This window comes from Mytilus galloprovincialis, chromosome 11 (genome assembly GCF_965363235.1).
Source record: "Mytilus galloprovincialis chromosome 11, xbMytGall1.hap1.1, whole genome shotgun sequence".
Taxonomy (NCBI): Eukaryota; Metazoa; Mollusca; class Bivalvia; order Mytilida; family Mytilidae; genus Mytilus; species Mytilus galloprovincialis.
Window position 1 is genome coordinate 59,923,327 of NC_134848.1, and position 67,120 is coordinate 59,990,446.

General features: G+C 31.3%; 2 protein-coding genes across 2 annotated transcripts; both read left to right on the top strand.

Annotated features, from left to right (window-relative positions):
- Positions 1 to 28,823: 28,823 nt before the first annotated feature.
- Positions 28,824 to 60,270, top strand: LOC143050843 (uncharacterized). Its single transcript, XM_076223950.1, has 7 exons — positions 28,824 to 28,911; positions 29,660 to 29,719; positions 30,343 to 30,425; positions 30,968 to 31,039; positions 31,667 to 31,796; positions 59,774 to 59,907; positions 60,247 to 60,270. The coding sequence occupies exons 1-7, from the start codon at positions 28,905 to 28,907 to the stop codon at positions 60,268 to 60,270; spliced, it is 510 nt and encodes a 169-aa protein (XP_076080065.1). The 5' UTR covers positions 28,824 to 28,904.
- Positions 37,975 to 51,105, top strand: LOC143052507 (microfibril-associated glycoprotein 4-like). Its single transcript, XM_076225554.1, has 9 exons — positions 37,975 to 38,060; positions 39,028 to 39,090; positions 42,099 to 42,181; positions 44,175 to 44,246; positions 45,192 to 45,321; positions 46,187 to 46,320; positions 47,145 to 47,241; positions 48,199 to 48,363; positions 50,834 to 51,105. The coding sequence occupies exons 1-9, from the start codon at positions 38,054 to 38,056 to the stop codon at positions 51,079 to 51,081; spliced, it is 999 nt and encodes a 332-aa protein (XP_076081669.1). The 5' UTR covers positions 37,975 to 38,053; the 3' UTR covers positions 51,082 to 51,105.
- Positions 60,271 to 67,120: the final 6,850 nt, after the last annotated feature.

The following is a 67,120-nucleotide window of genomic DNA, read 5'->3' on the forward strand; positions in this document are numbered from 1 at the left end:
AATAAAAACTTCAAACTTTGTAGCTAGCATGTTGTACATGTATCTCATCGCAACAATCAACTAAAGTTTATCTCTACACCCTCCTCCATCCAATCCCTCTATTTAAGCCCCGATTCGACCTATTTTTTAAGGTTCACAATTCTATTGAAATGAAAATCACATGCTGTCTGTAAAATGAACTATACTAAGCAATACTTCCTATATATAAATTCTTAGAACATAAATCCATCTCTGCAACAATCTGCTCCAATTTATGCATCTTCTGAAATTAATCGATAAACGATTTGTTTATATATTCCTTTAAGCACTTACAATACACGTGCGGTCGGCTTTACTACCCGACCTTGATTGAGAATTAATTCTGCTTTGCAACCAAGGTTTGATGGAAGTTTAATCGTATACGCTTATGATTATAAACCCCTAGCAGGAGGGATTGCGGTAGATTTTGATATGATTAAGACATAATTTTTCAATCAGTTTAAATGAGGTCTGTGGCTGGCATGTCAATAACTGCTGGTAGTCCTTTGTAAATTTATGTATCAATATGTGTGTATACTGTGTGTTTGTTTATTATAATTGGCTAAATGTATACATGATATAGTGGGAGGGTTGAGATCTCACAAACATGTGTTTTCCTACCGTATTTTGGAGTCTGTCCCAAGTAAGGAGCCTGTGGCCATTGTTAGTCTTGTTAGTTTTTGTAATTTTAGTTCTCAATTTCATGTTTTCTTTAAATGACATGTTTATAAACAAATCAACATCGTTGATGACATTTAATTGTTTTAGCATTCAGTTAGCGTCACTACTTTTCGTCAGAAATCTAAAATCCACGAATTTAAGAACCCATGAACATTTAACTTTTCCAAAATACATGATAATCGTTTATCAGTATGTCATACACGAACCGACGACAACCACTAAACTACAAACGTCTGACTTCAGACTGATACATAAAAATGTGGCATTGTTAAACACGTGAGTGCGCTGAATGCATAATTATTAGCTTTGTTTCTTTGGCGAGTTTACAAGAGAACTGGAATCGAACTGTTACTGATTACCATATTAATTTTATATACAGATTGCATGTAAATTAAATGATTGATTTTCATTTAATTATTTCTGATTTTAGTACAGAACCAGTACATAGTGAGCATGGTGCTCGATCAAATAATTCTGAAGTTATATTAGCTACACAGATGCGAAGCTATGAGCCTCTTTCGTCAATAAGGTAAACAATAAAAATATGAAATGTGTTAGAAAACCAACCATTCTTTAATCCACGACATTCAACATTTAACTCCGAATGATTAAAACAATGTAGAATGCATTATGTTTTATCTTAAGGATGTACTTGAAGAGTAGTTGAACATTTTAGTTGCAAGTGGTTTTGTATATGAATACGAAAATGCTAGGTACAGACTCATCTTCAAAATAGAGAGGTATTATCGAGTGAACTGAATTATGATTAACGACATTGGCCGAATTGATGTCATCGAAACCTTTGTTGCAAAAAGTAAAGTTAAAAAAAATCTTTTTCCTATTTTCTCTTTTCCTATACAAACTGGTTGACAAGAACTTTTACCTGAAATTTAGCAATGGCATATTTATCTACTCTCGACAGTTAAATTTTGACCGAAACCATCCGAAACTTTATATGAGAGTTATTTCCCTTGATGCTTTTGATATAAGTAAAAGCACTTGTAACTAATGAAACATACTTGATAGGGGCCAGCAGGTGTTCGATTTTAGGTTCTGGTCAACCGAAATGAGAATAAGGTCAAGGTCAAAGTTCAAGATCATTTTCTTGATTAAGACATAAACTTCATATCGCTTTGTTTCAGAAAGAGTTATAGATATCGATGCTAATAAAAACTTCAAACTTTGTAGCTAGCATGTTGTACATGTATCTCATCGCAACAATCAACTAAAGTTTATCTCTACACCCTCCTCCATCCAATCCCTCTATTTAAGCCCCGATTCGACCTATTTTTTAAGGTTCACAATTCTATTGAAATGAAAATCACATGCTGTCTGTAAAATGAACTATACTAAGCAATACTTCCTATATATAAATTCTTAGAACATAAATCCATCTCTGCAACAATCTGCTCCAATTTATGCATCTTCTGAAATTAATCGATAAACGATTTGTTTATATATTCCTTTAAGCACTTACAATACACGTGCGGTCGGCTTTACTACCCGACCTTGATTGAGAATTAATTCTGCTTTGCAACCAAGGTTTGATGGAAGTTTAATTGTATACGCTTATACAGAGTTCATCACAGTTTAATAAGTTGCCATTGTTCGTATCATTCGTTAAAGAATTATTAAAATAATTCAAGTAAGATGCTTGTATATATTCACATCATAACCAACTAATAAAATATATATTTTATATTTTTTATTTCAGCTCTGGCTATTTGGATTTTTTGCCAGGTATGATTATCAGTTACATTAAAAGATACAACGTGATTAAAAAATGGGCATTTAGACAACTTGTGTTTCTAACGTGATTTTCGAAAATAACTTATTTGAATACATGCAAATTATGATTGTGTTCGAGATCTCTTAGTTGAATCGTAAGATGTCTTAAAAAGTTAGTATTGGAAATGTTTAACACCTTTTTCTTATTCGAAACAAGGGTTAATGATATCATAATTAGCCAGTATAATCATTGTGTACCTTAAACAAAACAAAATCTATTGACAAGATGTACAATGTATCTTTGCTCAACCGTCCAAAATGCCAAGTCAATTCTCCAATCATATTATAATATGGGTTTCCATATTCTTAAATAGTTTTATATTAATACGTATTGTTCGTATCATCAAACTTAAGACAAGGAAAGATGCGCATCACACATGACGTAAGTCATAAAATGTGGAAGAAAAAACAGGGGCAATAAAAGTGTTTTGTATTGCGGAACCAGTAATTCACGTGGTGTCTCTATTTTACAAACAGAAAAAATTGTCCAGACGAAGTCGTGTTTGAAAATAATAATAAGAAAAACGGTCGAATAATAAAAGGTAGCATTAAAACGGAAAGTGCGATTTATTTCAAATATATGCCAACAATATCGGCATCGACGGCTTTTTGAATCATTTCATAATTATTTTGGTAATTTTACAGACGATAGTGTAGACTATAACAGTATTTTGGTAAGGGGATTTTAACTGTACTATTGACAAAACAAATGATAGAAATCCCTCTCATACTCGTGATGACATTGGAACAAAGGAATTACTTTTTTATTGTCACAATATGATCAAACAGATATTTGGAGGGACAGATATCAAAAAGATTTCAGAGAGGAAGATCTATGACTAGAATCGACTATATCTTTTTGATAAAAATCTTTCAAATAAAGTTTACAATGTTGGTATCGCGCATTGTCCTTTTAGCGATCATGATCTTGTGTCGTTCGAATAAAAACTTGATGAAATACAAAGAGGTCCGGGTGTATGGATAATGAATATAAATACAATCAAAAGTGAAGAATTTTAAAATGCTTATAAAAAGTTTGTGGGAAACCTGGAAAAATGAAAAAAATAGGTTCGAAAAAATTCAAGATTGGTCGGATGAAACAAAATCACAAATACAAAAGTTAACAATGGAAGTAAGTAAACCCGTAAACAAAAATTCTCAAAACCGCGTTATAATATTAACCTTGAAACAAAATTAGAAAAACTCAAATTAAAAAGTACTACGTCTTGGGAGGTTGAACATAAGATATCAGAAATAGAATCACTAATAAAGAGTTACTTTGAAAACTAATCAGTGGCGTCTAAAATAAGGGTGCGTGTAAAATGGGCGGAAGAAGGAAAACACCGTCATGCAACGTTTTCAATCTAGAAAAGCAAAACGGAAATTAAATTATGGATTCGAATACAAACAAATAATGTGCATTATAAATACTATATAGACGAATACTAAATGAACAAGGTACTTAAATTTATTAAGCTCCGAATGATGGCATTTGAAAAATGCTAAAGATCAATAAGTCACATCGAAAACAAACTAAACGATGACGACAAAAAATTACTTGACTGTCATATTACCGCGGAGGAAATAATGAAAGCTCTTAAAATTATAAAAACAAATAGATCCCCATGAGAGGACGGGATCATATCTGAATTTTATGTAATATTTTGGAATACCCTACAAGAAGAATTGTGTACGTTAAAGCAAGAAATATTTAAAGAAAAAACATTGTCGGACTCGCAATATAAAGGAGTTTTAACATTATTATTTAAGGGCAGGGAATGGGGAAATATACGAAACTGGCGTCCTCTTACACTACTGAATTGCGATTATAAAATTATAGCTAAAATACCAACCGAAAGATTAAAAATAGTCCTTCCAAAGCTTATACATCCCGACCAAAAAGGGTTTGTAAAAGGCAGACATATAACGGAAGCCAATAGAATGATACAGGATATCATAAAATATATTGATGATGAAGATGAAGAGGGTGTAATAGTCTTTTTAGACCACCGAAGGGCCTTTGCTAAGATGGAATGGAGATGGCTAGACTTCGTTATGAAGGAATTTAATTGTGGGGAAATTTTTTGTGGTTGGGCTCCAATGCTATTAAAACGTGCAAAGACGTGTATAAAAACAAATGGCTACGTCTCAAAATATTTTGCAATTACTAGATCAGCCAGGCATGGGTGTCCTATAGCCCTTTTTTATGTATATTGCAGACAGAGTCCTTGGCCTGTACAATAAGGACGGAAAAGGATATTCGAGGCATTAAATTGCCTTGGGAAGAAAATGGGGAGCTAATAGAAACCAAATTTAATATGTTTCAGACAACACGCAATCATTTAATAAAAACGAAAGTTCTGTCAAAAAATCTTTTTAAATATTAGACAATTATTAAAAGGCCTCGGGTTCTAAATTTAATTACGAAAAGACTAAGGCAATGAATATTGGCGCTAATAAACGCGGACGACCTACTTTTAAAAAGATAAGCTGCACAACAGATAACATAAAAACACTAGGTATTCCCCATAGTTATAACATTGATAATGACAAAATTTGGAAATCAACATAAGAAAAAGTAGAAAATTGTGTACACGTCTGGAAAAGTAGAAAATTTACTTACTCTGGAAAAGTGCTTATCGTTAAAAATTTAATTATTTCGGTGTGTGGGTATAAGTTAGAAATAAGAGGTTTACCTGCAAAATACAAAAAAAGAAATAAGATAATATGGAATTTTATTTGGGATGTGAAAGTGAATCAAGTAAACCAGAAGGTTTGTTGTTTATATTTTAAAAAGGGGGCATGGGGATAATAAATTTAGATAGTAAGAAAGAAAATACTTATATCAAATCGTTATATTCGATATTACATACGCCATTATCTAGTTTGAATGCAATAGGTAAATTTTGGTTAAAAAAAAGTAATTTGCTGATGAACTTTTGTGTAAATGTTCTAACCTTTTAGGTCTTGAGATAAAAAGCATACCAAATTATTACACAAGCGCTTTAGAATCTTGGGAAAAATTGACAAAGATCCCACAGGGTATATGTAACGAAATGGAAGTAAAGAAACAGCGATAATTTGGAAACTCAAATATTTTATATCAGAACAAATCTTTATTTTATTCTTCCTTTTCAAAAAGTTAGATAAAACAATTGGTGATATATGGTAAGATAATACCAAATATTTTAAATCGTGCAATGAAATATATCGACAATTAATAGATCTAGGTGATTGTATTTCTGAAAATTCACGAATTAAAAGTTCCATACCACAAACATCCCTGCGGATTTTACAAAATAGCGCTGACCAACCTGCTTTAAAAAGCCACAAAATCAAAATTTCTGAAAACCTTGAATTTCTAAATCAAGATAATAAAATCATTAAAATCAAAGATTTGACACTAAAATACCTTGAATTGAACATCTACATAACTGAAACTTCTAAGTGTCAAACACAATGGGAACATTTGTATAGCGAGTATATAAAGTGAGGGAAAACTTGACTAAATCTAAGAAAAATGGATATTAATAAAAAAGTTAAAGAATTTCAATTGAAATGTATACACAGGATTATATATACAGTCCAGTTTAAATCATCAGAAAACAAACTGCAAATAATGCATATGTCAAATGGAAAATGTCACTTATGTTATGAAATCAATGATATTGAAACTCTTTAGCACTTATTTTATCAATGTAAAAATGTTAAAGCATTGGTAGAAACGGTAATTAGAAATTTAAAATTTTGTAACCTTATAAATGACGAGGTTCTCGTTGAAAAGGATTTTTTAATTAGGAATTTGTTCATAGAATTCGAATAATATCATTGTTAATGCAGTAATACTTGATTTTAAATGGGCTATTTGGAAAATTCGTAATAAATGCAATTCGATAACATTGAACTGAATTTGCAGTCTATACAGGTTTTGTTAAAACTGCACATGAACAACGAATTAAAACTACTCTTGCTCGGATATAAAGTATACTAGAACACACCCGCGAATTCGCGGGGAAATAGAGCGTAACTATGTAAACTGTAAAAAAAATATAACTAGAGAATTTTAGGAGAGGTATCATAAGTCAAAGATACTTGGGGACTGGATAAATATATGTATCAGTGACCGCTGTGAATAGTAAAGAGCTCCCTCCCCCCAGTAAACCATTGGTGAAATTTATAGTTAATTATAGCAAATACAATTTATTCATAGTATATGTATGTAGTATACAGAAATATATCAGTGACCGCCGTGGATAGTAACAGTTGGAATTGAAAATAAATAGCAAATACACTTTATTTGTAGTATATGTATAATCATAATATACAGAAAAACGCAGAAATAATTGTCCTGTCCCAAGTACTTATGCAAGTTATGTTTAATTTTAAACAGCCCTAAAGGGCAGCGGTAGTCTTTTATATATCTCAAAAAGTCAGTCCGATGACGTAAAAAATATCTGGACGCCTTGATTTTCGTTTTCCTCCCAAAGTAACCCAAATTGAAATACTTAAGCAAGGATGATAAATGCTAGACCACATCCGCGAAAGCGCAGGCATTCAGAGCGTGGTTGAAAATATGTAAAGAGTTGTAGGATATTTTTTGTAAAAAAAATAATGACTGGAGAATTTCAGGAAAGGTATCAAAAGATATAGGTACAGAACATGGGGACAGGACAATTGTTTTTCAACCCCTCCTCCTTTTCCCCATAATTTCCCTTTTTTTTGTTTTCTATTTATTTCAATTAATATGAACATACATTTAGTATATTAGGAACATTCATTACTATTAATAAAGTGTGTTTGCTTTTACTATCAATTCTCAGTTTACTAATCAATCCACGGCGGTCATTGATATATTATATAGACCCTCTCTAGTTTAATATACTTAGTGACCGATGCATTTTTGTAAGAGAAGTCATAGGTACTTTGGAACATTAAAATTGTTTTTCAAGCCCGGCTCCTCATTTTTTTCATCCAAAATTCCCATTTTTTTTCTATTAATTTCAATAATGTTAGCGTTTATCTGTATATTATGAACATTCATTACTATAAATAAAGTGTATTTTCTTTTTACTATCAATTTTCAGTTTACTAATCGATCTACAACGGTAATTGACATTCTATATAGACCCTCTCTATTTAATAAACTCTGTGACCGCCGTGGATAGTAAACTTGAAAATGATAGCAGATAGTAAATACACTTTGTTTATAGTCTTTGTATGTTCAAAGTACAGAAAAACGCAAACCGTCTAGTTTGACTTAAAATTTCGTCCAATGACCGGAATATATCCGAACGCATTTTTTTTCGTTTTTTTCCCAAAAAAACCCAAACTGAATAATCATAAGACTGGATGACAAATGCGACTATACATCGGACCTATAGAACACAGAGGTATGATGATTAATGTATTGTGGAAGGAAGAGAAGCGACACACAAAATGAGGTCTTCTCGTTTAATAGTATAGATATGTATAACGAAATTTAAACTCTTTTTCGAAAAAATATAGGAAGATGTACTTAGTTCTATTGCTCTAAATGAAAGGTGTGTTCGATTCCAATTATAATAATCTTATTGTATCTTGTGAATAAAGTAGTGAACAATATGTTATTTCAACAGAAAAAAAACCCAATATTTTTATGGTTGTCAATATTTTAATCTGTAGCTGTGCATAATGGTTACATTAGTAAATTACCACATAAATCATGCTTCGTAATAAATTAGTATTTTCCATATGTACTTTATCCTTTTTTATAATCATATGTATGTTACAGAATAATTTCAATCACATCAATAATTTCCAATTCAAACTATAACTTATTTTTCGCAATCAAATAATAGTTTTTTCCAGTTTAAATCAACAGATGTTTGTTCTGTGAACCGGATATTCGATAGTGTTTTGATACAGTGACGCGTATCAGGTGAAAATCAATTGTATTGGTTATTTAAATATAATTATGTAATACTATGTAAATCTATTATATAAACTCATTTGATTTTTTCCCTGGTTAAGTGAGGCTGTTAAAATTCAGGGGTCCCTAAGTATGCGACCTGGACTACCTAGGTATTTATATATCAGGAAATGATTGAATAAAAAAATTGTTCTCGATTAAAAAAAAATATCCTAAAATGTTTAATCCTTTTTATTTTATTGTTTTTCATACATTTAGTAACATAGTCATATAAAATCTCCAATAAAGTTACTTTTTTATTTGATATCGTGTTGCAACGAGCATTACTCCTGTAAAAAACTTGATCGGTGCTTCTCTCAAATTTTCCCAATGTTAAGCTTTCAGCTGATATAATGAATACACCGTCAGCTGTTGTTTGCTCTAAGGTCGGATTGTTGTCGTTTTGACACATTCCCCATTTCCTTTCTCAATTTTAATTGTGATAACAAAACGATTAGAAACTAGATGTGAGAGTGCTTAAAATGATAAATATATGCATTTACATCACATGTCCAACGAAAATGTTTGTTTGAAGACACATATATGACAGCTATTTTTTAGTCATTTACTTGGTGGATATAATCAATCGCTTGCTTTTGGTAGCTTTTATGGACTTTCCCTTTTATAATTTACATTAGGGTTACTACATTTTTTAAATATGAAAAGATATATACATGTGTAGGCTTTAGAACATTTAAAATGCACATTATCATTATATTGACATTTCCAGCGGTCATATCTCCTAAATGTAATACAGAACTTATAATTGACTAGCGATAATTTTCAAACTTGTCTCGAACAGTTCTTGTTATTTTAACAGTTAACATGAAGCTCAAATTAAAATAGGCTTACCACATCATCTTTTTTTTGTATACGAGGGAGCTTGCAACACCAAAAAAATCTGGCAATTTTTATTCATGTGAAGACTTCTCACATGACCAGACGGACAGATGAACAAATGGTGTGCGGAGAGACGCTTGGTATTTCCACAACCCTCTTAAATCATTACACGGGAAACAGTTATATATGGAAGCACTTAAGTTTTCGAAATAAAACAAACCTAGGGTTACATGTTTTAGGTTTGTTTCAAAATCGATTGCAGATTGCATATTTTCTAAAGCCTTGACAGGAAGCTTTAGAAGAAAAAAGTATATATCAAATCCGTCTGCAATACTTGACCACCATAACATTTGTGTCCTCTTCCTTTTCAAAATATACTACTAAAACACAGCCGTGTTGTTTAACTAATCTAAACACTAGCTATTAGCATTGAGCATGTTAAGTCACGCTCGTTTGAAATTTCATTTCTCGCTTTTGTTTGTGTTTGGTTTGATTGGTTGTTATTAACAATTTATGGAAATTGAACATAAAAGGAATCTAGTTTTCTCCTTGTTTTATCGTCAGTAAATTTGAATTGCTCATTATTTAATCCTTATTGTACATACTAGAACACACCCGTGATATCGCGGGTCAGTGGCTGAATTCAAGTATGCGTAAGCCTTATTTTAGTATTGGTATTATTATCTAATAAAGTCACGCCGATTATAAGATGAACAGTTTTCTCTGCTTTCAAATTCTTTCTGTTTAAATCAGTCAATCTGGAACTTATCAATTATTGGTAATATCAATTATTTGGAAAAAAGGGCCTGGAATGGAGTATTTTTTTAGTAGTTATTAATAAAGTGGAATTCTTTGATTAGCTTTTATACTTCATGCTGTCTAACAAATTGTAAACAGTACCTTTACGCCTTATCTTAAGTCCGGATTTTTAGTATTCGAATTGTCATCAAAGAAAGTCACACTGATTAAAATACTACAATAGGGAACAATGTGACGACGATTGAATTTATTAGTGTCAAACCTGTGAAAATTACCCGTGTATATAGCAAAATCCTTAATACACCGTTTGGTTGTGCGCCTGTCAGATGCGGAACGTACATATAAGGTAATAGGTAACAGGTGAATACACTACTGGTATTGGTATCGGATTCGACCCGGAACTTGTTAATTATTGGCAATATTAATTATATTATTGTGGAAAACAAAAGGGTCTGGAGTAGTGTAATTTTTAATCAACGCCATTGTCCTTTATAAGCTATATATAAAGGTGATTTCTATGATTTGTCGTTTTTACCCGATGAAGGCTGACAAATTGGACCTCGTTATTTTAGTATTATAGATATACATTATTTTAATTGTACATACATTTAAATATACATTGCGATTTGAAATTATCAAAGAAATCTATTGGTTGTAGGTGATGCATCAACAACTGATACGAACCTTACAGGTAATTTTTAGTGTGTTACATGTTTCCGAGAGGAAAGAGTTAAAAATCCCTGAATGTTGTTTACAGTGATACAAACACGGTCCAGGAACATTATTGATTTAAGACAAGGCATTCTTGGCATTTAACAACCACTTAGTAGTGTTGCCTAAAATATCATTCTCCAAGAAAAAAACCATGAACTGGAAATGAAGAAGTCAAGTCTGTTTTGTTGCATAATAAATTATTACATATTAACTAAACGCTTACAACAATTTATATAACATCCAAAACGTGATCGTAAACAAAGTTAACATATCTTTCATGATAAACAAAATCAAATGTATACAAGTATTCCAATTTTGACCTACTTTTTGATTATGCGAAAAAACGATTTGTAAAACAGAAACTACTTTAGAAACACACTGTTAATTGATTATTCAGATAACATATATATATAATGAAAACATAAGCGGGTTTGTTTTATTTTCTATGTCATCGAAATTTTATAGAGTATCAGGCCTTATGTTATTGTATAATGGAAATACCAATCATATCGTTGAATTGTTCTGTCAGACAGTTGTTTTTTTAAATATTGAACTTATAATTTGATAGATAAGATTATATATTGACCATGCGTGTGTCTTTTCACAAAATAATATTTTCGTCCCGACCCATTTGAAATAAGCAAATAAATCTATTTTTTGTAGGTCATTCGTCATCAACTGTATCGTACAATTCAGGTATTTTTTTTAAAGTATGGCATATTTCCATGCAGGGTAGAGTTCAAAATCCTTAAAATATAAAAAAGAAGATGTGGTATGATTGCCAATGAGATAACTCTCCACAAGAGACCAAAATGACACAGACATTGACAAATATAGATCACCGTACGGCCTTCAACTCATCAGATGGATACAAATACAAGTATACGTGTCCGGGAACTTTTACATCCAAACAACAGAAAGACACTTGGTACAGATCGGAGAGTACTCGCAGTTTACTGACACCTAGTTCAAAGACATTAACAACTAATAAAAAAAAAACATGCATCTACGACTAAATTATCAATCCGTACACATCCAACATCAAATAGATTTGATGTTAAGACGTCATAAACACTCAGAGAAAAACATGACCTTGTGCAATACCAAGATACAGGTATCGACAAATTGTAGATCCATGAATGTGTATATGTATAAAACATACTAGTAATATTCAGTTTGCTTTTTATTTACTGATAACAAAATCAATAGTGATACCAATTAAATCAATGTTCAATTATCTTATTACAGTGTTGAATTGGTAAACTTTTATAATAAGATCGATAAGTTTACTTGGATAGTTTCTAAATTTCCGTGTACGGTAAACAACATTTCTGTAAAAATGAGAATGTGCTATCCTGTTTGAAATAATAAAATTAAAAAAAATAGGTCAAGGTCAAAGGTCAAAGTCGTTTCTAAATTTGGATTTTTGGCTTATTTTCACCTATTTCAAAACACAATTTAAGATATCGACAACATATTTTTACTTGTTTGTTAGTTGTGACATATCTTAACACATACATATTAGTTTAAAGGGTACGCTTACATAAAATTAGTGTTTTCTCCACTCTTTTTTTCAAAAATATGCATATGGTGACATAACTCATGAACCAAATATAATTGAGACTAAATGGCTTTTGATTTGAGGTCCTTGATTGAGCTCAAGGTCAAAGGTTAAATTGACGTAAGATTTTGACCTTTGCTTTTACCTCATATATGAACATGATAATGCTATGGGATTTTTTGCATTCGATTTCAAGCCATTCAAACTTGTAAAAGTTACATTTTGTAAACCGGAATTGATTTTTTTTAATTTAATTAAAAGTTAATAGAACAAGATATTTTTGGTATCAGTGTCAATTAAACGTTTGAATAAAACCGGAAGTAATATGTTTCAAACCGAAAGTTACAACTTATCTTCCTTATAAAAAAATACGGTAAAGAACCCATAAAGTTTTGGAATCAGCGTACAATAAGCTATCACTGACGCTGGAAATGACATTTTAAACCGAATTTTACTATTTTCATATAAAAAATCATGTGTTTTCTTGTTGTGAAAAGACCTTCAATGCTTCTCTGAACAATGGGTTTTTAATTTATTATTGTAATTTTTCATTAATAAATACTATTTTAACTAACCATATAAAATAAAAACCTAGAGACTTTTAATATTTAAGGCCTTTGGTTTATGACCTTAAATTTAAGCTCAAGGTCTTATAATAGTTTTGACGTTCTAAATTTTGATCTTTGCCTTTACTTCATACGTCAACATGATGAACCCATTGTACTTTTGAAGCTAGGTCACACGGTCTATTTTTTTATAAAACAATGCACATCATTACCATAGGTTAAAATAAGTTAATTAAAATATCATTAGAAATAGAAATCACAGAAATTTGTTAAAATATGATAAAATGATATATCACCTGGAGCTTAATCATATATTGTTATACTATTCATTAAAAACCAACAGGTTTATCCACATTGGAAAGCCTTTCAATTGTATATTTTGGCGATATCTTGTTATTCTGCAATAAACCAAGAATCAAAACAAAATACAGTAAAAAAATGGAATTTTACTTCACTATGTCATCAATAAATAACAATTTTCGTTTATTCTGCTTTAATATTTTTTTTTCGGTCTAAAGACCTTATCTTTTATTTATGAAATGCACCTTTTCTATAAAAAAAAAATCCTACCTTACCGTTATCTATACGGGTTTCGCATATTTTATTAAATCGTAAAAAAAAGTTAAAAAAAAATATAAAATGAAAAAAAAATATTTCTGTAGGACAACTGCAAAGGTACACATCACACGAGACACCTGGATATTCAATGGCAAAGAATCTAGTTGACCAGACAGGTTTTGTATTCATATGTGGTAAACCTGGCACAGGAAAAACACATATTGGCAGACATTTGCAAAATGATCTTATTAAAAAGATACGGACAATAGAACAAGTATCTGTAGGTAGTGTATCAGAACTATTACAAAAAATTGATATGGAAACAAACCAATTTTTTTTTCTTGACGATGTGTTTGGTTCACTGACACCAAATGACGAAGTTAACAAATGGTGTACATGTATAGATTTAGTTATTCAAAAGTTAAATGAAAAAGCAAGTATCGACCAATTTAAGTCATATGTAATCATAACAAGTAGAAGTTCAATGATTCCTCGTCGCATTCGACAATACTGTAGTATTGATCTAGATGATTCAGAACATCAGCTGGACGATACTGATAAAATATCAATTCTAAACATAGTGCACAATACCGAAATTATTGAATACGAGCAATTGAGAAATGTTCGTTCTAATGACAATATAGGGTTTCCCTTATGTGCGTCTATTCATGCACAATTTTTCGAACATTTAGAAATAACAGATTTCTTTGTCAAACCATTAAAACACATTCTACAATTAGTCAATTATTTGATACAAGACAGAGATCTTTGCAAAGCGTTCTATATTATGGCAATGAATAATGGGAGGATTTGTAAAGACATGTTCTTGCTGAACGTTGGAACACTTTCTATTGAACACGAATATGAGCATTACTTCAATTTGGTAGATTCGCGATGTGCAAGCTTTACAAGACCGCTGGACAATGACTATATTGAATTCCGTCACGTAGAGGTTCTAGAGGAAGTAGAGCGCAATTTCATTGTTAATCATCCAGACGAAGCTTTACAATATGTTTCCTTCGAAGCAATTTGTAACACTGTTGTTCGACATGGAAATGAACTACAAGATTCAAAACTGTATCTCTTTCCGACAGATCCAGCGGTTGATACATTATTGTCACGCTCTTTCGAAAGTGTGTGTAACGGTTTCATTTTTCAACCTTGTCAACTTGACCTGTGGGGACAACCGACAGTCTGTGAAAAGTTCATTCAAATCTTAGAAAGGCAGTCCATACCATGTCTAGAAGATTTTTTTTCAATGGAAGACAGGATTCTTGGGAATAGAATATTATACTGGACTGCAGTACTACACAAACGTCATTTATGCAAAGATCTTGTCGACTTTCTATTACAAAGAAACTTGCAAGCCACAAATACATTACAACTATTATCTGAAGCTTTGATTGGTGCGTGCTCAATTGTCCAACTGGAACTTGTCAAATATATTGTAGCACGCGGGGCTGATGTTAGCTATTGCAGAGGATGTTTTGACCAATCACACCAAGAAGAAGATACTCATTATCATGAATGTCCTATTGAGGCTGCATATCGTTCGGAAAATGAGGAAGCCCTTCATTATCTACTGAATCAAAAAGCTATCATACCGCATAGTATTTGGAAATACTGGAATATTTTTCATAAATCAATGGAGTATGGGGATGGAGAGCATGTCTTAAAATTTGTTTGTTCTTTGTGCCAACCAAAATGTGAGCGTATGTATGGAACGATAGCCATAAATGAAGCCAATCGAGAAGATATAGATGATATATTCTATACTTTTGTTTCACATGACTTAGTTACTCCAGAAATGCTTGACGCGTTTTTGGATTTAGATGTTGACATGAATTACTGTGGAAAAGACGGATCTTTCGTGTTACTTTTATTTATGAAATATTTTGAACGCAATCAAACACAGGTGAGGTTCTATTATATAAAACGATGTTTAGAAAAAGGTGCAGATCCAAATCGTATAGCGTCAAATGACAACTCTGCTCTTCTGGTAGCATTACAAATGCAACCATTTAGCTTGCAAGTTCTTGAGATACTACTTAGATATAACGCTAATCCGGACATTCGAGGTAAGGACGGATCAAATTGTCTGCACGTATTCGTTTGTACAAACTTTGAGGATGGACAAATGAAACAAGTTCTATCAAAGCTAGTTGAGTACGGGGCTAATCGACTCGCTAGGACGCATAATCAATTATCACCTGTACAAACATTGGTTCTCGTGCAGACAAACCCTGAAAGGTACATCGAATCGCTACAATACCTCTCAGATAACTGTTTGACTGAAATACTTAACTTTCGTTTGTCAAAAAAGAGAGCATCGAAAACAGTGTTTACACTGATCAATCATGGATGTGATGTACTAAGAGCTAATGAGAATGGTGAAACGTGTCTTTCACTGGCAATATCATTTTACCCATCAATAGTATGTCGCCTATTAGAAATAGGAGCAGACCCTGCCTGTCGTGATGCATATAACCGAACCATGATAGAGAGAGCACTTTTGTCAGACAATAAAAACATGTCCAGTGTCGTAGATATGCTGTTGGAGCGTGTCTATAATAGTGATGATTGCTTACAAAAATTCTTTATTACCGCATTTATGTCAAAGCATAATAGGTTCAATGAAATATGCAACCTCCTTCAACGATATCCGAAAACTGCTGTTGAACTAAAAGATGGCTCTTTACAAACCTTTCTGCATCATTCTGTTTCGTCAGACTTAACAGATGACGAAGTATGCGTTCTAGTGCAAACATTTAATGATTTAAAGGGAAATCTCAATAGTGTTGATTGTCAAAATGCTTCTGCTATTGATTTAGCTGCAAAATCCAGAAAACTTAGGTCTAAGACTATCATGTTTTTGATTAAACTATCAAATACTAATATAATTCAGAATGATTTTCTACTCAATTGTTGTACAAATAATCATGTCACGGTTCAAATATTAGAATATTTTGATTCGATCAAAATGCTTTCTAAATTTGTGAACAAGAGTAGACAAATTCTGCATAAACTAGCAACAAATAAAGAAATTCTACCACACACCATTAATTCAATAGTTCGTACTCTAATCAACTCAGTTGTGTCTTTCAAGTTATTGGACCAATGTGATCAGGAAAGTAATTCGGCTCTACATGTTGCTGCAAAATGCGGTAATTTGTCAATGGTAGCATCTTTATGCAATTTTGCAATCAACGTAAATCTTCAAAATACATTAGGAAACACAGCTCTTCATGAATTGATTGCCGAAGAACATGTAGATGATATCAATGCACGCACTATCTGTTCAGAAATAGTTAAAGTTGTAAAGCCAAAGTTCAATTGGTCCTTAAGAAACTGTAGAAATATGACAGTAATTGAAATCTTGTTTTCAAATTTTGATACACCCTTCAGCCGACAAAAAACTTTGGAGTATATTTTGAGTACATGTAAACATGTGAACAAAACATTCAATGAAAAATCTATACTTCATTATGTTTTGAATATGGACAAATCAGATTATTACGTGAGCCAGTTAGTTGACTTGATTTTATTACATATCCCTGATCCAGATGTAACAGACGCTTTCAAACGAACAGCTTTAAATGCAGCAGCAAAAAACAAACAACACTGTCGTCTACGCAGCATGCTACAACTATTAACGAAAGGTGCAAATTCGAATACAGTAGATAATATAAAACAGAATCCACTTATGAACTCAATCAAGTCGCCGAGAGGAAATGATATTTTAACAGAGGCTGAAAGGTTGTTCCGTGTTGTCATCCTTCTAATTTTTAAATGTGACAAAAACACAAAATCGTTAGAAGACGAAACACCACAGACATTAAGTAATGATTATGGTGATATTAAAAATTTCTTTTTATGGGAATCTCAAAAACCTAACGATGCTTTAGAACTCGTTAAGCTCAAAAGTAAAACAATAATAGAGAATATGACAAAAACGACTGACTGTCCATCCTTAGAATTAGGACTGGTCTCTTCTTCCAATACTTTAAATCTTTGTTTCCAATACATAGCAGAGGCGTATCCATACATGGCTACAAAATCATTGTCATACGATGTTTACGGTGTCAGAGCTCAGGTTCCTGTAACAAACGATCCCTTCTATTCAAATAGTCAGACTGATGATTTTTCAGATGAATCAGACGATGATTCAGAATCAATTATCCCCGAAGAATCGATGGCAATTCGCAATGTTTGACATTACAATAACGAAAACAAAAGTTTTTATTCTATATACTTTTTAAGAATACTGTTAATTATAGATAGATAGTTTCAGTATTTACATAATTTACCATTTGTATTTAGACTACAATTTCCACAACGTTGTCATATTTTTGGATCATGCACGCAACAGCTTTTCGAATTATTCCTGCATTTGGCGTAATGATGTCATTTTGTTGTTGTCTCATGTTGTATTGTTAACATTTTAATTTTTCCTCTTCATATTTTGGTTACAAAACAGATTATAAACGATATGAAGAAAAAACAAAGAAAACAATACTTGATTAAAAAATCAACTCTGCAAAAAAAAAAGAATAATAATGAAAACCAATGATATTTGCTGCAATTTCCTTGTTCATACCAAGAACAATAATCATACGGGGAGATATAAAAAAAAAGTAAAATCACAAAAACTATGAACCCCGAGGATAATTCAAAGCGGAAAGTCTCTAATCAAATGACAAAATCAAAAGCACAAACTTATCAAACGAATGGACAAAAGCATCCGAATATGTGTGTCCAAGAAAATTGTACATTACATTTAACGAAACACAGTATTAAAGGATCCTTTTTTATTTATATCTGTCATTTATTTTTGTTATAAATTAGGCCGTTTGTTTTGTCAAATAATTTTTTTCGGATTTTGCAATTCGGAACGTTTAACTTACTGTAGCGTATAGGATTTTTCTCATTGTCGACGGCCGTAATGTGAATATAATTTTCATTTGACCTCAGTCTCATTGTCGATCCTACAACATATCATGCTTTTCTATAGAAAGACTAAAAATCTATTAATACGTTTGAGGTAATATATCTGAATCAATCCTTAGGACACAAATATCTTTTAAATTAGCCAAATGCATTCTGTTGATTAATGATGTTTTAAATACAACTATAAGTATAAATTATGTTTGATGGTACAATTGTTAATGCAAATAATGTACAAGCATCATGATGTATTCTTGTCATTTAAAAGGATTTAGTTTTTAGCTTACCAGACCCATTGGTCCAATGAGTGTTTTCATCACGAGGCGTCCGTCATCCGTCGTCATGGTCGTCGTTAACATTTATACAAATCTACTGGATCAAATTTCACCAAAGTTAGGCACAATTATCATTAGGGTAACTATCTTATAAAATGTGTCATATGACCCCCGCCTGCCATCCAACATGGCCGACATGGCTAACAATGGAACATAGGCAAAATGCAGTTTTTGGCTCATCTAACTTAAACTAAAGCATTTAAAGCAAATCTGACAGATGTAAACATGTTCATCAGGTGAAGATGTTTCTACCCTGAAATTCTAAGACGAATCAGACAGCCCGTAGTTGGGTTGCTGCCCCTGAATTTGTTATCTTAATGGATTTTGCAGTTAATTGTTTTTAAATTGAAAACTTTTTAAGATGGAGATATTGTATACACCAATAATGTTCAGCAAAGTAAGATCTACAAATAAGTCAAATTACCAAAATTGCCCTTTATAGTCAATTTTTAATATTTTTTTGTAAATTTTGTGAAATATTACAAATGTCTACTCCTCTGGAACAACTTGGCCGCACTCATTATTAAGGTATCTAATTATCCTCTGGTAAGTTTCGTTCCTCTCTTATAAAATGTGACTGATTACCACAACCAATCCGGACGACAATGCTTTAAAAATAACATAGTTAGAATTCAGTTTTCGGCTTATATCTCTGAAAATAAATCATTTAGAGCAAATTTCACATATGCAAAAATGTTAATTAGGTTAAGATCTTCCTGCCCTGATATTTTTAGACGAATCAGACAGCTGGTTGCTGGGTTGTGTACAGCAATACAGTTCATGCAGTTGTGATACGTAAATTGTTAATTTAGAAATATAACCAGTTAGATTTGTATAACAAGCATATCATGCATTTGTTTTATAAGTATATTCAGTATCTCTGTTTTAACAGACACATTTCTCTGTTTATTCTCTATCTATAAAATTTTCAGACAGATTGTACAGCAAACATGTTTTAATATGTATATTCATAAGTTATAAATATAACCAGACAGATTTGTATAGCAAATATATTATTTATAAGTATATTCATTATTCATGTTATTTAAGATTATTAACAGACATATTTCTTTGTATATCCTCTATTCAAAAATATTATCAGACGGATTTGGACAGCAAAAATGTTTTGATATGTATATTCTAAATGTATAAATATAACCAGACAGATTTGTATAGCAAGCATATTTTTAAAAAGTATATTTATTTTTCATGTTATTTAAGAATTTTAACAGACATATTTCTTTGTTAATTCTCAAGTTGTAAATATTAACAGACATATATGTACAGCAGACATGTTTTTATTTGTATATTCTTAATTTATAAAAGAAATACTAGATAAATGTGTACAGCAAACATGTGTTATATGTATATTTTTATGCTTGTTTGTTTTGTGTACACATTGTTGGCAATATTTTGTAATTTTATGGAACTCTCATACAGGTCAAAATTAGATTATTTGATAAAACCAGTGTTTTAAGGCGTATGACTTCTTGTGTAACCAAATGTATTGTGATTTGTTAAGTGCAGTAATATCAAAACAGCTCAGATAATAGGCAATAGATATTTGCAGTTTTGTACATATCCCAAAGGGGATTTTTTTTTAAGCAGTACAAAGTACTGTTTATTGTATCAAATTGCAAAAGGAGATTGTGTTGGCAAAACAAAATCCACAGAATCAAATATAGAGATTTTGTTGAAAAATGTGATCATAGATTTCTCAATTGTTTGTGTATGATGTTGCGTTTTCTGTTTACAAAAAGTTAATAACAACCTTTTACTTCCAGAAAAACCTTTTTCTTTGTTGATTTAGTCAAACGCACTTCAGATGTTGTACATAATATGATCTCTCTAATTCATAAACTGGATTTACGGCAATATAATTGTTACAAATGAAGCACTGCATGCAATAATCCTCTATTTATCAACCAATGCATTATCAAATAGTAGAGTACAAGGGGAAATGCTATGGATTTTCTATGCATTTCCGTATGTTCGTCATAGAAACAACAAAATGATACATATTCCCTAATGACCATTTTTGACAGATGGAATTGCCTGTGTTAGGAATATAATTATGATTTAATTTTTTTATCAATTTATTTCATGTGTTTGAATATTTGATTTTGACTTCCTATTAGGAACTTTATGGTTGGAGTCGTCTTAGTTATCGCTATAATTTAGGTATTTTTGTTTTTGGGACTATTTGTTTTATATATAAATATACCTAGACCATGTGTACAGCAAACATTGTTTTCCTTTGTATATTCTGTAATTATAAAAAAAATAAAGACAGATTTTTTCAATAAACATGTTTTGATATGTATATTATATATTCATAAATATAACCATTCATATAAGTTTATATACAATTGAGAATGGAAATGAGGAAACATCCGAAGGTTAACAATGGACCTCAACATACAGAGAAAATCCGGCACCCAGAAGAGGGCCTCAGCTTGTCTCTGCATTAAAAAAAGTAATAGTTAAAACTAAACTTCATAACATAAGTATGTATTAGAATAAAATAAAACACAAATACACAAGATTAACAAAGGCCAGAGGATCAAAGCTTGGAAAAGACGCAAACGTGCGGCGGGCTCAACCATGTTTTGTGAGATTTCAATCTTTCATCTATTTCTCTAACTAGTGTAAAATAAACAAACACACCGCAATAAGTACAGTAAAACTCAGTTGAAAAGAAGTTCAAGACCGATGTCAGAATAGTTAACAATAAAGAACTCAGTGAAATGACATTAATACATACATTACCAAAGTACAACTAGGAATTACTGACATGCCAGCTCCAGACCTTAATTTAACTTATTTAAAGATTATGTTTTCAACATATGCAAATAGTATCATTTCATCATAGCATATAGGAGAAGAACATAACCCGTTTCATGCCAGTCTTTAATGACGGCTTTTTTGTTTTATATATAGTATTTTGCCATAAAAGATTGGATGTGTTATACCTGAACGTATGAGACTGTGTTCCAATTGAGATAAACTCTGTGTTGTGTAAGTGTACTCTTCACTAAAGGTAAACACAATTACGTTCCCATTGATAACAGTGCACACGCTGAAATGTTTCGCCTCCTTTACTAACTATTGATTTTAAGTTGATAATTCGAAATAGAAAGCTTTACTACAAGTAACACATTAACTTAACATGATCCTATACAATTAGTCCAATCTCATATAAAACAATCAAGAACTACATGTACAACTTATAAACATTCAATGCACCAAATATAGTTAACCTTTTGCTAATTTTTTTTCAAAGAAACGACACAAATGATGCAAAGAGCTATCTTAAAAAGAATCTAATATTTAACCGCGTATTCCCCACAAATGACAACTACCAAAAAAGCAAATACTAACGAAAATCATAAGTCTGACAACATGCAAACCATCAATATATGTACAAACAGCCAGCAACGTGAAAACTTCCTAGTATTCAAACTGCAGGTCTGGAGAAGTTATTTAGAAACACTCCTCTTCTGAAAGTAAATACTCCAAAATATGACAAAGTACAACTATCTTCCAAAAGAGCAAATGTTAATGAAAAATCTAACCACGTCCACACCTTCAATATATGGCCAAAACAGACAATAATGTGAACACTTTCTAGGATTCAAACTGTTACACAGTAGGAAACGTTATGAGGAATGACTATATACCTATAATTGGACGGACGGACGGACGATCGGAAGAAAGGACGGACGGACGGAAGGACAGACAGACAGACAGACAGATGTGGGAAAATATCCCCCAACTTTGAGTTACGAGGGCATAAAACAAAATGTTTCCTCATCTTTTGAAGTAGCGAAAACTGGTTTGAAAAGTCAGTTGTAATCAATGTCCATGACTATCGATACAAAACAGAATAAGAATCAATATCGAAAGTATTACGGGCCTCTTGAAATAGTAAACAAAATTGTGATGGTGAAATGGAGCAAAATTTAATTCTAAGATGACTGATCTACATCTTAATGAACAGACGATAACGAACGAATACTTGTCACGGTGTGAACAGCGGTGTTCATTGCTAGTATTTTCTTTTTTAATGTCACTTCAGCAGGATAAATCTCAAATGTACACACCGAAGTCGTCATTTTTGAGAGCTTATATATCATCCAATACAAGTGTAGAAAAGTGTTATAAAATATTTGTATCAGATGTTGTGGCGGTTGGTTTTCGCTGATTTAAATCATAAATTGTAACTTCTTACAATACAGAAACGTGTTCGCAACATTTGGTTGACAATTATTCCAACAAAATGACCACATACAGAATCTCCAGAGCCAACAAAAATATAATCTAGTAAAAAATAAAGTGCAGTAATTCTATCAAAGCAGGTCCAATTGACATTGTTCTTTTGTTTGTTGTTACAAGTAAAAATGAAACAAAACATTTATACATATTGATCGCATTCTGAAGTTTTAAATGTCCATTACATAAGATGAGTGTTTTTTTTTATTTCTTAAAATTCATATGAGACAAAACTTCCAACGATTTTTTACCCCGCCACAAGTATATATATTTTAAACAATGTATGAGCAGGTTTTTTTGTATTGTACCAATTGCACTGATCAGAAGAGTTAGTGTTTGGAACAATGGTCTGAAGAGGAAATAAGTCCATATTTGAAAAGTGTTGATTGTAGCTTCAAAAGCCAGTATAGACGGAATTATCATTGTAATCAGTTCTGCTTGTAGTTCTTGAATAACAAAAATTTATGTGTTAAAAATGTCAATTTACGAAAATGGAGTCAGTTGGAACGTTGGTAAATCGTGATTTTCTTTTGCAAAACCTGTATGTAAAAGCTACAGCAATGGCGATTTTGGCTGTGTAAGTGGTAACATTTTCTTTCAATTGGTTGAGTACGAATATCAACTCTGTCTATCACTGAACTAATTTTGGTCACCTTTTTTCAAACAGTGAATACAGAGTGTTCGTGAATAATGTTACGACACTCATACCAATTCACAATTGAAGATGGGCGATATTTAGGTACTTTACTGGTGATCATTTCACATTTGGCCACGAACAATGTTCAGGTCTTCTATTTAAAACTTTGGAACTGAATCATCAATGTATTCGGAGTTACTGCAATGTCATGATGTGTAAGTATTGTCACTGGTATTACTAAATTTACACACTTCGCTATAATCAAACAGATTTTTCGGGCTGTTTTTTTTTTTTTGTAAACATAAAAAATACAAGTGAGTTAAGTGTTAACAACATAATCAAAAGAATGTTCTACAACAGTAGCCATAGGATCATTTACAATACCGGAATAATTACAAAAAGAAAATCTTCATTGACATATTTGATTTAATAAAATGTTTTTTGATTTGTATATTCTTGTTTGTTCCACCATTTTCTTCCGAAGGTAGCACCTGCACCAAGTCAGGAATATGACAGTTAAAGTCCATGCTTTTAGTGTGTTTTTGTTTCTGTTTGAACTTTTGATTTTGCCATTTTATTAGGGCCTATACTGTCCGTTTCAAATTTTCCCTTGAGTTCGTTTTTGTCTTCATTATAAAACTTTAACTTTACCAATTATATTACCGTATTTGTTTTATATTAACTATCTATTCACATATTCACAAAGAACATATAAGAAATCGAAGGGCTAACTGTGTTTTTTATAATATGAACATAAAAATTTATGAAATTTGCCATGCTCTAAATATCTGTTTGCCTTCATTACTATTTATGTTCAAAAATATTTAAAAAAAATGGTACGCTGCTGTGTTAGAAGCCGAACAATTTCTAAATGAGCCAACTTGGTATGATTTGAGAATGCTGATGACATTTACCAGAGTGGTAAGATAGCATTTTTCTTATTACAAATTACTAACCTATTTTAACATGTCCTTAATCGCTACACTTAACTTAAGTTTTTCATTTGTCATACATTGACGCCTTTGATATTTAAAACACAAACTTACATATTCGTAATGCTTTTGAAGGAAATTGATCATTTTGATCATATTTATTGTTGATGGTTTTGATATAGAAATAGTTCAGGTCATTCTAGAATGACAAATTTTGAGTTGCATTTTATGTCGTAATACATTAAATATTAAATATTTCGTTAAAATAATAGTTGAAAAAAAGGAAAAATTTGGTATGATTGAAAATTAGATCATAACACTTTATTGACTGGGATTGGCTCCTTACTTAAAAATTGTTCCAGTATCCTTATGAGTGAGAATATTTTTTTCAATATGAAAAATGAAAACCATAATGCAAATATATGTCTTTTCAGCTTTTATTACTGCATCGTTTTAGTTTGCTTTAGTATTGAAGTTAAGACCCTTTATTCTTTCAGCCGTTTTGCACGTCTCAGTACTTTTCAGTGCCATTATCAGACCGTGATCACAAAAGGTAATAATGATTTCAACATGACTGGACAAAGATATGTCTGCTTGACCGGTAAACATCTTTTAGATTACTGCGTATACTGCCCGGCCATATAAGTGTTATATCTCATTATTTTCATTCAAGTGTTCAGTTCTAAACGTTTGTTATTTATTTGAGTCTACTATTGATAACGTTATTCTGATCACACATGATATGTTCAAAATTAAGGCAAGTCTTTCAAAAATCATATAATATATTTATATCATTCTTAATTGAATTAGATCGAAAAAAAGATCTAATTAAAAAACTGGAGTTTGTTAAATTAAGTGTATGAATGTTATGGATATTCGAATTTCATATTTTTTTTAATAAATTAAAAATGAATAAACGAGTACATACTATACTTATTTCTAGAATAGCAACACGAAAGCAAAGCAAGTAACATATTGTTGGAGTGGAATGACGTACATTCTGAAGGGGAGAGTTTTAGAATGGAATTACAATTATGTTGTAGTTTAGCTTAAGCAAATAATGGAATGTTTTAGTGTTAAGATTCTATTGATGTTTTAGATAAATTGTATGCTTTTGATGGCCTTTTAAATTCTGTCTACAAATGGTCGTTTAAATTGTGATAGATAATTGATTTGCTGCAACTAAAATGTAATTCAAAGGCTTCTTCTCTAATGAGAAAGGTACATAGGCTAGAGTACACTTGAGATATGATAGGATGATTGATACTACTGTTATCGCGCACTGACAACAATTATGTACGTTTAGTAATACGTTTATTGATAGGTTGTAGGTATTCCTATGGGCACCCATTTTGTCAATTTTATCACAGATTTGTTATGATGGCAATCCTTAATATAGAGTCTATATAATAAATGTCCTTTCCTAGGTTTCGATATTTCAGGTTTAAATGGATGATGATGTTCCTTTGATAGCGCTAACTCGATCGCTATTCCCGTATTTGTTAAATTGTTTTCGATTTCAATTAATGTAATCTATGTATAGTTTACATTAGCACTAATATCGATTTTGTCATCAGCAAATTAAAACATAACTAAATTTGTATTCTGTCCAAACTACAAGTTTTTGTATTGAGTTAAGTCATTTATAATGATATTTTATAGAATCTCTTTCTATGTTGTGATGTAACACTATTGGTTCAGATAAGGAAGACGGTTTAGTACTCCATTAAAACGTTTAATCACGCTACAATTGTTTACACATGACCTTAGTCTGGAATCTTATGTTCAGTAGTTTTCGTTTGTTTATGTGGTTCATAAGTGTTTCTCATTTTTATATAGATTATACTGTTTTTGTTTATCCATTTGAATGGTTTTACACTATTAATTCTTTGGGGCCCTTTATATCTTGATGTTCGGTGTGAGACGAAGCTCGGTGTTGAAGACTGTACCTTGACCTATAATGGTCTACTTTTATAAATTGTGACTTGGATGGAGACTTGGATGTCTTATTGGCACTCAAATCACATCTTTCTATATCAAATAATGGTAGATTGAGTTGATATATTTTTTTATTGTTAAGAATATTAGTTTTATTATCAGTCAGTTCAAACAAAACTAGGTACAATGTATTCTTGTTATATACTTATGTAAATGTACGGTTATAATATAATCGGCCAATACCTGTAACTTGAAATTGCACAAAGTTGTGCTTTTACTGTTGATAAAGTCTTCAAAAATTAGATCTATTAGTAAAACATTATTTTGGTATTAGTTGTTTTTGGCTTTGAAGTAGCTGTCAGTAACTGTGAGTACTCTTCGATTTGTAATTTTTGGTTTGTGCTTTGTTGTGGTGGGGATGTATAAAAACCCTTCCTTGTCCGGTCTATGTTTTATTATCCGGGTTTTTTTTTTGGGGGGGGGGGTTTGTTACTTGTTGTTCTGCTTTGTTTTACATCTGATGATTAAGCCAATTTAAACTTGTTTTCAAAACGTTGAACGTTGGATGCACCAATATCGAGTCCCGTCGTTTAGCAATTCAAGTTCACAATCTCGGCAAACAGTCATATTCGAGTATAGGTCAGGTTTAGTACTATGAAGACAGACGACACAGATGTTGAACCACAATCTAAGACGAGGTACTAATTGAAAAATAAACCAATAAACTTCTCCCATAGGCAGTGACAGACTTTAGACATAATGTATTTTACGAAACCTAGCTAGAATTGAAGAAAAATTATTAGGACAATATTTTCTTGCCCAACAAGTAGAACTTTCTGTTGATTTGTTTAGGATTTAAAAATCTCTTTCTAGCAAACAAAAGACTTCCGTAAGGTCTAAGGGCAATACATCTTTTTTGTTTATGGTACAATACAGAGTGCACGAAATCTCCAGTAATAAAACAAAACACTAGGTATATACATCGACCAATCAGGATAATCCATACTCTTAATTCTGAATACCATGCATTCTTCATATAATGGCTGTGCCCATAATATTTAATGGTTGTTTGTAACCTAAAGACACAAGCACATTCGTATTAAACTACATGTAATAATAGAGTGTGTATTTTTTTTGTGTATCTATGTATCTATTTTAGTTCAGGCGGTTCTGTCACGACATTTACTTTTATCTTGTTTTAAAGTTCACAATAGACTTACAGAAATATAAAACCGACTTTCCAATGTTGCTTTACTATACTACCAATAATTTAAAGGAATCACCCGATTTGTCCGCCAGCTTGTAAAACGTGTGTTTTATTTATTTCACTTATGGTTGTGGCTTGTTATCTGTTTCTTGCATGAATAGAATAAAATCTACTTTAATTTGATTGGCTTATCGAGTATCACAAGAAGATATTACGGCATTTTCATTGGCTATTCGTTTGGGCACTGATGACTTTCAAAGGTTGAGGCGATGTTCACTTCGTCCATGGCAACATACATTTGTGTGATTTTCTTCAATAATAATCTAAATATTCACAATTTGATATCTATTGATGTCAACTCTCGTTATCTCATTTAAAAAGTAATAATAAACACTCCGGAGGACTTCCTGTATTCCATATTTGTTTTAAAATTCCCTGTTTTTTGTCACAACGCAGGAATTGTGAAACATGATGACTTCATAATTGTTCAATGGATTGACAACAATATTTTGTAAAATTTATTAAGTTACAGTTAGGCGTATCAAAAGAGAAATAACAATAAACTCCAATGATATATTAGGGCGCTACCTAAACCTTCACGACAATTTCGTCCTTTTTATTATTCATCTCATGATTTTCTCCACAGATGACCTATATTGACGTTACATGCAACATACTGTTTACCGTTAAAATCAATAATAAATTGATCTATCCTACTTTCATGTGTACACACACTACACTCTAGTGACATGTGTTTGTGATCTTAGATCTTTACGATTTACTAAAAAGAAGTCGTTTTACCAATTCGTACTATCCCTTAATTTAGATTTACAGCATATTACCAACCTGGTGATTAAACAGTCTCTCTCCTTCAGGGGTTCATGTGAATCCTTCAGAGGTTAATGCAACACCCTTATGCTCTGTTGTTAAACCTGTCTTCTTTTCAATACTATTTGATTTAGTTTAAATGAGACATATACATAATAAAGTAAAATGGAAGAACTCAGTTTACAGTTCTAGTGTTAAAACTTCATTTTTAAATCAACCGATGCTACTCAAATTGTGATGAAAATTTCAAATAGTAGATAGCACAGGACAAGGCCTTTATCTTATCTATTACAGACATGTCATTCACTATGAGATACACATAATATATAGGATTGTATATACATGTAATTGGTAATGTAGGGAAACTATAAACACTGAAATGATAGGTAAGTTCGTAGACGACTTGAGTGTCATGTGTAATCGTCCTTATTCGTATAAGAAGTTTCAATGAATTTGTCAAATTAAAGACACTGTCTCTCTGGTTTATTCACGCATTAAACATTACAGGCAATATACAGATAAGGCACCAGTTATTTGTTGACAAGTATCGCTCGAGATCAAAACAATGTCAGAAACAGAATAATGTTACGAAATCTCAAGAAGTTGCATCATAGAATATTACACGGAAGGCATTGTTGTTGGTAGATTTTTCCTGAGTTTCATTTTGATAGTTTACAATCTAATAATAGCTACAAATAGAATGCGAACAACCACCTCTGATAATACAACTAACGAGAAGCATTTTTTTCGAAGCGTATAAGCGTCACTCAACCTTTTTTTTTTTTTTTCTTTATATGTTTGCGTTAAACGCAAACTTTTGCAAAATAACGCAAACATTTTCGAAATGATATAAACCTTTGCGGTATAACATTTGAATTATGGATTCAAGTAACAAAATGCAGGTTATGTCATATCTAAAATTTCGTTAAAGTCAAAATTTGGGGCAAAACCGTTATCTATATTATATTTGAATATAAGATATTTTCATACACATGGACATGATACCTACGATCTATTCTATAAAAATAATGACAAGTTACAATGAATATGTTCTTTCTTTAAATCGTGTAAAAATAAAAAAAATAAAACTTGTTTGAAAAATTATAAAAACTCAGTACTATTTGAATGTTGCAGATCAATATATGATAAGATGGTTCACTTTGTTGATGATACTAATGCAGGCTAATCTTTCCCGTAAGTATCAACATATTTAACGGATTGAAGTCTATTTGAAATTAGTTCAGCTAAATGACGTTAAACCGTCATTCATAAAACCATGTCAAAATTAGTTTTTCCTTGTTATATCACATGCAACGAAGAACTTTCTCATCTTTTAGATGTTTGATGTTTAACGATAGCCTTGTGTGGATGGTGAGATATAAATAACTTAGACGAAAGTATTTCTTGAAGACACCGTACAGAATAAATGCATTATTATCTACATACATAATAACTTCTTTAAATAGCTGAATAATATATTGTAAATACGTTAATTTGTATAATATACGTCAAATGGAACCATGACAAAATAAACATCAAGAGAGTAACACACAGCTCCGACAACGTTTATTTTTGACTTATGAATTAGAATGACTCTCTTGTATCTGTTGCATCTCTTTTACATTCATGTTAACTTTATAATTAAACTTTATAATTTCATTTTTATGCGTGAACTGCAATTGAAATATCTTTATATATGAACAACCTAAATGTAATGATTGTTCCTTTTTTGAAAATTTCTATTCAATAAAGCTGTATTTGAAATAATTTTCTAGAAAAAAAAATTGTTGTTTTAATTTTATTTATTGTTCATTTAGATGCAGGCCAGCAGTGTTTGTCATGTAGTAATGTAGAAATTGTACAAGATTGTCAACATTACGTATTTTGTGACAATACTGAGGTACTTATTTGTTTAGTCTTATTGCTGTGGGATGTTGTTTGTTTTTTACTACATTTGTATCTTTCGCCTCTTAACGAATGATGGAAAAGGAAGAAGGTTTACAAGTGACAATGTTATTGAGATAAGTATGATATAATATTGAAAGTTTTATGTTGTGTGACCGTATATTGTTGATTTTATCATTTCCAATTCATCGATATTAATCTCACTTTCCTTTTATTTATATGTAGGTTTATAACCAGTTTAGCTAGTTTCATGCTACAAAATGTCAACTAATGTACCTTTAAATCATGCTATATTTGGCGACAGATATCGTATTGAGAAGAAGTCTCCATAAAGCTCTCATTTATGTGTCAACAATGAAGTAAATAATTATTTATTTGTAACAATTTGATAGTTTCCCATAATAAACACAAAAAAAATCTCGAGTACATATCCTAATTTTTCTAAAGTTATTTTGTATGATGTCTTTAACTAGATTTCAATTTTCAATATATAGAATTATATTACAATAATCTTTTACGGATTTAATGCCCTTTCAGGTCTGTTTTAAACACAAATATATGACAGAATCTGGTGGATCCATGTATGATTTAGGATGTGCAATGCCTGAGGTAAGTTTTAAAATAAATGTTGAAGCAAAGAAAACTTCAGTGAGGATTTCATATTTTACATGTTTTACTGTAGAATCTATCTTTAGAACAACACAATCACAGGCAATCATACTTAACTTAATGGATTTCAATAAGGCTACTAATTTGTTTCCAGCAGAAGCGCATTTCACTTCGTCTCCTTCATTATCACCAGCCATAAATATAAGAAGATAAGTGCCAATGAGACTATTCTCCATCCATATCACAATTTGTAAATAGGTCAAATTACGGTCTTCAACACGTAGCCTTGGCTCACACGCCTGCTTCCCTTTCACGCGTTATAGTATCAAAGCCGACTTTGGCACAACTTAAAGAATACAAAATATTTTTTTTTCAATATAATTGTTAATCTGATTCAATTTTATCTGTACATTATACGCATTGAGTTATTTATGAAATAGTTATTATTAGTGATAAATAGGATTTAAATTTCATTCGTGTAATTGTTATAAAGTTTTCATTATTTTCTATGATTTCTGAACTAGTGATTTACGAATTTGTCAAATCCCATTAGCTTTGATATGAAATATAAACAAAATGTAGCATTCACATGTGTCTTGCATGGAACATTAATCAACCTTATTTTAGACATGTAATCACCTGATTGGATCTATTTTTGGGAAAAGAACAGAAGGCCATCACTTAACATGTACTGCCTGCTGTAATAATACTAGGCTATGCAACCAGGATATACCTTGCTCTAACACGAAACCTAATGGCTAGTATGCTTTTGTATTTGAATATTAGGGAGAACCTCTTTTTCGCAAAGAACCTTTATATAGTGGTTTAGAATTTCTCTAAACCTATGTTATTTTTATCATCAACATTAAAGTATACTATTATTCAATTTTAGTGCATACATTCCTGGCCAGAAAAGCTACATTGTCTTGAAGATTAACACTAAAAAAAATGATGTTGTTCTCTCCTTTTTTAAGATGAGAAGAACATCAACACCATTAGACATTAACACATCAATGTATTTGTTTCTCATGATAATGAGTGCTTACAAATATAAAGACTATATCAAATGACATATTATCTAGAACGAAAAGTATCAATTCATTGTTAGTAATACAAGTGTCAATTTGCAAACAAACTATAGACTATAATTTGTTGCATCAGTTGGATGAAAATTGATAAATGTGATATGAATTAAAGTGTATTGACTTTCAAATATGTCGATTTTTGCTTTCTTTTTGTACCGTATTTAGTCATAAAAACGTAAAAGATTATGCGTACAGTTTGGATTTACTCTTCAGTCTCCAATGAAAAACAATTTTCGTAAGATTTTAAGTACAAATTTTGCTGTTACATCCTAAAAAACGTTTTGGACAATTCTAACCATTTATTTGAAATACATTCTATACCATATTTAACTGGTGACGAATGTGAAATATAACTGTTCAATTTCTAAACTGTCTTAACAGGAAAACTGTTTTAATTTACTTTATTAAAAGTGATCCTCACTGTTCTAACCAAGAGAAGATACAAACATTATCAAATATTAAGGATCAATACTTTTTGCATTTCAGTCACAAAGCTTCCACGAGAGTGCTCCGACATTGAAATGACAAATCCAGCAGACGGTGTTTACACTATCTATCCTGACGGCAAACGAGCTGTACCTGTTTATTGCGATATGACCACTGCAAATTTCAGATGGACAGTAAGACTGATTTCCTTTAATGCATGATGTATGTTGGAACGAAATACGTTATGTGTACCTTGAACAGAATATTTGAAATTTCTTGTCACCTTCGATTCTTTTCTTTTTATTTCTCATGAACCGATCTTAAACATAAGGCATACGAAATTTCATCTCAAATAGAAGACAATACATAATCATACAAACAATTTTGCAAAGTCCATATTTCCAACGGATAATACTCGAAGAAAGTCAAAATTTCGGTAGCTTCGTTTGTTTCAACCAATAGTTTATCCATCTATTACACATGTTTAATATCTTTTTTTATTATTTCATGTAAATATAGGTAATACAAAGAAGAATTAACGGATTTGTCGATTTTTATCGCGGATGGTCTGCCTACAAAGAGGGGTTTGGTAATGTTAGTGGTGAATATTGGTTGGGTAGGTATGACTTAACTTAGTATGCTCAATTGAATAAAATCAACTTTTATTTCATTTCTCAAATATACATCAAAATTACATTTAACGAGGCATATCATTTTTGTAAATTGTACCTTTAACTTTAATTAGGAAGAACAAAATAAAGCTAAGTGATGGCAGATTATTTTCAATTGCATTTGTTTTCTGCATGTAATTTTTGAATATCAATATTAACACAAAGTTTTCCCCCCTACACGATCAAAAATGAAATGAAAGTTGATTTTCCTTTTCTCAAGATAGATGCAGAGTTAATGTGGTGTTGTCTTAGATATGTACCTGATGTCTGCCGTCTTTCTGATGGTATTTTTTTTATCTTTGTAATTTACAGGTAATGTTAACATCCATGAGATAACATCCCATAATAATCATGAAATCAGGATCGAATTAGAAGATTTTGAAGGAAACAAAAGGTATGCTGAATATACAGTTTTTGCCGTTGCTGATGAAGAGAGTAACTTTCGTCTTCTTGTATACAACTACTCGGGTAACGCTGGTAAGCTAATAACAAATAGTTACAAATAGAAAAAAGTAAAATTACAAGAACATCGAACTCTGAGGAAAATTCAATACGGGAAGTAACGTAACATAACGATAATTAGAGAATCAAACAAATACCAAATGACAAACAGTCAAGGACAAATCGTACAAAACAAATTGTGTAGATTATTGTGAAAGTTACAACCAAATGGGACCTTCTTTGTTTTAAAAAAATCATTATTAGTGCCAACAATCAGACAGCGATCCATCAAATACCATATGTGTTTGATGTAAACATCTTGCAGTCTTAAACAATGACAAAACACCTTATTGTTATTCATATATTCAATTATACGTGTACATACTATGTTTTACATGCACATAAGGTACACTATTCTAAATGTTTACACCACGTAAAGCGTTTACGAAAATCTCCTGCTGTTAAAAATATTTGTTTAAGTATAAAGTTTATATATATACAGTTAAAACATAACATATCTAATGAATCTAACGAACTATGAAAATACTAATAAGTAAAACAAAAACAATACTAGAAAAGTTATATCGATATAAAAAACTGTTTTCTGTGAAATAATAATGATTAAAATAGAAAAGAGATAATGGTAAATGAAATTAAAACTGTATTGATATCTTGATCAATGTTTAATTTTCCTAGATTCGAACGATTTTATTCAATTCTAGATAAGTGATTCCAAAAACAATTTTGCAAATGAGAGTTTCTGTCGGAAACTGTTTTATAGACTGTCACGGAATATGTCTTCCAACAGTGGCCGAGTGGTTTGAGTAGTTACTACTGTAATCACTAGCCAGTATCTATCAAGGTTGTGAGTTTGAATCTTAATTGACTAGGATTATCAGTTTTCCTATCGCGAGTCGGTGGTTTTCTCTGAGAAAACCGACTTTCTCCGCTTATAAAAAAAATAGCCGCTACGAAATACCCTAAAGGCGGTGCTTATAAGTGGCGTTAAAACACCAAAAAAATCAAAAACCAAAACCAACAGAAATCGTCAGATTTGAAGAGCGGTAATGACTAATCTTAACTGTATTATGTAATATTTGACATTGCATTTCCGTTGATCAAACATTTTTTTCTAATTTAAAGGAAAATCATTAAAATACTCACCTCATGGATATTTAATAAATATACATTATTTAAAATCTGATTTTTTTATGTTTTGTACCTTCTAAATATATTGAGGACGAAGCATGATGATACCAAACAATATTGGAAATAGTGAGAATTGTTGTCAAAATATTGTTTTACTTGTTTTTCAACTGAGGTACGTGTATGAAACCCCTTAATATCACAAATTTTTTTTAAATTTTTTTTTGTAATAATTCAATAATGTCTTTGTCGTTTATTTATAACACAAAGAAAACCTTCTTCATATTCTGATAGAGACAATACAATGATTGAATTGGAAATTAATGTCGCCTTATCTCAAATTGTAGGTGACTCTTTTTCGTATCATAACAGTATGATGTTTTCAACGTTTGATAAGGAGAACGATCCGTTTAGTCAATATAATTGTGCCGTAAAGTACAGTGGAGCTTGGTGGTACAATAAATGTCATTATTCAAATCTAAATGGAAAGTATTTGGCGGGACATCACACTTCAAACGCTAACGGTATTGATTGGTATCATTGGAAAGGTGAATACTACTCAATGAAGTCAACCAAAATGATGATTCGAAAGTATTGACGAATAAAGAATTTTGAAGTATAGTTAATTTTATTATCCTCTTACATTTAATATTCAATAGCAAACAATTACTACAAAAATGGGGGAAAAAATACTGAAATCCGAGAACAAAAGCTTACAAACATCAAACGAGTTACCATTCAAAATAATGTTCCTTCAATAATAATCCAGGCCTTAAAGATCCCAATAGTTGCCTAAACATTGAGGTGCTTATAAAACCAAGATGTATATTAAGTCTGTTAATATTTAGTTAATTATTTAATTAGATGATAAGGTATATTACTTGGTTTCAATAGATTTCGAACTTATATAACATCATCATAGAAATCACTCGTATCGGAATTCTATTTTCATTCATGAATCGTTAACATACTTTCCTGAAAATAGAAAAAAGTAAGAATTCGACGATTGCCAAAATGTTTTAACATCAATTATCCTCTGTTTTTACAAGAAAAAAGAAATCATATATTCAGTACTTAATGGTGAATTTAAAGCAAAGTATATTAATGGGTTTTCTGTTGAGACTGATCAGTTTTTTTGTAACTTGAAGAGGATCGACAAAACTTACCAAAAAGGACAACGAAACTCATAACACATACATAAGGCAATACCATAGGTAAAAACGGTAACCCACTGCTGTGTTTTTTGTATAATATGTCCAACGACGTTACCGTATTCAATGTGAGTTTTCTAAAGGGCTTCATATGACCATAATTTCAAAGAACATTCATTTGATAATGTTAGTAAATGTAATAATTGTAGTACAATCTTCACATAAATAAACTCATCATAGATACCAGGACTAAATTTAGTATACGCCAGATGTGCGTTTCGTCTACAAGACTCATCAGTGACGCTCGAATCCAAAAAAAGTTAAAAATGCCAAATAAAGTACGAAGTTGACATTGTTTATGTTATTCAGTATTTGTCATTTGTGTATGTGTTATATATTTGTTTATCGTTCATATTTTGTACTTAAATAAGGCCGTTAGTTTTCTCTTTTGAATTGTTTTACATTGTCATTTCTGGCCCTTTTATAGCTGACTATGCAGTATAGGCTTTGCTTATTGTTGAAGGTCGTACAATGACCTATAGTTGTTAATGTATGTGTCATTTGGTCTCTAGTGGAGAGTTGCCTCATTGGCAATCATGCCACATCTTCAAAAAAAATCAACATGAATAACATAAAAAATAAAATGTTGAGACTTGAGCGTGTACACTCGACTGTTAGCTAGGTCGATACCCCTAAAACGCAAAATTTTCGTTCAGTGATTAAAAACTGAAATTTCTTTAAAAAGCATTGGACCATAGAACTATATATCACACTCATGGTTTAAATAAATGTATGCAAAGATCTAAATTTTAAACTCTAATTGTGTGAAAAACGGAATGATTAGAACAAAGACATTGCTGATATGATTGATTGTTTGGAAATAAATCATACTTCACACCCTACCAATTTAACCAGATATGTGAAAATGTCCCAGCCATATAAAAAAATCCAAGGTTAATATACGTTAAAGCAGAGAAATTGAGGTGAGGGCGACCATTACCGCATCTTGTCGATGTAGATGTTCTATCGTTTAGATCTATGCATGATTTTAGCATTACGGGGTTTCAACTTTTATTATAATAATGATCTGATTCAACATATAAAACATATAGTTACTTTCCATCAAATAGATACTTAAATGTCTTGTTAAATTGGCATAATTTTAAGAAAGGGAAAGACAGTTATCTTTCTTCCTTCATAAGATATGACAGTGAAGTATTGAAAAAGACAGCCTATAGATAAATTTCGCACAAAATGACATACAAGCAGATTCAAGGCGCTACATTGTAGTACTGATTTCGTCTCAATATCTGCCTATTCAAAATAAATAACACGAATCGAGACATTTATTTGGCATCTTAATTGAAAAGATACAAAAATACAGGTATTTTATCTAAGTGATTGGCGGAAATTCTTTAAAAGGATCTCCCTTTGACTTCAACACTGTTCAATACAAAAATATTCCGAATCAGATTAATACCTTGCTCATCTCTAAAAATAAGAAGCTTTCATCAATCATTCATCAAAGTTAAAATGTAACCAAATGGTTTCCTACAATAAAACATTGGGTCATGCAGAATGTTTGTGCCATACCAAAACACGATAGATTCGCACTAGTTTCTTACTCTGACTCCATTATTCAACCCTGTATTGAAAAAAGATTAAGTGCATTCAACATTATTTTTATTTTTTAACCCTTGTTTTGTTTCATCTATCGAACAAATATTTATAACAAACATTTTCTACCAATCAGTCAAGGACAGAATTTCAGTGTTCCACAGAAAGATCTCCTCTTAATTGATGGTCTTCAAAGACCCACGAACTTCCTCTTTTGCGAAATGATAATCCGAGACTACTACCCCTAAAGGTTATTTCCTTGTATTCAAGCTAAGGCTGATATTCCCAAACATCTTTTTTTTTAAATAAATTACACACATGTAGAAATTTATTTGACACTTTAATTCGTAAGAAACGTAAACATTGCTACTATGTTATCTTATCTTGAACAGACTTGTCAAAATGTGACATAAATTATTATACAATCAACTTGTGTGCTATTGGAAAACTACGCATTGTTCTCTAAAAGTTACTGAAATGATGGGTGAGTTATATTAATTGAACGTATTATGTTACTAAATTATTCGTCGCAACAATAGTGTAATATATGTGGGAAAGGGGTCTCTATTTGATGGATAAACCAACTAAGAATATCATAGTTTCGGTCGTTCTAAACATTCGTAAAATAATTGCAACTTTTGTTAAGCTAACAATAATCACCATCAAAGCTTATTATTAGAATAATATATCAACTAATCTGTGTAGCAAGTGTTCTCTGGTAAACAGGAATTAGACACGCAATACAATTATAAAGATGCACCAGTCAGTCATTACCAATAAGAAAGGAGGTTAAAAAACTAGTTTAGAGTTATGGTATCTATCAATTGAAATGTCGAAACAATTAGATCAACTTTAAACGAATTTTCTCACTTCACTTTCCAGGTAAATTATTTCCGACAAGAACAAACAAAAACTCAACTTAACAGCAAAATAACGCGAAGCCAATCAATAGAAATAAGAAGATGTGGTATGAGTGCAAATGAGAAACGAGAAACACCTTTGAACCACATCAACAAACGGCAATCACGGAACAAGAGGCTATGAGCTTAGGACAGGTGCAAACACATTCAGCAGGTTTTAAACGTTTCAACAGGCGCCAAGATACATCATAACATGAAACAGTATCATAACATTACAACATAGAAAGACAAGCTATTACGCATCAAATGAAATGGCTTAACTTTATCAGAATTTCAATATGGACCACATGAATATAAATGAGAAATATTATACAATAGGTGTCTTAAATATAAACATGATAAATACTATTCAAAACGATTTAAAAAAACACTTGATAAAAATGTTGGTTACTTTATGTTTTGTTTTGAATTATTGATTTCAAAGAACAAATTAATATAATTAGCATGCAACAAATAACTCTGCTAACATGTATGTACCAAGATTAGATACATATATATTTGTGTGTTGATGAGTATTATACGTTTTTGCAGATACTCTTATCTACCGATACCTTCATATATTTGGGATGCTGCTAGTTCAACTGATGCTTTCTGGTGAGTTGTTGTAAGTTATCAATAACAACTTAGTGTGTGTATATCAATATCGTCATAATCATGTTCATTGTATAATCATCATCGGTGGCCGAGAGTTATAAGTAGTCCAACTACTGTATTACTAGCATCTCAACACTTTGGATGTGAGTTTGATTCCGGCACATGACACGTGGCAGGTACGGTGCGATCGACTTTATTCTAAATTGACTAGGATTGTCTGTCTTTTTTTCTAAAGTGGTATGGTTGTATGTTCCATAAGGGATAACGATAATCTTTATTTAGAATTTTTACTACTTTCTAACACTTTCTAAAAACCTAAGGCCACTTGTGCTTTTATGTCTTTTATCATGCAGTGAATACAAAATTTAACAAAATTCTCACAAATTCATTTTCACCTTACGAGTATATAAAATTATTTCCTATTTTTCTTCACCTGATTACCCTTCAGTATTGGAAAGTATGTTTAGTTTATACTATAGTTTTGTCCAATCACACTGTTCAGATACATTGACTTAAGTAGGGTACACAATAGAGCAACCTAACTTCTGGAATGCAAATACTTCCGTGCTACCTAAAAGGTCGGTGTTTCATCCTGGCTTCTTCTACTTAGAAAAACTTACCACCATTAAATAGCACAATAATGATGTAATCAACAATCAATGTATTTCAGTAGTATGTTCATGAAGAAAGGCGGAATATACCAAAGAGTCTTACAAACTCACAAACCTTAATGTAAACTAGGTTTATTAATATGATACTGTGACAAAAAATATATTTATGTATATAGATATAGAAAGATGTGGTATAAGTACCAATGAAACAACGCTACATCAAAGACACAACTATAAAAGTAAATCATTATAGGTCAAGGTACGGTCTTCAACACGACGCCTAGGGTCACACCGAACAGCAAGCTATAAAGGGCCCCAAATATTACTAGTATAAAACCATTCAAACGGGAAAACCAACGGTCTTCAACAACACGGAGACTAGGCCCACACAGAACAGCAAGCTATAAAGAGCCCCAAAAATTACTAGAATAAAACCATTTCAACGGGAAAACCAACGGTTTTCAACAACACTCACCTAGACTCACACCGAACATTAAGCTATAAATGGCCCCAACAATTACTTGTGTAAAACTATTCAAACGGGAAAACCATCGGTCTAATCTATATACTAGTATATATGTGAATATTCTGATTTACATTTTTTGGGCAAATGTTTAGGTAATACTTCAATATCTTAAGGTTTTTTAAGTTTTAATTGTCATGAGATAGCTTAGTTGGTGTGCTATACAATGATCACCATAAAACTAATGATTAAAATAAAAGTTGTGTAAAGAATTATAAAACCGAGAAAAAACTAAAAATTTGAAAATTTCCAAACTTCCTCGTATTCCTACCATAAAATTTTATTTAACCAGGTCAATTCAAACTAAATATGTTTACTTACTACAAAATGAGGTTCGGAACACATCAAATTTTCAATTAGTGTTCACCTCATGTGTATTTGAGAACAAGGAATACGTCTTTTCTGTCATAGGTTATATGGTGTATGCCTCAAATGTGAGAATAATGGTGAACAATAGCAATAATAATATCCACAAAACTACTACCCTGGGCGTTGGTTTGATACCCTACATAAACATGTACTGCACTTGAGCATATTGATTTGATGGTTTAGAGTATCGTCGTTTATTGTATAGTATTCCTGGTACATTATTCCAGCCTTTTCTTTCCGTGTTTCATTTTCTACAAATGTATATAAATAAACCTGTGCAAAGTTTATGCTTATACCATAGAGTGCTCAATTTTGTCAATTTATAGAACTTAGTTGCTCGACAGATAGGTAGTCGAACCACAATATCATACAATAACAATAACGATTTCAGAAAGAAGTTTGTCAAACTTCAGGGAAACTAAGTATTCAAACACCCAAACAGTTTATCCGTCTTTAAATATAATTCAAGCAAGTTTCATTAAACATTACTTTCACTTGGATATGACCTATTTTCTACGAACATGCATGTATAAAGGTGTAATACCACCATTGATTTCCTCCTATTAGTCTTTGATAAATTCGCACTTTTTTTTTAGCTTTGTTTCAAATAAAGAAATACTTGGCATGAGTTAAGTGTTATCCTGTCCAGTAATACAGAAAGAAATTCACATAACATGTCATTGCATATAAGAAAATAACCATTACTGGAAAATAACCAATCAAATTTCTCCCGTTATTTAACAAGAGTTAGTAACCATGTAACCTCAAGTTTAAAAATTATTCTATAGAAACCCCAAATAAAAATAATAATGGTGCTTTGAAATACCCAAGACATATGTTTATGACACAGAAATGTTTTACTGCAATAAAATGTAGGATCAATTACCTACAACTGTCAAATTTAAGGGAATATTTTTTTCGACTTATTTTCGTATATACCGGATATAACGTACCATGATTTGTGGTATTACACCTAAAGGGATGTGTAAATACCCTGCAATCGTCTGTGTTTGTATTACTTGTGTTTTCTAATTTGTATCGATCGGATGGGTTAAACCCTTTTTGATAAATTTTTATAGTGATATAGTGTGTTGTTGCACCACTGCTCCATGTTAGGGGAGGGTTGAGTGCTCGTAAATATGGGTAACTTCCCCGTATTCGGTACGTGATTGTGCCATGTCAAGAGTCTGTGGCTAAGTGTTTGTCGTTTGCTGTTGTATATCATACTTGATTTTCGTTTATGGTAGTATATATATATATATAAATTATACCTTTAGTTTTCACGTCTGAACTGTTTTACAATTTTACATGTATCTTATTTATGATTCTGTTACTTTATAGATGACTCTGCGTTACATGAGTTGTTTATTGTACATTCACACGTTAAATGCTGTATAGTTGTTAATTGCTTTGTCATTTGGTCTCTGATTGACAGTTGTCACATTGAGAATCATACCGCATCCTCCTTTGTTACTCATGTATAATGCATTTCTGGTATTTTGTAGATGGAGGACAGGAGTGTTTATCATGTAGTAATATAGAAACTGTACAAGATTGTCAACATTACATCGTGTGTGACAATACCGAGGTATAAAATATAAAATCACAAAACTACTGATCTCAAAATTCAAAACGAAAAGTCCTTTATCAAATGGCAAAATCAAAAGCTAAAACACATCAAAAGAACATTCATATTCCTGACTTGGTACAGGCATTTTCTAATGTAGAACATGGTGGATTAAACTTGTTTTAAAAGCTATCCAAATCTCTCACTTGTATGAAAGTGCATCAAAATATTACAACATATAAACATAGTTAAATTGTTAACGAAACATTCAGTGTTAAACTGGTATCTGTATAGTTAAATAAAAACCGTCAAAGATAATTAAAAAATTGTTAAAACATGAAAGTCAACAAAATATGCTTAATAGATAAGTAAATTATCAAAATAAAATATTTACTACAGATGACTTAAAAAATAAATTAATGAATAAGGCCACACCAATTTAATTTCTTGTTCTACGGATTTTTGGACTCCAAAATTTGGGGCGAGCGAGCGATTTGAAAATTTTAATGAAAAATATTTAATATGCAAATTTTTGAGGCGAGCGATTATATATTTTTTTTGTAAACATAAAATAGTAGGTTTTGACAATAATTAAACTTGATTTATAACTTGTACTTTGACATTTCTTTAATTTCTGAAGTATTTTTTCCCTGTTCACCAAGAAGTAATTAAATCTGGTCTATGAATGTGTGACTGACAATGAGACAATTCTCCATCCAAGTCATAATCAGTTTGGGGGCAACCCCTTAATGTTATAAATATCCCTTTTACAAATGTACATGTTTTATGAGGGATCAATATAAGTTATAATATATTTGTTTGTACAAAAGGGTTCATATTTTCTCAAAGAACTATATATCTATCTAGTATTAAATGGTCAAAACATGTCCAAGAATTTTGTAATATTCCTGGTCTTTAACCATGTTAAATTAACACATTTACTTTTACAGTTTAATATTATTCAAAATAAGTGGACCCCTCTTTTAGAAAAAGTTGTTTAAAATATGATGTAACTCTCCTCTTTTGGGTACAAAATTCTAAGTTTTCAAAGGTTTTGTATAGAAGAACTATACAAATCCTTGGTATTTCTATTTTCTTTTCTACATCAGTAAAATGACCCCTTGTCTGAGGGAGGGTTGTTCTCAACCTGACAATAACAAACACAGGTCAAAGTACGGCCTTTTACACAGGGCTTTGATACAGACCAAACAGCAAGCTATAAAGGATCCCAAAATTATAAGTGTACACAATTCGAACAGGAAAACCAACGCAGCACTTGGCGGATCCAAAAAGTTAGGGCCTACTGACTGACCTAAGAGGGGGCCGCTCCAGTCACGCTTCAATGATTCCCTATATAAGCAACCAATTTTTTTCCCAAAAAGGGGTGGCCCGGCCCCTCCCCCTAAATCCGCCTCTGCAACGATCTAATTTATATATCCAAACGTGAAAATACCAATGAACAACATTAACAAACGATAACTGCTGAACGACAGGCCCCTGGATCAATCAGGACAGGTGCATAAACATGCAGCGGCTATAGATAGTTTTGTTTTGCCAGCATATAATATAATTGCAGTTGAAGGCAAATCCTTCAGAAGTTCTTTGTACTTTATTCTAACAACGAACATTTTTTGATAGGGAATATCAGTAAGGGGGAAAGAAACCAATGTTGATATCTTTTTATAATATTTACAAAAAAAAACGGTGCGGGAAATAGACATGATTACATTTCCGGATGCGGGAAGCGGGAATATAAATTTTTTTTTTTTAAATCTGTTTTGAAAAAATTAGGTGCGGGCGGATCCGTCGAACAAGGAATCAAATTGGTGTGGCCTAATTGATAAAATGAAAGAACATTGGACAAATAAGTGAACCGAGCTGAAAGTGAAAGTTTTTCGGAATCTGATTTCGTATGTCTTTTTATATTTTTATATAAATTTTATACACAACCAGAATTTTGTAAATCTGAATATGCATAGCTGATAATTACTCATAGATTTTAATTTGATTGCAGGTGTGTTACAAACAAAAGTTCGCCACTGAATCTGGAGGGACAAGTTTTGATTTTGGATGTTCACAACCAAAGGTTAATCCGTCCTTACATTAAAAATGGTTAAATCACAAAAATACTGAATTCCGAGGGAAATTCAAAACGGAAGGTCCCTAAATGAATGACAAAATCAAAAGCTCAAAAACATCAAACACATGAATTATAACTGTCATATTCCTGACTTGGTACAGGCATTTTCTTATGTAGAAAATGGTGGATTAAACCTGGTTTTATAGCTAGCTAAGCCTCTACTTGTATGACAGTGTCATAAAATTTCATTATATTGACAACGATGTGTGAACAAAACAAACAGACATAACAGGTAAAATGTCCTATGAAAATATTCGGATATTCATCTTTGAGAAATCAAACTAACAATACAACACAAAGGTTAAAAAAATGTGAAATCTAGATATAAACTATCTGTATTCACCTGAAGAGAGTTTGTTTAGCACATGACCAAAGATCACCAAAACAAAAACAAAATTGACGATAAAGTACTTGTTACCAACTTATTTCTGTCGTTACCTGTAGTTAGAATATCTTCAAATAATTTGCTATGAAGTTAACGTTAGACATTGTATCTGACTAGACTGTGTATTTATTAGTTCCTCGCACCATACGTTTGCATCAATTATGCAGCCATGTATCTGACAGCCGGACGAGGGAAGTCATATGTGTATACATCTCTAGTAGAAGGATATTGGTATATATAAAATGATTAAATATTCCAAACGGCAGATTTGGCATTTTGAATGTTGTTTTTTCTTTTCTTTATAGGGAATATATGATGAGCACTTTACACTATTAGTAAAAACATCCGGATAAAATTCGTAATACACATATCATCGATAATATTTAGCTTACTCAGCTTACTCAGCGCAAAAAAAAATGAATGTATTATAAATGAAATAAAAAACATAAATGTTTCAAAAGTTTCTAACATTCATGACCTCGGAATTCAAAACGAAAATTTTTCAGACATGTAATCATCTGATTGGATCTATTTTTGGGAAACGGGCAGAAGGTCATCACATTATATGCTCCGGCTGCTGTAATAATACTAGATTGTGCAATCAGGACATTACTTGTTTAAATGTAAAAACAAATAGTAAGTTACTGTTTCAAACTTCTATAATACGATTGCTATGCTTTGTAAATTTTTAAAAGAAATTTCATGAGGTGGCATATTTCATGTACACCGTAACTATAGCTTTCAGCAGTCGTTAACAAAAAAAATAAGTTTACATAAGCTTTTTTATTATTAAATAATGAGATCAAGATGATTAAGAAAATGTAAATTTTGCAATTCTCTGCATTTTCATATTAATATTTATAACTAAGGACTGGAATTGACAAATGTAATACAATTTAAACGAGAAAACTAATTAACGGCCTTATTTATGCACAAAACAATGAACGAAGGTCAAATATGTAACGCATCTACACACGACAAACGACAACCACTTAATGATAGGCTCCTGACTTGGGACAAACACAAACAGATTGTGGCGTTGTTAAACATGATAGCATGCGCTCAACTCCATTCTGAGACAGTGGTGCAATAGAATATGTTAAAAAATGTTCAAAACAATATACAAACAATGCATATGATCAACAACAACAAACAACAACCACTCAATAACAGGCTCCTGGCCTGGAAATGGTAGAATGATAAAATGAGCAAGGCATTCATATAGGAACATCAATTATATGATTGAGGAATAGCACCATCACTGGTTTTTTGTTCTTTACCTGAGCTTCAACAATTGGAGGTAGGTTAAAACTAATCGATAAAAGTTTAGATCACAATATTCAAGGGGTTTTTGAATAGAAATTTAAACTCTGTCTGCAATTATATATTATTTGAATATGTAGAACAGAGTTTGTTATTTTCTACTAATCATTAATTGGGTAGTGACTTTAGTTTTTACATAACATTGCATAACTTTTTTTAATCCATATCTCCATTACAGACACCAGAGTTCCACAAGAGTGTTCAGACATAAACATTAAAAACAGAACAGATGGTGTATATACTATTTATCCAGACGGTCAACGGGCGACTCCTGTATATTGCGATATGACTACTAAAAATTTAAGTTGGACAGTGAGTATCGTTCGTTTGTTGCTTGTTTCTATGTGTCATGCTCTACATTGTCGCGATTCTTAAAGCACTCTTTAAGATGTAATTAAATTTAGGGAAAGTATCATAAACATTTAGAATTTAAGTAAACCCATATTTTCATGGTAGTTTTTTTTTTTTACTGTGGATAACTCATTGCTCACTATGAATAAACCATGTACTACAGCAAATCCCCTTCATTAATAAATCATAACTGAATCATTTAAAATCTACTTTACTTTAAAAGTCAAAGGAACAAAAATATCAATTACAATAGATTGTCGGGACTTAACTTTGTGTTACGTCAATATAATCGAGCACTTAATAATATACTAGTATCATTTTCCGTTAAACAAAAACGAAATGGAAAATAAATACATAATTCCACCTTTTGTTGATATTTTTCTCAGTGGAAATCATACAGCATCTCCCTATATTTACAAGTTCAATCAAACAAAGTTAAACGATAACAGACAAGATGTAAACAAAAACAAAGAAGGAAAAACTACCAGCCAATTAATCAATTAATTGTACCATTATTATATTATGTATTTTTCTCTGCTATCTGTTGTTTTATCACATTGTATATACTTGTTTAAGTATTGCCATAGCATATTATTTATGCTTTCGCAAATTAAATATTCATTGATTCATTCATTCAATTACACTAAAAATTACAGATTTAAAAGGACAGGCAAATCTGCAACGTAAGAACCGCCATTTGGAATATAGCGTTTAGTTAAAACATGGGGTAACTATTACATGCACTTATAACTTTGAATATTCATATAAATGTCCCTTAAAAATAGGTTATACAGAGAAGAATTAACGGATTTATTGATTTCTACCGTGGATGGTCAGCCTACAAAGACGGTTTTGGTGATGTAAACAGTGAATATTGGTTAGGTAGGTAATACTCATATCAAAAGGTAACATTTATTCTAGTTCGATATCAAACATACACTAAAATTTCAACCATAATCATATTTAGTTTTTAATTATTGTAATAATATAAAGGGTACTAATGTTCCGGCACCAAATGCGCATTACGCTAATAAATGTCTCTTCAGTGATGCTAGAGGACATTCTATTTGAAAAATCTAATACCTAGAATACATTTACCTAAAGTATAGCCAAATCCGGACGACAAATCAGAGCTTTGCATGAGAGAGATATTTTCTTATTTTAAAATGATTTCAAAATTTAATAACAACACAAATTCCATATAAATAATAGCCGTATTTTCATACCAATACCGTATTGTCAACCGTACGGCCTTCAACAGTGAGAAAAAAAACTGTTTAGGCGGATAACAATTCAAGTAAGAAAACTAACGTCATAATTTATAACAAAACAACTAACAAAATCAAGTATGACAGACGTGAACCAATGACAACCACTGAGATACAGCTGTGAGACATGTATATACAGAATGCAGTAAGGTTGAACATGTTTTTAAGCGCTCAATCCTTGCCCTAATCCGGGAAGTTGTGTTACAACGCAACATTAGAACTATAAAAATCAGTTGTAAAAGTATTAACTCGTCAGATGTGTACAAATAGAAATACATCTTAAAAACACAGAGTGGACGTTGACAGGTACTTATACATCCCAACAAAACAGACATTAAGTTCAGATCTCAGAGTACCAGCAGTTACTTACAGCTAGTTTGAAGCCAAAAAAATAACTAATAATAAATTCATGTACATTGAATCTAAGTCTAAAATACCAATTATACATTGTAACACATCCAATATCCAATTGAATTAGTGTACAGACGTCAATAACAGTCAGAAAAATATCACTTATTCGTGCAATAGAATAAGAATGTTTAAAGAAATAGTCAAGAATTATCTTTTGTAGGAAATGATAATATCCATGAAATAACTTCTCATGGCAACCATGATCTTAGAATTGAATTACAAGATTTTGATGGAAACACAACCTATGCAGAATATTCCATTTTTAATATTGCCGATGAAGGAAACGACTATCGTTTGCTAGTGTATAATTACTCAGGAAATGCAGGTATGTTGTAAATAATATGAAATCTTTATTTGTCTTGGTCAAACTGTTGTCTGTATTTATTTGGCTTTTGTTCCCTCTCTGCTCCAAAACAACTATTGTACTTGAACTCAGTCGTGTATTTTAACAACTCTACATAAACATTTGTAACTATGACAACTTTGCTATAAAGAACGCTAGGGAAAAACAACTGTACTCATTTATTTGAACTGCAAACCTCAGATTAGGTAACATGAACCAATGAACACCGATGTTCTAAAAGGGTCCATGTATTGCTCAGAAAATGGCTGAGAATGTTAATCAGTGTTTGACTTAGAGAATTGAGAATACCAATTAGAGCGCTGTTATTTTACTTTAAGTGCCTTTTGCTGGGCTTTTTGATTTTTGCATTTTGTGTCATGAATGAATGCCCAAAATTCTTTATTTGCATGTGTATTTCTTTTTTAATGACAAAATTTTAACAAATACAAAGCTTTTTGTTAATTGTATATTTTAAAACACTTCATTCTGTGTTTTGTCATGATCGTATATTTTTGTAATCTATATTTAGTATATATTGATTATACATGTACCTATATGTTGTAAAACATTTGGTTAATAAAGAATTGAATTGAATTGAATAAAGAAAATTATTAATTGTGAGTCAGAGTTTTTTGCGTTTACACCCCAGCCACCAGATTATCCCAGTTTGAGTTTCTTTGTTATGCATGCTTTCCTTTGTTCTGTAACATTTTGGCGGGATTGTCAAATCCACTATAAAACTTATAAGTAATTATACGGAGAAGACTATCTATCAAAATTCACGTAGAAAAGTCCAGTGTATATGCTGGGATTCGATCTCAAGACCTTTAGCAAAACAAACCCCACGACACCTATCAATACACAAGGACGACTGGTTACGAACTTTCAGTAATTAAACATACTTAAAGAAAGCAAGATATTTTAATAAGTGGGGCGAGTTGGCAGACCTTTATTCAGTGGGGTTTAAGCCCTTTTCGTTAATAAATGAGTTGTCAGACTGATTGTTCAATTTGATTTTACACTTTTTCAAAAGTGGGGCGAGTTTGGTAAACAAGAGTGGGGCGATTTTTTTTTTATAAAGTGGCGATATAGTGTGAGCCGATTGGCCAGTGGGGCGAGTTGACATTGTTTGAAATCTACTCATCGTGTTCGGGGGTCATAAAGGGTATACATCATATAGTAATATATAAAGTATATTATAATGGTTGTGTGGCGTTCTAAACTAGATTTTATTAATTGTAAATGGTTTTTAGTCTAATCTAAAACAGCTGGGATGTAAAATAGTTATCCCATTCGGACTTGGTGTGTCAGTGTAAAATGCGCCTCTGGCCTCCGGCCATCGGGGTGATCTTACACTGACACACCGCGTCCTCGTGGAATAACTATTACTGAACATGTAAAAGTACAAACTTATATGTACGTGTTAACAAAGTAATAGAAAACAAGACATTGCAAATATATATTTTTTTTTAAATTCGTATTTTTGCTCTGTCTTGATTTCTTTAAAAATTATGTATGCATACATTACATGTAGCAACATGTGAACACTTAGAATGAACATAAAGAAGCTGGCTTGTCATGTTTTGGATTTTTTGTCAGATTTTCGGAATCCTCTTGTTTTATCCATTTGATTGCCTTGAAAAAATATGACCGGTGACCCCCATTTTTCTTTTTGTACATCTTTTACATGTATAATGATAAGCCTTCTGTAAAAGTCTTATAAAATTTTACTTACTTTTTAACAGTTTTTGAGAACTTCAACTTGTGATAAAGCTATGAAAAGTCAAGAGAAAATATTTTCCTGCCAAAATTTCAATTGCTTATATCTCAAAAACAAGCACGGTGACCTATATATTTTTTTTGTTCTTTGGATTCCTTAATTAATCCCCAGTCAATATAAACTAGTGATTTGAAAAGTTAATTACTTTGAAACTGAGAAGCGAACTCCCATAAGCTAACAGCATTGCGATAAATAAATTTACTTTTTTACAAAATATATATTCATCTTTCATCTCATCAAAATCATTTTCTGGATTTACATATATTCGAGATGCGTTTCATTATTTTTAATCCTATGATATCTTTACTAAATTATATTCGCTCCTCTTGTTTTTTAATATTTTACCATATATTCGGAATCTTCTGGTTCAATCCATGTAGTGCCATTAAAATATTTTCCCCACTAATCACTACTTTCTTTTCTTTTCCTAATTTTATTACACATCGCTAAACAGCTATATTCAAAAATGCAATAAAATCCCTGTTATTTTTCAAATATGTTTAAAGAAAAAGGGTGCCACAATATGAAATAAATGAAAAGTCTAGATATAATGAATTCCCGCCAAATTTTCAATGGCTTATAATTTTTTTCTGCTTTTTTTTTTGTTCCTTTATTTACATACTATCAATTTTAAAAAGTCTTTTAAAAACCTTGTTATTTTTACTCTGACAGGTGATTCCTTAACACATCATAATGGTATGAGGTTTTCTACATTTGATAAGGACAATGACCAATCCGGATCAAACTGTGCAGTTAGTTTCAAAGGTGCGTGGTGGTACAGAGATTGTCATTTTTCAAATCTGAATGGTAAATATCTGGCAGGATTCCATCCTTCAAGTGCTGATGGTATTAATTGGTACCATTGGAGAGGCCATCACTATTCACTAAAGTCAACGAAGATGATGATTCGAAAATATTGATAATAAAGAATAAGCTAAAAACAACACTTTTTTAATATCATTCGTTCGAAGTGCTACTGTGGATTTACCTCCATCAGGAACGCCAAAAGCCAAGGCTGTATCCGAACGGAAACAGGTAGAAAGTTGAATGACCAAACAACAACTAAACGTAGAGCTAAACTCATCTTTGATTTTTCATACTAGAATCTGATGTTCAGTGGTTGTCGTTTGTTGGTGTGGTTCATAAGGGTTTCTTGTTCTCGTTTTATTTTTATACATTAGACCGTTGTTTTATTCTGTTTTAATGGTTTCATACTAGTCATTTTTGGCACTCATTACACATCTCCTTAAAAAGATCAGAAGGATACACAAAACAACATAAAACAATAGATACAGATAATTTATACATAACAGTTTTTCTAGTCACTGAAAGCTAGTTCAAGGTCAATTACAGCTAATATATAAATCAATTTCTCTTGACTTACTATCAATAAATAATTACATTAGATGTATGTTGCATTATAATACTTTATTCTGATTGGCTAACTGCACATCACGTGTTATTCCGTAGGCAGTTGCATTGCTCAATACAACTTTTCATTCATGATAACACGTGGTTCAACAATAAAGTGCACAGGTGAATTAAATAAAAAAATATATAAAATTCGTGTTTTCATGATTATAGCTAAAATATGTAATTAAAAGTATTGAATGCTTCTTTTTGTAACTTTATAGGGTTGTAAAAGCGTTGACCGTGCGCACATTTTTTGAATGAAGCGCGTCCGCGCTTCATACAAAATGTACTTCGGTCAACGCTTTTACATCCCAATAAATATACAAAAAGAAACATTAAATTCTTAAGTAAACCACCAGCGAATTCATTGAAAAGACGTCATAAACAGTCTGAACACGAGGAGCTGAACGCTTATTTCACCGAACTCAATGATTTCAAGTATTTTTGAAATGTATATACTATTACAATAAAAGTAGTGTATAGAAAAATATAAAATTGTGTGATATACTTTTAGAAAATTGAAAAAAAACTAATTGAAAAATTATGTAGAACAATAATATAAATAAATATAAATTAGTGTTCAGACCATGCATACTGTACGTGTAAGCTAAAAGTACGGTACCTTTAATATTGCATTAATAAATGTACAAACTTTATGACCAAATTTTAACTAGTTCGTTCAAAAATAATTCCACAATTTAAACCTGGTATTGATCAAAATTCAATAAATTGAATAAAGATAAATTTATCAATTGATCATAAATATTTATCTATGTGACTTTATCCTCATTGGATTATTGCTATATATTTTTTGGAATTCAGAAGATTTAAATCTACCTTTACTACACATTAAACATTCATGTCACTAGGAATGTTGCACAAAGACTTCGCTTAAATGACACAGATTAAACGGTGTATCTCACACATAGAGATTAGCCCTCCGACATTGTCCGATCATTACTGTCCTTAATAGTACAAGTGATTTAACCAAATACCCCGGTGGTCCTTTCCTTCTGTGCTTTATGTTCTAATAGTCTTGTACTTTTAACTCATTAATATGAGTACGCATGTACCGTTTATTCATAAACATATTTAATTTGACAATAAAATGTTGTTTTGATTTTAATTCACCCACGGAACGCATGGCCACTTATATAAATCAATCAATTCCACAAAAAGAGGTTCATATTTTGGAACTGAGTGAAATTAGTATGCAAACTTTGAATAATGTTGGAACAAGACTTATTTCAAATATATTATTATACATGTATGTCATCACAATTAATATTATTGTTATAATAATCATCTAGATATACGAAATGTGCTACATTTGGAGCAGGATATGTGTGCCCTTCCGGAGGACCTAAGATCCTACCTTTTTTTTATTTAGTTCGTGTTGCTCAGTCTTTAGTTTTATATATACTTGTGTTTTCCTTTTTTCGTTTTTCAATTTTTACATTGATATTGTCAAAAAAGAAAGAAGAAGAAAATAATCTACAATAGTCCACATGAGTTAGACTATAACTACTATAAGTCACTGCACGGTCGTCAAACAATAAGCAAACCCCATACCAAATCACAAGCATTAAAAACCCCGTATCGACAATAGAAATTCCAATGAGAAAAAGGACTTTTGTACAATAAACGAAAACCAAAAATGATATACAGCGACACACGACAACCTCTTTTAGGCATCTTTCGCCTTGCTTTTAAATTTTAAAGGAGTACGTTCAGTAAGACCCCTTTTTGGCCCCATATAAATATAGCTGTTTTACAAAATTGTTTAAATGTAAACTTTTAGTTGTTTTTTGGAAGGTTTAATGCCTCTGCTACATAAATATAGGCTTATTTTGGCATTACAATGCACATATATTGGGTAGTTGCATAATTAAGTCATGCTAAATTAATGAAATCTTCACAATTTCAGCATTTTAGTTAAATTTTATACGGTTTCCGTCTTAAATGAAAGTGGCCGCATTCGTGTTCATTCTTGATATTGAAATGTAAGTTGTGTTTAATGATAATACATAACATATATAAAGGTCGAGGATGAACACGGATGCGGCCACTTTCATTTTTGAGAAAAACCATATGATAAGTGACAGTTTTTGGCATATTTGATAGATTTGTCATATTTAAGCTTGAATCGGAGCGTTATTAATGAGTGAATCAGTTGAAATCTTTCACAAAATATAATTGAATCAATTAAAATAGACATTTAAGTGTTTAAAAAGTGTGCATAATCTTTCGTCAGATGAACTTGAAATTTGAGGCCAAAACCGGCCCTTACCGGACCTACTCCTTTCTTATCCTTTAAGCAGGTTGGTCAAATTTCTAGAGCCTATCAACGATAAATTATTATTAATTTGTTCTTGTTCTAAATACACATGAAATAAATATCACTAGACGTAGCAGCACTCAATTTTCACAAGTGTAGAAAGGAAAAATGCGCGTGAAAATTGAGAAATAGACAATTTTGAATAATGGAATGGATATTTTGAATAATGGGTGGACTGCTGCGACCCTTCAGCCACTAATAACATATATACCTTATACTAAATTCAATCGCCTATAAATAAAGGAAAAAATGGTATATAGTCAATATGTTCCAATACGCATTTAAGGGGAGAAACGAATGACCAAAATATCGAAATGCGCGTGAACATCATACAATAGCTTATTTTGAAAAATGGAATGAACTTCTGCGACCCGTCAGCCCCTAATTAAGGAAAGCTGTATACACCATTTGATAGCTTATTGATTGACAATGTCAATGTATCAACATAGAAACAAGAAGAATATTATCTACTATAGACCAAATGAGTTGGATTATAACTACTATAAGTCACCGTACGGTCGTCAAACAATAAGCAAACCCCATACCGAATCGCAAGCTTTAAAAACCCCGTATCGACAATAGAAATACCATTGAGAAAAAGGACTTTTGTACAATAAACGAAAACCAAAAATTATATACAACGACAAACGACAACCTCTGAATTACATATATATGAGTTTGAATATCTCTTTGGCATCTTTCACCTTGCTTTTAAATTCTAAATTTCTTGTCCTTTTTAAAATACTGGTTCTCTGTAATTATTTAAACTCTTACATACATTACATACATTACATACATTACATAGGGCGTGTGGCACGTATGATCATGGGTTTTCTTAAAACTTCACAAATTTACTAGTCTTGATGAAACAAACAAAATATCGCAAAATTTTGGTTGCTAAGCACATTGGTTGCCATAGCTCTTCTAGTTATCCATGGATTTAACCGCAAAAAGGCTATTTTCAACATATTTTTCAGAGAAAAAATGTTTTTTTTATGATTTTATAGAATATTTGCATTTTATTAATGTAATTTAATAACTGATATCTTCATATTTATTTTCAGTCAAAATCACATACACTCCCCTTTTTATGTAGTTTGCATAAGGTAAAAATTCCCTTTTTGAGGCCATTTTTGAATGCTCACAAAAAATGTTTGCGGACACCTGAGTTAGAGTCAACAAAGAATTCATACAAAAAACATAGTTGTATCTTATCAATGATGTGAAAAAGTCATGGGGAAGTATGTCTCATCTTTTTGTTACCATGGATACAAAATGCCAAGTTTTAGAAAATGTTTAAAAACCTAATTCTGCAGTCAAAAAAAAAACATATAAAAAATTTGTAGAAATTATTGTAATCATCATAATTTTAAACAGATTCATATATAATGGTATTATAGTTTAAACTGTGTTGCTATGGAAATAATTTTATGATGATACACAAGTTTAAAACAATTTTGAAAAAGTCTTAGTTTCTTAAATTTGCACAAAAGTAAGGAAAACTAAAACGCTTATCAAGTTTCACTGTATACACAAATCTGTATATATATATTATTATGCTAGTATAGTATATCCATAATGGTGTAACCACTTGAAGACACAAACAGTCGTCATTTATGCAAATTACCTGATTGTTTCTGTTCCGATAAATGATGGCAAATATTATTTTTTTTACAATCAACCCTGAAAATTTCAGAACGTTTCATCACAGAATAGTACACAGTAGTCATTGCTCTTGCTTGATATCTACACACTTGGAATAAGACGGGTAGTTTTTAAGAAAATAATATCGTTCAGTAATTTACCTATTATTGATAGTCCATGACGACACAATGCTCATAATTATTAGTGTTGTATAATTCTTTGGTCGACAATTCTGTAATAGAATATCAAACATCTATACATTTATCATATGAAGCGACGTAATGTCTCAATCTGTAATAGTTAAATCTAACAACTATTAATACTTTATAGTCTTTTCGTAAATCAAATCATTCTGACATGTACTGATTGTAGTCTGTTGCGAACAAAAAATTGCAATGGAAGGAAGTTAATAAAAAATCCACAAACAAATATATTCGTGATATAGCAAATTTAGCAACACACCTAATTGCAAGACTCATACCACCATTTATTATAAATTATTTTAAATCAGAGTTAACCCATTTTTTTAAAAATTTTATTTTAAAGAATAATGTACACATGAATAACATTCTATTTCTTATTGAAATAGTTATCTCTATACTCTTGTTTTTATTGATATTTCCATACGTATGAAAATACAATGAATACATGCTTTTAGTGAAAACCTGTAAAAATAGTATCCCTTGTTCGAACAATTTTACAAATCAAAACTTTATCATTTATGTGTATATTGCAGATCAATATATGTTCAGATGGGTCAACATCTTGATGCTACTATTGCAAGTTACTCTTTCTGGCAAGTAGCTTAATGATTGAAGGATTTAAGTCTACTGATAGAAATAGGTTCAACTGAATAACTTTAAACCGTCGTCCATAAAACCATGTCAAAATTTGTGTTCTTAGATATCATGGTTATGTCAAATGCAATGTAGCACTTTCCTATCTTTTTAGGGTTTGATGTTTTACGAAAGACTAGTGTGGATTGTGAGATATACAAACCTTTTGACGGGGAGAATTTCTTTAATACACCATATACAAAAAAAATCATAATACTCTACATACAGAGTATCACATCTAACATCTAAATAACATATTGCGAATACGTTAATTTGTTTAATTTGTGTCATCTGCAACCATGACGCAATAAACATCAGAAAAGTACAGCTTCAACAATGTCTATTTTTGACTTATGAGTTTGAATGTCCCTCTTGTATCTTTCGCCTCTCTTTTACATTCATGTTTATAATTTAAGGTTGATACTTCAACTGCAATTGATATATTTTTTATATATGAACAAGCTAAATGTAATGACTGTTCCGCAAAGAAACTATTTTGAAAATGTCATGTTGACAGGACGATATACGTTTATTCAACATAGCGTTATTCGAAAATATTCACAATTGTTTTAATTCTTTTACTCTTATTTATTGTTCATTTAGATGCAGGCCAGTAGTGTTTGTCATGTAGTAATGTGGAAATTGTACAAGATTGCCAACATTACGTATTTTGTGACAATACTGAGGTACTTATTATTTATTTTTTTTGCTGTGTTTCGTGGACTGTTGTTGATGTTATCTTTCATTAGTATCTTCCGACTCTTTTTAATGATGAATGGAAAAGGTAGTGCGTGTATTAGTTTTGCAATGTTGTAAACATGAGCTACGTTATTGATAAAATATTGACAATTTTGAGTTAAGGTGGTACCCAACACTTTCACTAAAATTAATTTGGCTCGTTTAATTTTCATAAAATTTTGACAAAGTATTTACTTTGACCCTTTAACAAGTATATAAAAATTTCAAAAGTTTTGAACCAACCGTTTTGTTAGAAAAATTACACTGGTTATATAGCAGTTTGACAAACAACAATTTTGATCATTGAGAAGCTTAATATTCCCTTTACAACACAACGTAATTAAAACGTTTAGCTGATTTTACATAGTTATCTCCCTGTAGTAAGTGTCCGTATATTGACCTACAGATTGTTTTATTCTTTCTAATTCGTTGATGTACATCCTTTCGATATAACTTACTTAATGTACCTTTATAAAATTCTATATTTTGTGTCAGATATCGCATGAAGAAAAAGACTCCTTAAGGAGGCTCGAGGGTACAAACATTTCAGAAAAGAATTAAACATTTGTTTTTCATTACACATTTTATTTATTTCCTTTTGTAGTTGGTACTTTATAATATGGTACAAAAATTATTCAAAACAATCAATTCGTGTTGGCCCCAGATGACTTTCAAAATGTATACATCATTGAAAAAGTTCCAAATTATCTCTCTTTGGTGGAAAAATGCCATTTTTTGGCTCTAACATTGAAATATCTTTTTCAACTCATCGGTGACCTATCTTTTTTAATATAATTTTCATATAAGCTGTACTTAAACAAAATTATTGTGAAATTTTAGCGATTTCTGTAATAAATTTCTTTTTTTTATTTCGATATTACCTTTATTTCTCCTATTACTTCAACAGAAAAAAACCACGTTTACAAAAATGTATGCTTCTTTCGAAGGCAGATTGTGAACGCAAATGAACGGTGACCCCACTTTTTTATTTTATTTTTCTATTAACTATAAGATAAAGTTCATTTATAGAAAAATATTGAGAAATCCTATATAAATGATTTAGACCCGCGAACCCCCTTAAATCCCACATATGAGTAAACGTTGAAGTAAATAAAATGTATTGGTTATATCTTGCTAAATTCCCATAACGAACAAGGACTAATACATCGAGTACATATCCAAAGTTTTCTAAGGCTATCTTGCATGTTGTTTTTCAGTCATTTTCAAATTCCAATACATAGAATCATATTACAATAATCTTATACGATTTGTTTTGTTTTTTCAGGTCTGTTTTAAACACAAATATATGACAGAGTCTGGGGAATCAAGGTTTGAGTTTGGATGTGCAATGCCTGAGGTAAGTTTTAAAATATATATTGCAACAGAAAACTTCAGTGAGGTTTTCAAAATTTACTGCAAAATCAATCCATCAAATACCTCACTTTATGGATTACATTACGGATACTTATTCTTCTCCAACGGAAGCGCAGTTCGTTACGTCTCCTACGGTATCACCAACCCTGCATGCTCTCTGATCTCTAGGCTTATCGTATCCGAATTTCGCACAACTTAAGCAGTTTATGAAGTCTTAGTATTCGTGATAAATAGGATTTAAATATCGTTCGTTTAATTGTCACTTTGCTTTCGTTATCTTTTATGATTTATGTACAGTGGTTTACGAATTAAGTCAAATACCATTAGCTGTGGTATTAAATATAAACAAGATGTAGCACTCACATGTGTTTTTCTTTAAACTTTAATCAACATTATTTTAGACATGTAATCACCTGATTGGATCTATTTTTGGGAAAAGATCAGAAGGCCATCACCTTACATGCTCAGCCTGTTGTAATGTAACTAGGTTATGTAACCAGGATATACCGTGCACTAACATGAGACCTAATGGCTAGTATGCTTTTGTATTTGAATATTATGGAGAACCCCTAATGACCCTTTAAATAGTGGTTTAGGATTTCTCTTATCCTATGTTATTTTGTATCAGATATACAATTCACAACAAATCGTAGGGTAAAAAAAAAAAAAAACAATCATTAACATTACAGTATACTAGTATTCAATTTAAGTGCATACATTCCTTGCGGGAAAAGCTACATTGTCTTAAAGATTAACAATTATAAAGATTATATTAAAGGTCATATTATCTAGAACGAAAAATATCAATTCATTGTTAGTAATACTAGTGTCAATTTGACATACAAACTATGGACTATAATTCGTTGGATGAGTTTGAAGAAAATTGATAAATGTGATATGAACTAAAGTTTATTGACTTTCAAAGATGTCGATTGTTGCTTTCTTTTTGTACCATGAACTATAATGCGGTCATGTTGGATTAAGTCTAAAATCTCCGATGAAAACCAATTTTCATAAGAATTTCAGTACAAATTTTGCGGTTACATCCGAAAAAAGTGTTGGACAATTCTAACCTTTTATTTGAAATACCTGTACATACCATAGCATATTTAACTGGTAAAGAATGCGAAATGTAACTGTCAATTACTAAGCTGTCTTAACAAGAAAACTGTTTGAATTTAATTTATTAAGAAGTGATCCTCACTGTTCTAACCTATAGAAGATACAAACATTTTCAAATATTTAGAATTAATACTTTTTGCTTTTCAGTCACAAAACTTCCACGAGAGTGCTCCTACATTGCAATGACAAACCCAGCAGACGGTGTTTACACTATATATCCTGACGGAAAACGAGCTGTACCTGTTTATTGCGATATGACCACTGCAAACTTCAGATGGACAGTAAAACTGCGTTGTTTTGAATCTATGTACTAGTATGATTGAACGAAAGACATTATAAGTACCTTGAACAAAATATTGGAAATTACTTGTAAACTCCAATTCATGTTTATCTCTTATACACACACTTAACTGAACTTATATGGCATACGAAATTTTTATCTCAGATAGAAGAATATAAAACATTAAACAGCACAAGTCCTGCAAAGTCAATTTCTTCAACGGACCGGATAATACTTCATGGAAGTAAAAAAAATACTGATCAGAAGCTTTTCCCATTGTTCCTGTCAATATTTCATCCATCTATTTAATGTTTATTTGAATTTGTTTATGTGAATATAGGTTATACAGAGACGGATCACATGATATGCCCTTTAAATAAAACCAACTGTTTTTTTCTAATGATACCGTTTGTGTTTACATCACAATTACCCTTCTGGAGCACCATAGATCACCCCTAGTTCTTGGTGGGGTTCGTGTTGCTTATTTTTTAGTTTTCTATGTTTTGTCATGTGTACTCTTGTTTGTCTTTTTCATTTTTAGCCATGGCGTTGTCAGTTTATATTCGATTTATGAGTTTGACTGTCCCTTTGGTATCTTTCGTCCCTTTTTTACATGAACAAAGCCTTTAAATTTTTGTATATTGTAACTTTGACCTAACACTTCAATCAGGACAAAATAAGGATATTGGGATGGCAAATTATTGTCATACGTATTTTTGTTAGATTTCTACTGCCTATAATCTTTATTTATCAACAAAATGAATTCCACCACACAATCTGAATTACCTGTACATGTATATTTTGTACATTATATTTTTGATTCTTATAACATGATCAGTAATATTTCAAGCAATTATGGATGTAGAGCTTGAAAATTTACAAACGTTTAGAATCAGACCTTATTTCGTGACCTCAAATAATTCCCGGCTACTTTACAAAGAATGCCTACTGATAGTAATGTCATATATTTATATAATAAAACAAACATAATTAAAAAAAAACCATGCATACTCATTTAACATTGTGATCTAGCTTGTTAACAATCAGAGTGTTGATCAAGTAAAAGACAGGGTTCACATAATCTTACATCCGAGCTGGATCACCCCTACATGATCACCCCAGCTGGAGTTTTCTTGTTCTGCATGCTTTCCTTTGTTCGGTTACTTATTGGCGGGAATGGTAAATATATGTCAAAGAACATTGTGAAGCACATCCATTTTTTATATCATCCTTTTTTCACGGTTTTGTTTTCTCTCTTCTTGGTTACCCACTTCATACCGAATTTTTTTCCAAAAGGATACAGTTATGAGAAATGGACACAGGACACGGACTTGAGGCTAACATATGTTGACAAAAAAGTAAAATCACAGAAATACCAAATGGTAATGTCAAAAGCTCAAACACATCAATCGAATGAATTACAATCGTTTGTCGTCTAAAGATGACGCTCGAACAAAAAAAAAATAAAATGACCAAATAAAGAACTGAATATTTAAAACCAAATCTTTCGAAAGTTTACACTAGCCCAGTAGTCAGCACTTTTGTGCTGACATGAATTATCATTGATATGGTTATATTTATAAATTGACTGTCTACAAACTTTTGGATGTTTAAATTACTAAGGCTTTTCTACCTCAGGCATGGATTACATTAGCTGTATTTGTCAAAACTTTTATGAATTTTGGTCCTCAATGCTCTTAAACTTCGTACTTTATTAGGCCTTTTTAACTTTTTTGGATTCGAGCGTCACTGATGAGTCTTTATGTAGACGAAACGCACGTCTGGCGTATATACAAAATTTAGTCCTGGTATATATGATGAGTTTATTTAAAGCAACAAGTATATGTTTATACTAGTCCTGTACACTCAAAATACTTTCAATACTGAAATATTTCATGTTGTTCAATAAAATACGATATACTATAAAAAATAAATATATAATAACACCTACCAAAATGACAGTTGCTTTTCGTTTGCTCAAGTTTGAAGCAGGCTAAATGTGGTGTTGTCTTGGATGTTTGCTATCTTACTGGAGGTTTTTTTTAATCTGTGTATCTTGCAGGTAATGTTAATATCCATGACATAACTTCTCATAATAATCATGAAATCAGGATCGAATTAGGAGATTTTGAGGGAAACAAAAGCTATGCAGAATATACAGTCTTTTCCATTGCTGATGAAGAAAGTAACTTTCGTCTTCTTGTGTATAACTACTCTGAAAACGCTGGTAAGCATTTTAAAAATAGTAACATCGGACAACCATGTAACAAATTGATAATCAGCGAATTTTACAACTTCAAAATTGCATAAAATTTCAAACACAGTTTTCGACAAATATAACAAAACAAACTTTATACATGTTAACTTATTGCGAAAATTACAACCAACCAATACCTAATTCGTTTTAAGATATCAGTATTAGTGCTAACAATTATACGACTATCTACCAATGTCTGATGTATACATCTTGCAGTCTTTAACAATGACAAAACACGTTATTGTTATTCAATTGTGGTGTACATAGCATGAGCTATCTGCATATGAGGTTCAATGTTTTTAATGTTTAATACACGTAGAATAGTTTGTTTACAGAGTCTATTTAATTTTTTAGTGTAGTGTGTTTGGAAATCGTATGCAGTAAAAGATATTTGGTTAATTGAGTATAAATATTTAATTTTTGCCATGCGTTCACAGTAACAATGTAAACAATCTAATTAATTAATTAAATGTAATGCGAAAACACTATTAAAACAAATACAAAATGAATATTCATGAAAAACATCTGTGAAAAGTTATTCAATATAAGCATGATAAGATAGACAGTTATTTATGTGAAATATTAATATTTAAAAGAGAAAAAAAAAATTAATGAAAAACAAATTGATAGAAACAAGCAGTAACAGATATTAATGAAGGAATTAACATTAAGTACAGTGATACTGGTAAATTAGATAAAAACTTTATTTATATGTTGAAGTAAAAAAAAAATTTCAAACTTTAAAAATCAATTCTAGATAAGAAAGTTCCACAAATGTTCTTGCAAATGAGCGTTTTGATCGCAAATTGTAATAAATATATCTGGAGAACTGTTATAGGGACTGTCCCTTAACATGTCTTCATACTGATTTTGTCGGATTTGAAGAGCGGTAATGATCAATCCTAAATGTTTTATGTAATATTCAATTTGCATTTTTTGATGCTCATAAATGCACAAAATAATTTCTAATATTAAGGATAACCATAAAAATACTCACCGCTTGGACATTTTTATAAGTATTCATCTACAGTCAAACCTGATTAAACCGGACCCTGAATAAACCGGTTTCCTGTCCATTCCGGCCGAAAATGAAAGTCCCATATTTTTCCATTCAAAGTCTTTGTTAAAATACCCTTTGTAAACCGGACCCTGTGTATTCCGAATTCCGGTCTAATTATGAAGTCCCAATACTCTTAATTACATTAATTATTACCTGTCAAAACCGGTTTGTCTAATTAATTTCAATGATCGATGTGCAATCAAAACATTTTTTTTTTATACAATATGGTTTTTCATGATAATTAATTAGTCAGGTGTCAAACTGTGAACCTACAATCGTACAGTAGTGAGCTGTATTATTTATTGTAACATTATAAACGTGTCAATTAAACGAAAAGACACACCGAATATATCTTGGATTGAACTTGCGTTTTAACTTGGATAAACAAATTTAAATCCCGGAGTAAGAAATTCACATCGTGATTTCAAAATCCTGGGTTCCCTGTTGTGAACCCCTAAACAAATAACCTTGATAAGGAAAAACACCCGGATGACAACAATCAATGGATATTGTACACTGTACGACAACGTTTCGAAAGTGATGAAATTACGTTTGATAATATCCTGGCTTTTTAATCGGCCATTCCAACATTTTAAATTATTGATCATGGGAGTAAATCGAAACTCTCGTCTTACAATCCAAACAACGCGAGCATTATGATGCAAATGCAAACAATGAAAAACGAAGTGAAAGTATTTTAATTTATCAGATATAAGTTACAATCAGAGAGAACTTTTACATGCAAAATGTCGTTACGTCACAAGTCATTAACTTCCGGTCAAAACGGAAACCTGAATAAACCGGCTCACTGTCCACACCGGCCCTTTTTCATAGTCCCATAGCCGGCCGGTTTATACAGGTTTTACTGTAATTGAAAATGATTTTGTATACGTTTTTTACCTACTTAATATATTAATGATGGACCTGATGACATTAAACAATATTTTAATAATTTACCACAAATCTTATATTAGTTTTACAACGTTTGGTAACAGTGTGAATTGTTGTCCAATTACTATTCTACTTGTTTTTTTCTACTAAGGTCAAAACCCCTAATATCAAAATATTTAATTCACTTTTGTTTGTTTGTAATAATTCAATGATGGGGTTTTTTTTGTCGGTTTTTTTTTCTTGTTCATTAATAAAACAATGGAAACCGTATTTATATTCACGTACTTCTTAAAGAGACTATACAAAAGTGTCAACTCTAAATTGCTGATAAGACAAGTAATAACTTCAAGCTGTATGTACTAATACCTTTTATTAGAAACAATGATTGGATTTGGAAATTAATGTCACCTTATTTCAAATTGTAGGTGACTCTTTTTCGTATCATAACGGTATGATGTTTTCAACATTTGATAAGGACAACGACCCTTATAGTCCCTCAAATTGTGCAGTAGGTTATAGTGGAGCCTGGTGGTACGGATAATGTCATTATTCAAACCTAAATGGAAAGTATTTGGCGGGACATCACACATCGTACGCTAACGGTATTGAGTGGACTCATTGGAAAGGCTGATACAACTCCATGAAATCAACTAAAATGATGATTCGAAAGCATTGATGAATAAAGAACTTGAGAGTCTTAATATTTGTTTAAGTCTCAGTTGAAATGAAAATTACTTCATAAACATTTGATAAATTGTCATTTAAAGATTTGACAAGGATTTTATTCAATTGTGCATACAATTTATATATCCACGAAAAAGACAGATGTGATGCCACAGGTCTACAATTTAAAGACTCAAATCATCGTCAATGGAGAGGCGAAAAATACTTAAGGCGCATTCAAATTCATAAGCCGAAAATACAGTGACAACACCATGGGTAAAAAAAGAAGAACAACACACAATCGAAAGTACACAAAACAAAACATAGGAAAACAAGAAAATGAGCAATACGAACACCACCATAAAAATGGGAACGAATTCACGTATTCCGGGATGGGAAGCAACGTTGAGTTGCGTGAAGGATTCCACAACAAGCTGCTCTTCGTTTGAAGAGACAATTTGATTTTACTTGACTAGACTCGACATAATATAGACAGTTCTTGAATGTACTTAACTCTACTTAATTGTTTTCAAGATATATACACAAAGAAAATGTTACGGATGTTTGCTCCTCATTGTTTTGAATTTTTGCCAGATTTTTGGAATCCTCTGGTTTTATCCATGTATTAACATTAAAAACAAAAATGCCCACTAACCCCTACTTTTTTTTCATATTTTTATTCTACATATGGTTTTAAAAGACATGTTTCAAAATCTTATGAAATCCTTGTTATTTTATCATTGTTTTTAAACAAGAAAGGTGACAATGTTAAATGAATGAAAAGTCTAAAGAGAATTATTTCCCGCCAAATATTTAATGGCTTATATCTCGAAAACAAGCGCACGAACCCTACATTTTTCTCTGCTATTTTAGTAACTTTTATTTATATACTATCAATTTATTACAGTCTTTTAAAAAGCTTGTTATTTTTAAACAGAGGAGCGAACATCCTTAAGCGCTACAATATGTTTCAATATTGGAAATGGTTTTAATTGTTTTATGGGATTACGGACCAAACAGTCGTTTTAATACCCATGTATCTTATAAGTACATTACATTATTAGCAATAAGAATATATCATAACAACATAACAAGCCATGTAATTGCACTACAGTATGTCAATTTAAAGTATTGTCCTTTTCTGTTTGCTATGAACGATGAGATTGTCATATCAGTCAAAACCAGGTTTAATCTACCCTTTTATACATTGCCATTGTATGTAGCAAGTCAGGAATATGACAGTTGTTTTCAATTCGTTTAACGTGTTTGGGCTTTTAATTTTGAAATTTGATAAAAGACTTTTCCGTTGTTTATTTTCCTTTAAGTCCTTTTTTATATTATTTAACTTTTTTTGTTGAACGTCTTATATACTTGTCAAAAGGCGATGACAACTACTGGCTGCAAATCGTCTCTGAAATAGTTATCACATGTTATGTTTCCTTGTGAGGTGTACACCGCCTCCACCGCCAGGGAAAGTTGGTTTGGTGTTCCTTGGGGTATGTCTCGAATTTATTTTGTCTCCAAACTCTCAATCTACCCTCTATTAAATGCAGTAGAAACGAAACCGGCTGTCGTTCGACCAATGGATCATGTTCAACCAGTTTCTCATTGTTCTGGTTAATTATAATAGATGTTGCTTTTGCAATAGTTGTTTTTTTTTCAAGGACAGCACTTGTTACAAATGTTATTTGTCTAACCACATTATTGTCCTGTACTCACACTGCGATACTACCACCGTATTTTAGCAATTTTTTCATGGAGTTGTTGTGAATGTATTTTCTTAAAACATAGCTCTTGCAGTACAATTGCATGAGAAGCTTGGTTCACGTGCATAATACCTCAATAACTTAAAGTAAACGTCACATCTGCATCTTCACATCTTTTAAATAGAACAATGGTATTCTAAAAATCAATAATTAAAATTCCTAGTGACATGCTATATATATTTTGTGTACATGCCATATATTTTTTTGTACATGCTATTAATTTTGTACAGGATGTTTCTCGTACAAACATTTTATACAAGTAATCACTTGTATAAAGCCATCATACAAGTTATTACTTGTACACATGAAATTGTATAAATTAATAAGAAAAAATAGTAAAAAAAACGATAAATGACCAAACAAATCTAGACTAACAAACCCCAAAAAGGGAGTTTTTGAATAAAACATTAAAGCAAAAGAAGAAACAAACATATCTCAAGGATATTTTGTTGTACAAGTTATTATCTTTTTCTCAACAAAAATTGTAACAAGTAAATACTTGTACAATTATAGTTATACAAGTAATAACTTGCGTGAAGACATCATACAAGTAATTACTCTTACAAAATAAAAACCT

What these genes read in the sequence shown, in the direction of transcription:
- LOC143050843 (XM_076223950.1), top strand. An exon ending in TAGGATGTGCAATGCCTGAG is followed by an intron (nt 31,040 to 31,666) that starts GTAAGTTTTAAA and finishes ACCTTATTTTAG; the next exon opens with ACATGTAATCACCTGATTGG. An exon ending in CTGCAAACTTCAGATGGACA is followed by an intron (nt 59,908 to 60,246) that starts GTAAAACTGCGT and finishes ATGTGAATATAG; the next exon opens with GTTATACAGAGACGGATCAC.
- LOC143052507 (XM_076225554.1), top strand. An exon ending in TCGTGTGTGACAATACCGAG is followed by an intron (nt 42,182 to 44,174) that starts GTATAAAATATA and finishes ATTTGATTGCAG; the next exon opens with GTGTGTTACAAACAAAAGTT. An exon ending in TAATTACTCAGGAAATGCAG is followed by an intron (nt 48,364 to 50,833) that starts GTATGTTGTAAA and finishes TTACTCTGACAG; the next exon opens with GTGATTCCTTAACACATCAT.